The following is a 72,089-nucleotide window of genomic DNA, read 5'->3' on the forward strand; positions in this document are numbered from 1 at the left end:
CAGGTACGACAGTGTCTGTCCCTGGCTGGAGTGGGAGGGGGGTGGAACATCCCAGTAGTGTAGGGGCAGATAGGGGGAGCAGTCTGGGTAATGCTAGGAGCTCATTGGGTGCTGGTCACCTGAGCTCACACATAGAGGGAGTATATAAGGTGGGAACCATCTTAGATCAGGGTCAGTCTTCTGTAGAGAGTGAGTCAGTCCTGAGAGAGGTCCAGGAGCGCCTGCAGAGAGAAGAGAGAGAGGAGAAGAGAAGGACCCAGAGGGGGAGAAGAAGGAACCCCAAGAACCTAGAATTAGACCAGAAGGGTGAAGGGTTGGCACGCAAGGGAACCGGATCCCAAATTAGTGGAGGAAAGAAACAACCCTCAGCTAAGAACCGGAGGCTGCGACATTTCATGTGGAGCAGCCCCTCACTAAGTCCACTAAGAAGGCACACCAGGTATAGGGTCAGGGAACCCCGAAGAGGTGCACCCACCAAGAGGCCCGAGGGAGCCGGATATAAGTGGACCCCTGGTGAGAAAGGCCAGTAGAGAGGACAGTCAGAAAGGGAGCTCAGGACCACGCTCCAGAATTGCTTGGGGGTTGGCCGAGTCCAGGACCTGGTGGACGCAGCACGGCTCGGGCGGTCACTCAAGGCCAGAGTGACCAACAGAACAGCAGTAAGTAAAAACCCTGAACTGCACAGCCCGACTCTGAGTCTTCTTACCATCCACACTGCACCACCACTACCACCATCCTCTACACCTGACCCCCTGAGGCTATACCCCTCCCGTTGGGGGTTATACTACCCGAAGCTGCACACATACCACCAGCCTCAGCGGACCCTGCTGCAGCGGCGGCCGTATTGACCGCAAATCAACGGGTGGCGTAGTCGACACAAAGAACTAATAACATCTGTAAAGACTGCCACACACTGAGTTTGACACCCTGGGCACGGACCGGGTCACAGCCACTCGGAGACTACAACCCCCATCTGATCCGGCTCCGGGTATCCCTAACAACATGGCCCAGGGGGCGCGTCACCAACCACCGTGTCTTTGTGCGACTCAGAAAAGGTGAACGGATAGACTCTACATGCCTGGTTCCCACCGTGAAGCATGGAGGAGGAGGTGTGATGGTGTGGGGGTGCTTTGCTGGTGACACTGTTGGGGATTTATTCAAAATTGAAGGCATACTGAACCAGCATGGCAACCACAGCATCTTGCAGCGGCATGCTATTCCATCCGGTTTGCATTTAGTTGGACCATCATTTATTTTTCAACAGAACAATGACCCCAAACACACCTCCAGGCTGTGTAAGGGCTATTTGACCAAGAGGGAGAGTGATAGGGTGCTACGCCAGATGACCTGGCCTCCACAGTCATCAGACCTGAACCCAATCAAGATGGTTTGGGGTGAGCTGGACCGCAGAGTGAAGGCAAAAGGGCCAACAAGTGCTAAGCATCTCTGGGAACACCTTCAAGATTGTTGGAAGACCATTTCCGGTGACTACCTCTTGAAGCTCATCAAGAGAATGCCAAGAGTGTGCAAAGCAGTCATCAAAGCATAAGGTAGCTACTTTGAAGAACCTAGAATATAAGACATATTTTCAGTTGTTTCACACTTTTTTGTTAAGTATATAATTCCACATGTGTTAATTCATAGTTTTGATGCCTTCAGTGTGAATGTACAATTTTCAAAGTCATAAAAATACAGAAAAATCTTTAAATGAGGTGTGTCCAAACTTTGGTCTGTACTGCATATACATTTTTTGCATCATGTTCTGAGATGCATCATTTTCACAGTTTTTAATTTCTATAGCCACATAAGAGCTCATTTTTTTGCATGACAAGCTGCAGGTATTGATTGATCATACTGTGGGATATGTGCAGCTTTTTTTTTTATCTCTTCTTATTAATTTTTGTGTGAGGAAGGATGAACAAAAACAACAATTCTGGTGTTCTTTTTTCAATGAATTTTTTTGTGGTTTTCACAAAACAGATCCAACAATATCAAGCCTGTGAATCTTTTTGCCGTGTTTATTTTTTTCCAGATTAAACAATTTTTTTATAGGGAAGCTGTGATTTGGGGGGGGGGGTCTTTTTCTCTCTCTTTTTTTCTACATCTTTATTTTACATTTTTAACAATGTCATTAGTTTATTAAGGGTATTTTAACATGTGAGCTTATGATTGCATTAGTAATATACAGCACTACCTTAGCAGTGCTGTGTATTACTCTGTTTTGTCAGCTCTTGACTGACAGGTAGCCTATTAGGTCCCTCCTTTGGTGGGATCTGATTGGCTAACATATATGGCAGATCAGTGGGCCTTTGTCAGGCAACTGGTTGCAGGAACCCATGCGGGGGAGCCAATGTACTGACAGAGAGAGTGCTTTCCCTGTCAAATTCCTCATGTGCCATTGTTACTATTCACAGCGACATATGAGGAGTTAAACTGCTAGGCTGTTCCTAGCAGTTACAGCAAGAGCCCAGCTGTGTATGATGCGCCCCCTGGGCCGTGTGTGTGGGGGAATACCCGGAGCCGGGCCTCTGTGTAACGCTGGGGTTTGTAGTCTCCGTGGCGGTGACCTGGTCCCGTGGCTCAGGGTGGTCAAACCAGTGGCAGTCTATTTATGTGGTTTTGCAATGATTAAATGTCCGACTATGCCACCCGTGGATTGCGGTCACTGAGAACCGCCGCTGCAGGGCAGACCACTGAGGCTAATGTTGTGTGTGCAGCAGGGGGTAGTATAACTCCCCACGAGAGGAGTATAGCCTCAGGGCAGTGAGCGCGGATGATGGGGGTGATGGTGCGCGGGAGCAACAGTAATGACTCAGAGTCCAGTGATGCAGTCCAGGGTCTTTACTCACAGTTTTACACTCTAAGCCACTTTTGCAGATAATGGCTGCCCACGTCATGCTGTGCTCACCAGGTGAGGGACTCGGCCTACTCCCAGGTACCTTTGGAGTGCTTTCCAGGACCCCTTCGTGTGTCCTTTCTCTGGCCTGTCGTACTCCACAATTGACCACGTTTCTGTCCAGCTGCCTCGGGCCTTGGCAGGCAAACGTATGTTCCGTTTCCCTGGGTCCTATGTGGTGCCTTCCTAACGGGTAGGAAGGCTGCCCACTAGATGAGGGATCCGGTTCCCTTTTCTTGGCCTGACCCCCCTACTCTGGTAGCGGCGGGCGTGCGGTGGCGGCTGGCTGGTCCGCACCCCTGGGGTCCCTTCAGTTTTCTCCTAGAGCTTCCTCCGTTCTTCTCCCTTCCTTCGTTCTCCTCCAGGCCCAGGCCTTAAGACTTGGCCTGCCTGCGGAGCAGAGCCCATGCTGAGCCTCTGCTCCCCGCCTCCTGTTCTCTCTGTTCTCTCTCACTTGATTCTCCCTTTCTCCTCCTGGGCCTCTCTGCTAGGCCCGCTCTGGAGCAGAGCTCATACTGAGCCCCTGCTCCCTCCACTCTCCTCCTCTGACTGACTTGTCTTTCTCCCTTGACTCTAAGATGGTGCCCACCATATATACTCCTCTATACAGTGCACCCGGGATCTACTCTCCCCACCACACACTACCGGGTTCCCCCTTTCTAGGTGTTCCCTCCCCCCACTCCAGCCAGGGACAGGGGCAGTTGTGCTCACTCTTGGGAGCATTGTTGCCCTGTCCCCCGGAAATGTGGTGTAGTGCATGTGGGTGTTAGGGTCCTGAGCCACACTCCATCCTTACCTGGAAGTGAGATATCACACCTCTGGGTGAGATGCAATACCTCTGTAGCGACCGAACCCTCGGGGCGCTACTTTCCCCCCTGGTAAATCACAGCACATCCATGGGCTGGAACAGAGCAAAAGACATGCAAAACATTTTTAAATGCAACCATATAAAAACAATTCAACATTTTTCTCTTTCCCTTTATGGGAGACAACTTTTCCTGTTACTTTTCAGCATTATTAAACTTTACTTTTTTTTTCTTTTTTTTTTTTTAGATATAAAATTTTCTTTCAAATATATATAACTCTTTGCATGTATATGTATATAAAACATTTCTTCCAATAGAAAACATAAACTATTTTCAGCAGCATTCTCGCGACGAAGTCTCTTTAGCAGGTCACAGTCCTTGCCGCGACCAGGTGTCCATGTCACCCAACAAGGTGCAAAAATAAGTGCAACAAACACCTTCAGGTATCTTTTGAGGTAGGTGTGTATAAAACCAATAGAGGGCACTTTAAGAAGTGCAACTATTTACAGAATTTGGCTGCTCCTAGTCCTCAGCCGGATAGAAAAGGGTTGGCTGCTCCCAGTCCTCAGCCGGATAGAAAAGGGTTGGCTGCTCCCAGTCCTCAGCCGGATAATTCACAGACCCTTTTCGGGTAACTTTAACAAACACATAAACTTTTACAACAACCCTTAACTGGGTAAACTTCCTGTAATCTGCAATCAACGTGTCACGAAACTTTTTTCACCCTGGCGGGTAACTATGTACAGTTCTGTTGCTCTTTAGTAGCAGTATCCTGGCGCCTCATCCTCTTCAAGCTCATCCGCGTCCAGGTCCTCCGCATAGCAAGGTTCAGGGTAGTGGTGCTCTTCCACCCTCCGAACGTTAAGAGCGTACCACCCTCGCAGTCCTCGATGTCGGGTGTATGATACCCGATCTCCTGGGAACAAATCCCGTTTCGGGTAACCCGCGGGCAGATGACCCTCCACATCCCTCCTGTCAACATAGAGGTCTGTGTCGGTTGTTGGGTCCCGAATAAAACCCCACCCCTTCTCCTGGTGGAATTTAACCACGATCCCGGTTACTGTGGGACAGCGTGCAGCTTGGGGGTCTCGGCGGGTCCGAGTCTTTTCTGCCATGCTCCGAGCCTGCAGCTGTTCCTGCCTCTGGCGCCGCGCCTGCTCCTCCTTCTCTAGCTGCCTTATTTCCCGGCGGCAAAACTCCTGCCTGCGAGCTGCGTCCGCCCGCGTCTCCTGAGAAAACCCCGGCAAGTTGACTGTATAAGTCGGTCCCCAGAGGTGGTAGTATTGGGACCGAGGGCGCACGCCGCTGGAAGGCGCCTGGTGGCATCAGGCCTTGCAACCGGGCCTGGAGCGGGCAGCTTCCGGCCGCACCCGGGGTCAAGTGGCACGGCGTGGGACTTGGTCCGGCGGCTGCGCTTGGGGCTTGGGGCCTAGGTGCAGGCGGTGAGAATGGAGGAGGAGGTGCAGCGACTTCCGAGGCGATCGGCTCCGCGAAGGGGGCCAGGGGCAGGTTAGTGGCGTCCTGGCTGGTATCAGGGGCGTCCCCCTTACCTGCTCCCTTTGCAGCGCCACTCTCAGCCTCCGGCGGTCCTCCTCCATCCTCAGGGGCAGGCCCACTGTTGGGTGGTTGCAGCGCCTCTTGCTGCCGGGCCGCGACCCGCTGGCCCATTTCTTCTCTCCACCCTGCAATGGCCTCCCGCTGTGCTCGGACCATCCTCCGATCCAACTCCTCCAGTCCAGCCCGGAGGAATTCAGGGTCCTCTCCGGGAAGCTGGACCATCAGCTCCGTGAGGCTGCACGGAGCCGCTTCGGCCTGCAGTAGGCCACTGGCACGGGTACTGGGGCTGGTGCTGCTCGCCATCTCCGGGTGTGGTCTGCCAAGACTGATCCAAACCACACCCTGCCCCTCGGTTTTCTTTCCCTTCCGCCCCTGTTGGGGGTGGTCCCGGGGCAATCTGCTGACAATCACTCTCAGGGGCAGCCCCCCCACATTGATGGACATCTCTACAGCCACACTCATGGCTGTTGGGGGTGGGCTCCGTCTTTTTTCGCGCCATTCTGGGACCTGGCCAACGATGGGAGGAGGCTTCTTGTCGAAGTTTGGCGCACACATAATAACATCCGTTCTGCTGGGAGGGCGCCACATTCAATACAGTGAAACAGTCTCTAGGCACACAATACCCGATGATAACGGGTTGGTTTCGATCCTGCCGACTACGCCAAAGTTGACGCGCCCCCTGGGCCGTGTGTGTGGGGGAATACCCGGAGCCTGGCCTCTGTATAACGCTGGGATTTGCAGTCTCCGTGGCGGCGACCCGGTCCCATGGCTCAGGGTGGTCAAACCAGTGGCAGTCTATTTATGTGGTTTTGCAATGATTAAATGTCCAACTACGCCACCCGTGGATTGCAGTCACTGAGAACCGCCGCTGCAGGGCAGACCGCTGAGGCTGATGTTGTGTGTGCAGCAGGGGGTAGTATAACTCCCCACGGGAGGAGTATAGCCTCAGGGCAGTGAGCGCGGATGATGGGGATGATGGTGCGCGGGAGCAACAGTAATGACTCAGAGTCCAGTGATGCAGTCCAGGGTCTTTGCTCACAGTTTTACACTCCAAGCCACTTCTGCAGATAATGGCTGCCCACGTCGTGCTGTGCTCACCAGGTGAGGGGCTCGGCCTACTCCCAGGTACCTTTGGAGTGCTTTCCAGGACCCCCTTCGTGTGTCCTTTCTCTGGCCTGTCGTACCCCACAATTGACCACGTTTCTGTCTAGCTACCTCGGGCCTTGGCGGGCAAACGTATGTTCCGTTTCCCTGGGTCCTATGTGGTGCCTTCCTAATGGGTGTAGTGAGGGGCCGTGCATGTACAATGCCACGGCCTCCGGTTGCTAGCTGAGGGTAGATGCTCTCCTCCACTAGATGAGGGATCCGGTTCCCTTTTCTTGGCCTGACCCCCCTACTCTGGTAGCGGCGGGCGTGCGGTGGCGGCTGGCCAGTCCGCACCCCTGGGGTCCCTTCAGTCTTCTCCTAGAGCTTCCTCCATTCTTCTCCCTTCCTTCGTTCTCCTCCAGGCCCAGGCCTTAAGACTTGGCCTGCCTGCGGAGCAGAGCCCATGCTGAGCCTATGCTCCCCGCCTCCTGCTCTCTCTCACTTTCTTCTCCCTTTCTCCTCCTGGGCCTCTCTGCTAGGCCCGCTCTGGAGCAGAGCTCGTACAGAACCCCTGCTCCCTCCACTCTCCTCCTCTGACTGACTTGTCTTTCTCCCTTAACTCTCAGATGGTGCCCATCATATATACTCCTCTATACAGTGCACCCGGGATCTACTCTCCCCACCCACACACTACCGGGTTCCCCCTTTCTAGGTGTTCCCTCCCCCCCACTCCAGCCAGGGACAGGGGCAGTTGTGCTCACTCTTGGGAGCATTGTCGCCCTGTCCCCCAGAAATGTGGTGTAGTACATGTGGGTGTTAGGGTCCTGAGCCACACTCCATCCTTTCCTGGAAGTGAGATATCACACCTCTGGGTGAGATGCAATACCTCTGTAGTGACCGAACCCTCGGGGCACTACATGTATATCAGTCAGATTCCTGCAGCTGATCACACTGGTACAGAAGATGTACTGTGCAATCAGCATGACATACATATCCGCCGTGGAGCACTAAGTGAAATGTGCTCATGACCGCTATGTACGTTGATAGCGTTAAGGGTTTAATTGAAGCATACGATTATCATACTTACGGCTCATTGGTAATATCAATTACATTAAAATTTAATATCTACCAATATCCTTAAGTTCTGTGTAGGGGCAGCTTTAGTTTGTGTTCTACTATTTAATATGATGTCATTGTAACATTTTTTTCACATCCCATGTGCATAAACAACTCTAAATAAACTCTAAATAAGTAGAGATGGAATTTAATTTCACTCAAAGACAACAAAAATCAGCATTTGCCAAAGTGTGATTCATTTCTGGCCACCATCTTACTAAACTATAAAGGACTATCAGAAGCCTAAAGAATTACAAAATTCTTATACTGAACTTGCCGCTCACCTCTCTGTCCCCTCCGCTCTGCACTCTCCACCATCAGGTCCTCAGTAGAGATGAGCATTGTTCGACTTGAACTGTTCGCCAATCTCAAATTCGAGCTGTTTTGGGCGGTGTTCGAGCCGTTCGGCGAACACGAACAATTTGAAAAAAATTCGGTCGTTCGAGGTTATGTTCGATAACTGTTCGTGCACCAAAATCATAACTGGATTTTTTCTCAGTAATGCTGAAAATTAATGTTAATACGCAGTTTGAGTGTTCAGCGGGGCGGGGGGAGGGGCAGGGGATGGATCTCTGCAGGAATAATGAAGATCTCCATTTTTTTTTCTCTTTCCCGCATTTACAGTGGGGAGGTGCAATCTGTCAGCCTATCAGCAGAGCACACATGGCGCGAACTGCTTTTTTTCACACAAGCAGAGGCATGTGTCATTGGCAGTGTATGTCACATGTCCTTGCCCTATAAGACCTAGCCATTTTCCCCGTCGCCACCATTTTCTCACTGCTGCAGCTGCGTGTTAGACGGCACCGCTGTTGCTGTGTGCGCTATACCTTGTTAATTTAAAGCCAATTTTCGCACAAATCTACAGATAGCTTGGGCGTAGGGAAGAGTTGTGATTGCAGTCATTTTAAGGACTAGGTTACAGCATTTCCTACGACTTTTATCAGGCAGGTCTGTGCTCTTAAATAGATAGGTTGGGAGTAAAGACTAATTGTAATTGCAGTCCTTTTCAGGACTAAGTTACATCAGTTCCTATCAGTTTTTGCCAGGCAGGTCTGTGCCAGTGCTGTGCAAGTTTTTTTCACAGCATTTGGCTAAATCTAGCAAAGCTAATCCTTTTTGGCCTATTGCAGAGTGTGTTAGTCAGTGGAGTAGCCTATCTGTGTTGCAAGCTACACCACCTGTGTATAGAATACCAATTTTTTTACTGCACCTAGTGAAGTAAAACCTTTTGGGCATAGCATCATTCTATTAGTCCATCTATACTGACCTCCATAAGGTTGCAAATTGAATATAGTTTTTTTCTGCATCTAGCTCTGAAAAAATATTTGGGCTTCTAGCAGTGTGTGGGACTTGTTCTATTAGTCCATCTATACTGACCTCCATCAGGTTGCAAATTAAAAATTATTTTCATCTGCATCTAGCTCTGAAAAATATTTGGGCTTCTAGCAGTGTGTGGGACTTGTTCTATTAGTCCATCTATACTGACCTCCTTCAGGTTGCAAATTCAATATAATTTTTTTCTGCATCTAGCTCTGAAAAAATATTTGGGCTTCTAGCAGTTTGTGGGACTTGTTCTATTAGTCCATCTATACTGACCTCCATCAGGTTGCAAATTCAATATAATTTTTTTCTGCATCTAGCTCTGAAAAAATATTTGGGCTTCTAGCAGTGTGTGGGACTTGTTCTATTAGTCCATCTATACTGACCTCCATCAGGTTGCAAATTGAATATAATTTTTTTCTGCTTCTAGCTCTGAAAAAATATTTGGGCTTCTAGCAGTGTGTGGGACTTGGTCTATTAGTCCATCTATACTGACCTCCATCAGGTTGCAAATTAAAAATATTTTTTTTCTGCATCTAGCTCTGAAAAAATATTTGGGCTTCTAGCAGTGTGTGGGACTTGTTCTATTAGTCCATCTATACTGACCTCCATCAGGTTGCAAATTGAATATAATTTTTTTCTGCATCTAGCTCTGAAAAAGTATCTGGGCTTCTAGCAGTGTGTGGGACTTGGTCTATTAGTCCATCTATACTGACCTCCATCAGGTTGCAAATTAAAAATAATTTTTTTCTTCATCTAGCTCTGAAAAAATATTTAGGCTTCTAGCAGTGTGTGGGACTTGTTCTATTAGTCCATCTATACTGACCTCCATCAGGTTACAAATTGAATATAATTTTTTTCTGCATCTAGCTCTGAAAAAATATTTGGGCTTCTAGCAGTGTGTGGGACTTGGTCTATTAGTCCATCTATACTGACCTCCATCAGGTTGCAAATTAAAAATAATTTTTTTTGCATCCAGCTCTGAAAAAATATTGGGCTTCTAGCAGTGTGTGGGACTTGGTCTATTAGTCCATCTATACTGACCTCCATCAGGTTGCAAATTCAATATAATTTTTTTCTCCATCTAGCTCTGAAAAAATATTTGGGCTTCTAGCAGTGTGTGGGACTTGGTCTACTAGACAATCTATACTGACCTCCATCAGGTTGCAAATTGAATATAATTTTTTTCTGCATCTAGCTCTGAAAAAATATTTGGGCTTCTAGCAGTGTGTGGGACTTGTTCTATTAGTCCATCTATGCTGACCTCCATCAGGTTGCAAATTGAATATAATTTTTTGCTGCATCTAGCCCTGAAAAAATATTTGGGCTTCTAGCAGTGTGTGGGACTTGGTCTATTAGTCCATCTATACTGACCTCCATCAGGTTGCAAATTAAAAATAATTTTTTTCTGCATCTAGCTCTGAAAAAATATTTGGGCTTCCAGCAGTGTGTGCGACTTGTTCTATTAGTCCATCTATACTGACCTCCATCAGGTTGCAAATTGAATATAATTTTTTTCTGCATCTAGCTCTGAAAAAATATTTGGGGTTCTAGCAGTGCGTGGGACTTGGTCTATTAGTCCATCTATACTGACCTCCATCAGGTTGCAAATTGAATATATATTTTTTCTGAATCTAGCTCTGAAAAAATATTTGGGCTTCTAGCAGTGTGTGGGACTTGTTCTATTAGTCCATCTATACTGACCTCCATCAGGTTGCAAATTGAATATAATTTTTTTCTGCATCTAGCTCTGAAAAAATATTTGGGCTTCTAGCAGTGTGTGGGACTTGGTCTATTAGTCCATCTATACTGACCTCCTTCAGGTTGCAAATTGAATATAATTTTTTTCTGCATCTAGCCCTGAAAAAATATTTGGGCTTCTAGCAGTGTGTGGGACTTGGTCTATTAGTCCATCTATACTGACCTCCATCAGGTTGCAAATTAAAAATAATTTTTTTCTGCATCTAGCTCTGAAAAAATATTTGGGCTTCTAGCAGTGTGTGGGACTTGTTCTATTAGTCCATCTATACTGACCTCCATCAGGTTGCAAATTGAATATAATTTTTTTCTGCATCTAGCTCTGAAAAAATATTTGGGCTTCTAGCAGTGTGTGGGACTTGGTCTATTAGTCCATCTATACTGACCTCCATCAGGTTGCAAATTGAATATAATTTTTTTCTGCATCTAGCTCTGAAAAAATATTTGGGCTTCTAGCAGTGTGTGGGACTTGTTCTATTAGTCCATCTATACTGACCTCCATCAGGTTGCAAATTGAATATAATTTTTTCTGCATCTAGCCCTGAAAAAATATTTGGGCTTCTAGCAGTGTGTGGGACTTGGTCTATTAGTCCATCTATACTGACCTCCATCAGGTTGCAAATTAAAAATATTTTTTTTCTGCATCTAGCTCTGAAAAAATATTTGAGCTTCGAGCAGTGTGTGGGACTTGGTCTATTAGTCCATCTATACTGACCTCCATCAGGTTGCAAATTGAATATATATTTTTTCTGAATCTAGCTCTGAAAAAATATTTGGGCTTCTAGCAGTGTGTGGGACTTGTTCTATTAGTCCATCTTTACTGACCTCCATCAGGTTGCAAATTGAATATAATTTTTTTCTGCATCTAGCTCTGAAAAAATATTTGGGCTTCTAGCAGTGTGTGGGACTTGTTCTATTAGTCCATCTATACTGACCTCCATCAGGTTGCAAATTGAATATAATTTTTTTCTGCATCTAGCCCTGAAAAAATATTTGGGCTTCTAGCAGTGTGTGGGACTTGGTCTATTAGTCCATCTATACTGACCTCCATCAGGTTGCAAATTAAAAATAATTTTTTTCTGCATCTAGCTCTGAAAAAAAATTTGGGCTTCTAGCAGTGTGTGCGACTTGTTCTATTAGTCCATCTATACTGACCACCATCAGATTGCAAATTCAATATAATTTTTTTCTGCATCTAGCTCTGAAAAAATATTTGGGCTTCTAGCAGTTTGTGGGACTTGTTCTATTAGTCCATCTATACTGACCTCCATCAGGTTGCAAATTCAATATAATTTTTTTCTGCATCTAGCTCTGAAAAAATATTTGGGCTTCTAGCAATGTGTGGGACTTGTTCTATTAGTCCATCTATACTGACCTCCATCAGGTTGCAAATTGAATATAATTTTTTTCTGCTACTAGCTCTGAAAAAATATTTGGGCTTCTAGCAGTGCGTGGGACTTGGTCTATTAGTCCATCTATACTGACCTCCATCAGGTTGCAAATTAAAAATATTTTTTTTCTGCATCTAGCTCTGAAAAAATATTTGGGCTTCTAGCAGTGTGTGGGACTTGTTCTATTAGTCCATCTATACTGACCTCCATCAGGTTGCAAATTGAATATAATTTTTTTCTGCATCTAGCTCTGAAAAAATATCTGGGCTTCTAGCAGTGTGTGGGACTTGGTCTATTAGTCCATCTATACTGACCTCCATCAGTTTGCAAATTCAATATAATTTTTTTCTGCATCTAGCTCTGAAAAAATATTTGGGCTTCTAGCAGTTTGTGGGACTTGTTCTATTAGTCCATCTATACTGACCTCCATCAGGTTGCAAATTCAATATAATTTTTTTCTGCATCTAGCTCTGAAAAAATATTTGGGCTTCTAGCAGTGTGTGGGACTTGTTCTATTAGTCCATCTATACTGACCTCCATCAGGTTGCAAATTGAATATATTTTTTTTCAGCTTCTAGCTCTGAAAAAATATTTGGGTTTCTAGCAGTGTGTGGGACTTGGTCTATTAGTCCATCTATACTGACCTCCATCAGGTTGCAAATTAAAAATATTTTTTTTCTGCATCTAGCTCTGAAAAAATATTTGAGCTTCTAGCAGTGTGTGGGACTTGTTCTATTAGTCCATCTATACTGACCTTCCTCAGGTTGCAAATTGAATATAATTTTTTTCTGCATCTAGCTATGAAAAAATATCAGGGCTTCTAGCAGTGTGTGGGACTTTGTCTATTAGTCCATCTATACTTACTTCCATCAGTTTGCAAATTAAAAATATTTTTTTTCTTCATCTAGCTCTGAAAAAATATTTAGGCTTCTAGCAGTGTGTGGGACTTGTTCTATTAGTCCATCTATACTGACCTCCATCAGGTTACAAATTGAATATAATTTTTTTCTGCATCTAGCTCTGAAAAAATATTTGGGCTTCTAGAGTGTGTGGGACTTGGTCTATTAGACCATCTATACTGACCTCCATCAGGTTGCAAATAGTGTTGAGCCACCCCCGTAGTGTTCGAGTTCGGTTCGGTTCGTCGAACACCCGTGTGTTCGCCGAACTGTTCGTCGAACTGTTCGTCGAACACCTTCGAACACCGTTAAAACCAATGGCAGGCAAACAAAAACACATAGAAACACATAGAAAACACCTTCAAAGGTGTCCAAAAGCTGACAAACTGCTCAGAAGACACAACTAACACATGCAAAAGTGACAAGTACATATAGTCATGCGAAAAGAAAAGAGGTGGAGGAGTAAAAGGAGGGGGAGACACAGATATAGGCATGTCATGCCCTTCTATAATCCAAAAAGTGAGAAGCCGACACGTTCAGTCCGCTCCTGCCCGTGCCACCTCCGCGTCGCCGGGTTTGTGCCAGAGCCGCGGTGAACCCTGACGGCCAGCCCCCCTCTCCCAATACTGGTGCCTGTCCGCTGGTGGGTCGAGCGAGCCCCCCTGTGGTGGAGGCAGCTCTAAGCTTTTTAATTTAAATTGTCTCTCTAATTTGAATGAATACACTTTAAATCCATTTACAAGGATCTATTGGAGGGCAAGTCTCATGCCAGCAGCCGCGTAATTCCAGCTCCAGTAGCGTCCACTAAAGCTGCTGCAGTTAAAAAGCTTTTATAAGGATCGAGCTCGGCTGTCCACCGCAAGGCATCCTACTGCCAGTCCCAGCCCCTATGCCTTGGGGTGCCTCCTGATGCTCTTCACTGAGTATCCCGTGGTCCCGAAGCATTTCCTTTGAAAAAATTAAGTGTCCAAACTACAGGTGGTGTAGCTTGCTTAACAGCTGGGATAATCCGCTGACTAGCAGACACTGCTACTAGGCACAAAGTATTTCCTGGGCTAGATGCAGTTAAAAATTTGTAATTAGATACTCTCGTTGGATGCTGAGAAAGCATTCCATAGAGTCTCCTGGCACGCCATATATGATTCTCTTAAAAAGCTTGGGGTAGGGGTCTAGGGGACCCTTTTATAGCCAAAATCACGGCCCTGTATTGCAATACGTCACCTAGGCTGAAGATAAATGGAACTGTAGCACCCTGAGGGCTCGGTTGCTACAGAGGTATTGCACCTCACCCAGAGGTGTGATATCTCACTCTCAGGTAAGGATGTAGTGTGGATCAGGACCCGACACCTGCATGCATTACACCACATTGCCGTGGGGCAGGGCGACCAATATGCCCCTGAGATGGGCACGACAGTCCCTGTCCCTGGCTGGAGTGGGGGGAGGGAACACTGAGGAAGGGGAACCCTGTAGTGCAGGATCAGGGAGGAAACAGTTCCTGGGTGCATTGAGAAGGGAGTATAAAAGGTGGGCACCATCTTAGTTCAGTGCAGAGAAGTCTGAGCAGAAGTGGCAGGGAGCAGGGGCTCTGCATGAGCTCTTCTCCGGAGGCGGGCCTAGTAACAGAGGCCCAGGCCTGGAAGAGGGAGAAGGAAGGAAGAGGAGCGGAGAAGGCTCCAGGAACGAGGAACGAAGGGATCCCAGGGGTGCGGACGGGCGAGTCGCCACCGCACGCCCGAATCCACCTGCGTGGAGGGGTCAGGCCAAAGGGGGAGACCGGTCCCCGAAACTAGTGGAGGCAGGAAACGACCCTCAGCTAGAAACAGGAGGCTGTGACATTTTATGTGGCGCAGCCCCTCGCTACACCCGCTAGGAAGGCACCACATAGGGTCAGGGAAACTGGCGCCAAGTTTACCAAGAGGAGGCCCGAGGCAGCCGGACAGAAGGGTTGGTAAGAAAGGCCAGACAAAGGACACACAAAGGGGGTCCTGTGAAGCGCTCCAAAGTTATCTGGGAGTTGTCTGAGCCCCTCACCTGGTGAGCACAGTACGACGTGGGCAGCCGTTACCTGCAGACGTGGTCTGGATAATAAGAACTGTGAGTAAAGGCCCTGGACTGCATCACTGACTCCGTGTCGTTACTGCTGCTGCCCTGCACCATCACCCCCATCCTCCGCATACACTGCCCTGAGGCTATACTCCTCCCGTGGGGAGTTATGCTACGCTCTGCTGCACCCACAACACCAGCCTCAGCGGTCTGCCCTGGAGCGGCGGTTCACTCTGACCGCAATCCACGGGTGGCGTAGTCGGACATTTAAACATCAAAACCACATAAATAGTTCCGCCACTGGTTTGACCGCCCTGAGCCACGGAACCGGGTCGCCGCCACGGAGACTACAACCACCAGCATCCACCAAAAAGGGTCCGGCTCCGGGTGTCCCAAGGCCCAGGGGGCGCGTCAGAACATTTTCATCACCTTTCACAATCACCAATGGGACAAGGCAGGGATGTTCTCTGTCCCCTCTCTTATACATCCTAGTGACGGAGCACCTGCTCTCATCAATTCGCCATAACCCCAATATTAGGTGGATTGAGGTGGGAGGCACCGAGTACAAGTGCTCTCTATTTGCTGATGATGTCCTAGTATATATCACTCAATCACATATATCCATCCATGCTGTTATGGCTGAAATAGATCACTTTGTTACATGGTCAAATTTTAAAATCAATGCAGCGAAGTCTGAGGCCCTCGATGTCTCCCTCCCCAAATCCATATAGGATTCCATCCAGTCCAACTTTCCCTTTGCCTGGCCCTCACAGGGTATCAAATACTTAGGAATTCCTATTCATAGAGACCTCTCCCATCTATGTTATCTTAATTTTGGGCCCTTTATTGAACAACTCCATACAGACCACGGTTGGCAAGTTAGAACTGTAAGATTCACTACGTGAACCACTGGTGTTTTGTGGAAAAGCACATGTACACTGTGTTCCAAATTATTATGCAAAAAGTGTTTAGGAGTGATAAGGGAAGAATTTGTTTGTTTGTCAGTTAAACTCATTGATGGTGATGTGTGTCAAGGCTCTTTATATCACTGTAAGCAATTGCAGACACCTGTGCTAATTAGTTTGGCAGGTGTGTCCAATGAAAGGCAAGACTACTTAAGAAGGCTGTCTCACATTATTAAGCAGCCTACATTTTCTGCCAAAATGGGAAAGAAAAAGGATGTGTCGGCTGCTGAGAAGCAACAAATTGTGGAGTGTTTAGGTCAAGGCATGACTACAATCAACATTGTGCGATGATCAGGATGAAGTGTCTTGGCAATCAAGAAGTATGTAGCTTATTCACAGTACACATGTGTGCGTGCTGATAAGGGCAAATTGAGGACTCTTTCCTACAGGCAATTACGTCAGGTTGAAATAGCAGCGGCAAAAAAGCCTTGTCATAGCAGCAGACAAGTTTTTGAAGCTGCTGGTGCCTCCAACGTCCCCCGAACAACAAGATGCAGGGTCCTTCAGAGGTTTGCAGCTGTGCATACGCCATCCTGTCGACCTCCTCTATCCACTTCACACAAGCAGAAATGGCTCCAGTGGGCCAAACATTACATGAAGACTGATTTCAAAACTGTTTTGTTCACGGATGAGTGCCGTGCAGCGCTCGATGGTCCAGATGGATGGAGTGGAGGATGGCTGGTTGATGGACACCCCACGCAAACACGGCTACAGCGCCAACAAGGAGGAGGTGGAGTAATGTTTTGGGCTGGAATCATGGAGAGAGAGATTGTCGGCCCCTTTAGGATCCCTGAAGGCGCTAAAGATGAACTCCATAATGCATGTGGATTTTCTCAAACAGCACTTCCTGCCATGGTTCAAGAAGAAGAACCGTGTATTTCACAGCAAGATCATTTTTTTGCATGATAATGCACCATCTCATGCTGCACATAAAACATCTGCATCTCTGGCTGATATGGGCATAAAAGGGGACAAACTTATGGTGTGACCCCCATGCTCCCCTGACCTCTACCCCATTCAGAACCTTTGGAGCATCATTAAAAGGAGTGTCTATGATGGCGGGAGGCAGTTCACATCTAAGCAACAGCTCTGGGAGGGTATTCTGTCCTCATGCAAAACAATTGAAGCAGAAACCATCCAAAACCTGACAAATTCAATGGACGAGAGAGTTCAGAAGCTCCTTTCGAACAAGGGGTCCTATGTGAAAATGTAACATCACCTAGAATAAAGTTTTGAGTTGAAAACTGTTTGATTTCAGTTTCTAACAACCTGCTAATGCTTATAATTTCAAAAATGACAATTTTTTTGGTCTTTATTAAAATGAAAAGGTTGATCGAAAAGTTTGGGGGATCTAAGAGTGTGGCAACCCAGTAGTCATGATTACTTCGAATTCTGACAATATGAGGGTCATGCTGCAGGTAGTGCAGCAAGAAGGCACTTATGTGTCTTGCGCATCTTGGAGCCCCAAAATTATTTTCCGGGCTAGATGCAGCTAAAAATTATTATTAATTTTAAATCTGGTGAAGCTTTAGTATAGATGGCCTAATAGGATCAGTGCTGCACACTGCTACAAAGCCCAAATTATTTTCCAGTCAAGATACAGATAAACATGATTAGTAATTTTAAATCTGGTGGAGCTTATTATAGATGGCCTAATAGAATCAGTGCTGCACACTGCTACAAAGCCCAAACTATTTTCCAGCCAAGATACAGATAAACATGATTAGTAATTTGAAAGCTTAAAACGGTTGGTAGGTTGATTTTAACCAATCATCAAGCTTTTACTCTCCCCAGGATGACACAGGGGTAGAAAAGTCGTTTCGGATCCATGATTTGTTCATCTTTATGAACGTGAGTCTGTCTACATTATCAGTGGAGAGCCGCGTGCGCTTATCTGTCAGCACACCACCAGCAGCGCTGAACACACGTTCAGACAGAACGCTGGCTGCGGGGCATGACAAGATCTCCAAGGCGTAAGTGGCTAGCTCCGGCCATTTATCCAGATTGGAAGCCCAAAAAGAGCAAGGGTCCAGTGACACAGTCATGGCTTCAATGTTTACTTGGAGATACTCCTGTACCATCGTCTCTAGGCGTTGACTATGTGTCAGACTTCTTGTCTCCTGTGGCCTTGCAAAGGATGGGCTAAAAAAGTGGTGAAATGATTCCGCAAAATTGATGTTACCAGCAGATACTGTGGTTCTGTTACGGTTTGAGTGCTGAACACTTGACGGTCCCACGGTTGGCAAGTTGGAACTGTGAGATTCACTACGTGCACCACTGGTATTTTGTGGAAAAGCACATGTAAGATTCTGCAACAGTCTCTGCTGATACTCCTGCATGCGTGCATCCCTTTCTATGGCAGGAATAATTTCTGCAAATTTACTTTTGTACCGGGGATCTAACAGTGTGGCAACCCAGTAGTCAGGATTATTTCTAATTCTCACAATTCGAGGGTCATGTTGCAGGTAGTGCAGCAAGAAGGCACTCATGTGTGTTGCGCATCCAGGAGCACCAAGTCCCTGTTGTGTTGGTGGCGAGGTAACAATCATGCTTCCTTCCTCTGTCCTCTCCCCCCAACCTCGCACAACAGAAATGTGATCAAGGTCTCCCTCATCTGACGAGTCTTCCATCAGTTCGTCCTCCACTTCTTCCTGGGCTCCTGCACCTTCCTCACTAGTTTGGTTGCTACCATGCGCCCTGGTAAAACCATCTCCCCCACCCTCACATGCCTGCCGCCTTGGTGCTGCCGACCGTCTGGACCTTGCAGATGTTAGCCCTTCCGCATACAACTCCTCCTCCTCTACTTCCTCCACCTCCTCTTGTGCCACCACCTGACTCTGAATTCTGTTTAACATGTGCTCCAGCATGTAAATCACCGGAATAGTCATGCTGATAATGGCATCGTCAGCACTAAACATCTTCGTCGCCATTTCAAAACTGTGCAGAAGGGTGCATAGGTCCCTGATCTGAGACCACTCCTCCAGCGTGATTTGCCCCACCTCTGGATCTCGTTGGCCCAGGCTATACGTCAGAACGTATTGCACCAGGGCTTGTCGGTGCTGCCACAGTCGCTGCAACATGTGCAGAGTTGAATTCCACCGGGTAGGCACATCGCATTTTAGCCTGTGAAGTGGCAGGCCCAACGACTTCTGTAGAGATGTAAGTCGCTGAGCTGCGGGATGCGAACGGCGGAAGTGAGCACACAGCGACCGTGCCCTCTGCAGAAGGCCATCTAGTCTGGGATAGTGGGCTAAAAATTGCTGGACAACCAGGTTCAACACGTGAGCCATACAAGGCACGTGTGTGACATTGCCCCGGCGAAGGGCCGCACCCAGGTTTGCAGCATTGTCGCACACGGCCTTCCCTGGTTTCAGGTCCAGTGGAGACAACCATTCATGAAATTGGTTCTCCAGAGCTGACCACAACTCCTCAGCTGTGTGACTCACATTTCCCAGACATTTCAATGTAAAAACCGCCTGATGACGTTGAGCCCTACTGCCAGCATAGTAAGGAGGTGTGCAGGATCCCTTCTGCGCAGTTAGAAAGCTTGTGGCATGACCAGACAGGCTTTGGGTGCAGGTGGAAGACCGAGAGGAGGTTGAGGAGGCAGAAGCAGTGGAGGAACTTTGACATAAAGAGGATTGACGCACAACTCGTGGGGACGGCAAGACTTGGACAGCAGCCCCTTGTCCTGCTGTCACCATAGTTACCCAGTGCCCAGTCAGCGACATGTAACGCCCCTGTCCATGCCTACTCGTCCAAGTGTCTGTGGTGAAATGCACCCTGTCACACACAGAGTTTCTCAAAGAAGCGGTGATTTGTGTGCGACATGCTGGTGGAGCGCAGGCACACCTTTCTTTGAGAAGTAGTGCCGACTGGGCATCTGGTACTGGGGCACTGCGACGGACATAAGGTCTCGAAAATCCTCTGTGTCCACCAAGCGGAAAGGCAGCATTTCTGTAGCCAAGAGCTTGCAGATGGTGAAATTCAACCTCTTAGCTTTCTCATGGCTAGGAGGAAATGGTCTTTTACTTGTCCACATCTGAGGGACCGAGGGCTGGCTATTGTGCGTAGACGGGGTTGATAAGGGTGTCCCCGGCTAACTGCCGGTCTGTGAGGGAGGAAGATGCAGGCGGACATGTTAGGTTGCCTTGATCCAAAGGTGGTGCTATCGATGTCGGACAGCGCTCAACACCAGCTAGTGTTACCACCTCCAAAGAAAATGATGACCTGCCAATCACGCTGGCTGTTGCGGGTAAAGAGGTGGCAGGTCTGCGCCCCAAAACAGGTGTGACTGCTGTCCCCCCAGTCACAGAGGATGAAGAGGCCGCGGATGCACAAGATATGGCAGACGGTGGTTGGCCCGGCCGGCTAGGCCGCATTGTAGCACACTGAGCTTCCCACTGCAACTTATGCTTCATGTCCATGTGCCGGTTCATGCATGAAGTACTCAAACTATGTATTTTTTGGCCTCTACTTAGCTTTTGCTGACAAATGTTACAGATAACACGAGTTGGGTCATCTTTATCGATCTGAAAAAATGCCCAGGCTATGCAAGGCTTAGCACCCATGCGACCTGAAGAGCCACCACGACTTGTGGTGAGAGGTAGAGTTGTGTTTGAGGATGCAGTTGTTGGCGTGCTTCCAGTACTACGTCTCTGTCCAGGAAGGCGCAACCTGACCTCGTCGTCACTAGCATCTTCCTCCACCTCCTCTGCTGACCTCATCTCTTGGCTGACTGTGGGTTGACAGTAAGTGGGATCTCCAACCTCATCATCATCACCCTGTGCGTTATCACACCCGTCGTCCTCAGAGCCAACCTGTTCCTGCCCTGACAAAAAACTAAAGTTGTCGCTCCAATCAGGTATTTGAGTCTTATCATTGTCTTCCTCATTGTCTCCACCAACAGGAGTTACAGTTTGGGAATGAGGGTCTACATTATGGTCAGAACCTTCTGCGTCTGGTCCTGGATCCGACTCATAAAGATTCTGGGCATCAGTGCAGATCATTTCCTCATCTGGATTCACAGAAGCGCTGGAGTCGACCTCTGATTCCCAGGCTATAGTATGAGTAAACAGCTCTGCAGACTCAATCATCTGTTCTACCTCATACTCAGACGGGCAGCTGGAGATTTGGGAGCTGTGAGGAAGCAAGTGCGATTGGGGTGACACCTTTGAGGACTGGAGTATTTGTGATGTTGAAGTTGATGTGGAGGAGAGCCCACTTAAAGGAGCACTTGATATCCGTTGAAGCACCTGCTGTTTTTGTGCCTCATCTGGAATTTGTAGCGATTGGCGTGGCCGTAAGAAAGGGATCTTATCACATTGTCCGCTAAAAGAAGTAGACATTTTAGTTTGGCTGGAAGATGGTCTTTCTTCTGCAGATGTTACTGTTGCTTTAACACCTACCCCACGGACACAACCTTTTTTCCCCTTCTCAACACGCCTATTCCCCTTTCCACCAGCAGCAGGCCTTTTTCCACTCATTTTGGTGGTTAACTAATTCACAACTCTGGAGTTGTTTGCACAAAAAAACAATGGATGGGAACCGAGCAGAGCTGAGTGGCCAAACTGTGGTATTAGGCCAAAACTATTGGCTGGGTTAGATGCAGAAAAAAATTATATTCAATTTGCAACCTGATGGAGGTCAGTATAGATGGACTAATAGAGCAAGTCCCAAACAGAGCTAGAAGCCCAAATATTTTTTCAGAGGTAGATGCAGAAAATGTTTTTATTCAGTTTGCAACCTGATGGAGGTCTCTATAGATGGATTAATAGAACAAGTCCCACACACAGCTACAAGCCCAATATTTTTTCAGAGGTAGATGCAGAAAAAAAATATATTCAGTTTGCAACCTGATGGAGGTCAGTATAGATGGACTAATAGAGAAAGTCCCACACACTGCTAGAAGGCCAAATATTTTTTCAGAGCTAGATGCAGACGAAAAATTATTTTGAATTTGCAACCCGATGGAGGTCAGTATAGGTGGACTAATAGAACAAGTCCCACACACTGCTAGAAGGCCAAATATTTTTTCAGAGCTAGATGCAGAAAAAAATTATATTCAGTTTGCAACCTGATGGAGGTCTGCATAGATGGATTAATAGAACAAGTCCCACACACAGCTAGAAGCCCAAATATTTTTTCAGAGGTAGATGCAGATAAAAATTATTTTTAATTTGCAACCTGATGGAGGTCAGTATAGATGGACTAATAGAGAAAGTTCCACACACTGCTAGAAGGCCAAATATTTTTTCAGAGCTAGATGCAGATAAAAATTATTTTTAATTTGCAACCTGATGGAGGTCAGTATAGATGGACTAATAGAGAAAGTCCCACACACTGCTAGAAGGCCAAATATTTTTTCAGAGCTAGATGCAGATAAAAATTATATTCAATTTGCAACCTGATGGAGGTCAGTATAGATGGACTAATAGAACAAGTCCCACACACAGCTAGAAGCCCAAATATTTTTTCAGAGGTACTGTAGATGTAGATAAAAATTATTTTTAATTTGCAACCTGATGGAGGTCAGTATAGATGGACTAATACAACAATTCCCACACACAGCTAGAAGCCCAATATTTTTTCAGAGGTAGATGCAGAAAAAAATATATTCAGTTTGCAACCTGATGGAGGTCAGTATAGATGGAGTAATAGAAAAAGTCCCACACACAGCTAGAAGCCCAAATATTTTTTCAGAGGTAGATGCAGATAAAAATTATTTTTAATTTGCAACCTGATGGAGGTCAGTATAGATGGACTAATAGAGAAAGTCCCACACACTGCTAGAAGGCCAAATATTTTTTCAGAGCTAGATGCAGAGAAAAATTATATTCAATTTGCAACCTGATGGAGGTCAGTATAGATGGACTAATAGAACAAGTCCCACACACAGCTAGAAGCCCAAATATTTTTTCAGAGGTACTGTAGATGCAGATAAAAATTATTTTTAATTTGCAACCTGATGGAGGTCAGTATAGATGGACTAATAGAGAAAGTCCCACACACTGCTAGAAGGCCACATATTTTTTCAGAGGTAGATGCAGAAAAAAATATATTCAGTTTGCAACCTGATGGAGGTCTGTATAGATGGATTAATAGAACAAGTCCCACACACAGCTAGAAGCCCAATATTTTTTCAGAGGTAGATGCAGAGAAAAATATATTCAGTTTGCAACCTGATGGAGGTCAGTAAAGATGGACTAATACAACAAGTCCCACACACAGCTAGAAGCCCAATATTTTTTCAGAGGTAGATGCAGAAAAAAATATATTCAGTTTGCAACCTGATGGAGGTCTGTATAGATGGATTAATAGAACAAGTCCCACACACAGCTAGAAGCCCAATATTTTTTCAGAGGTAGATGCAGAAAAAAATATATTCAATTTGCAACCTGATGGAGGTCAGTATAGATGGACTAATACAACAAGTCCCACACACAGCTAGAAGCCCAATATTTTTTCAGAGGTAGATGCATAAAAAAATATATTCAGTTTGCAACCTGATGGAGGTCTGTATAGATGGATTAATAGAACAAGTCCCACACACAGCTAGAAGCCCAATATTTTTTCAGAGGTAGATGCAGAAAAAAATATATTCAGTTTGCAACCTGATGGAGGTCAGTATAGATGGACTAATACAACAAGTCCCACACACAGCTAGAAGCCCAATATTTTTTCAGAGGTAGATGCTGAAAAAAATATATTCAGTTTGCAACCTGATGGAGGTCTGTATAGATGGATTAATAGAACAAGTCCCACACACAGCTAGAAGCCCAATATTTTTTCAGAGGTAGATGCAGAAAAAAATATATTCAGTTTGCAACCTGATGGAGGTCAGTATAGATGGACTAATACAACAAGTCCCACACACAGCTAGAAGCCCAATATTTTTTCAGAGCTAGATGCAGAAAAAAATTATATTCAATTTGCAACCTGATGGAGGTCAGTATAGATGGACTAATAGAATGATGCTATGCCCAAAAGATTTTACTTCACTAGGTGCAGTAAAAAAATTGGTATTCTATACACAGGTGGTATATCTTGCAACACAGATAGGCTACTCCACTGACTAACACACTCTGCAATAGGCCAATAAGGATTAGCTTTGCTAGATTCAGCCAAATGCTGTGAAAAAAACTTGCACAGCACTGGCACAGACCTGCCTGGCAAAAACTGATAGGAACTGATGTAACCTAGTCCTGAAAAGGACTCCAATTACAATTAGTCTTTACTCCCACAATCTATCTATTTAAGAGCACAGACCTGCCTGATAAAAGTCGTAGGAAATGCTGTAACCTAGTCCTTAAAAGGACTGCAATCACAACTATTCCCTACTCCCAAGCTATCTGTAGATTTGTGCGAAAATTGGCTTGAAATTAACAAGGTATAGCGCACACAGCAACAGCGGTGCCATCTAACACGCAGCTGCAGCAGTGAGAAAATGGTGGCGACGGGGAAAATGGCTTGGTCTTATAGGGCAAGGACATGTGACATACACTGCCAATGACACATGCCCTTGCTTGTGTGAAAAAAAGCACTTCGTTCCGTGTGTGCGCTGCTGATAGGCTGACAGATTGCACCTCCCCACTGTAAATGCGGGAAAGAGAAAAAAAAAATGGAGATCTTCATTGTTCCTGCAGAGATCCATCCCCTGCCCCTCCCCCCACCCCGCTGTACACTAAAACTGCGCATTAACATTAATTTTCATCATTACTGAGAAAAAATCCAGTTATGATTTTGGTGCACGAACAGTTATCGAACATAACCTCGAACAGCCGAATTTTTCTCAAATTGTTCGTGTTCGCCGAACGGCTCGAACACCGCCCAAAACAGCTCGAATTTGAGATTGGCGAACAGTTCGAGTAGAACAACGCTCATCTCTAGTTGCAAATTAAAAATAATTTTTTTTTGCATCTAGCTCTGAAAAAATATTGGGCTTCTAGCAGTGTGTGGGACTTGGTCTATTAGTCCATCTATACTGACCTCCATCAGGTTGCAAATTCAATATAATTTTTTTCTGCATCTAGCTCTGAAAAAATATTTGGGCTTCTAGCAGTGTGTGGGACTTGGTCTATTAGACCTTCTATACTGACCTCCATCAGGTTGCAAATTGAATATAATTTTTTTCTGCATCTAGCTCTGAAAAAATATTTGGGCTTCTAGCAGTGTGTGGGACTTGTTCTATTAGTCCATCTATGCTGACCTCCATCAGGTTGCAAATTGAATATAATTTTTTTCTGCATCTAGCCCTGAAAAAATATTTGGGCTTCTAGCAGTGTGTGGGACTTGGTCTATTAGTCCATCTATACTGACCTCCATCAGGTTGCAAATTAAAAATAATTTTTTTCTGCATCCAGCTCTGAAAAAATATTTGGGCTTCTAGCAGTGTGTGCGACTTGTTCTATTAGTCCATCTATACTGACCTCCATCAGGTTGCAAATTGAATATAATTTTTTTCTGCATCTAGCTCTGAAAAAATATTTGGGCTTCTAGCAGTGTGTGGGACTTGGTCTATTAGTCCATCTATACTGACCTCCATCATGTTGCAAATTGAATATAATTTTTTTCTGCATCTAGCTCTGAAAAAATATTTGGGCTTCTAGCAGTGTGTGGGACTTGTTCTATTAGTCCATCTATACTGACCTCCATCAGGTTGCAAATTGAATATAATTTTTTCTGCATCTAGCCCTGAAAAAATATTTGGGCTTCTAGCAGTGTGTGGGACTTGGTCTATTAGTCCATCTATACTGACCTCCATCAGGTTGCAAATTAAAAATAATTTTTTTCTGCATCTAGCTCTGAAAAAATATTTGAGCTTCGAGCAGTGTGTGGGACTTGGTCTATTAGTCCATCTATACTGACCTCCATCAGGTTACAAATTGAATATATATTTTTTCTGAATCTAGCTCTGAAAAAATATTTGGGCTTCTAGCAGTGTGTGGGACTTGTTCTATTAGTCCATCTATACTGACCTCTATCAGGTTGCAAATTGAATATAATTTTTTTCTGCATCTAGCTCTGAAAAAATATTTGGGCTTCTAGCAGTGTGTGGGACTTGGTCTATTAGTCCATCTATACTGACCTCCATCAGGTTGCAAATTGAATATAATTTTTTTCTGCATCTAGCTCTGAAAAAATATTTGGGCTTCTAGCAGTGTGTGGCACTTGTTCTATTAGTCCATCTATACTGACCTCCATCAGGTTGCAAATTGAATATAATTTTTTTCTGCATCTAGCCCTGAAAAAATATTTGGGCTTCTAGCAGTGTGTGGGACTTGGTCTATTAGTCCATCTATACTGACCTCCATCAGGTTGCAAATTAAAAATAATTTTTTTCTGCATCTAGCTCTGAAAAAATATTTGAGCTTCGAGCAGTGTGTGGGACTTGGTCTATTAGTCCATCTATACTGACCTCCATCAGGTTACAAATTGAATATATATTTTTTCTGAATCTAGCTCTGAAAAAATATTTGGGCTTCTAGCAGTGTGTGGGACTTGTTCTATTAGTCCATCTATACTGACCTCTATCAGGTTGCAAATTGAATATAATTTTTTTCTGCATCTAGCTCTGAAAAAATATTTGGGCTTCTAGCAGTGTGTGGGACTTGGTCTATTAGTCCATCTATACTGACCTCCATCAGGTTGCAAATTGAATATAATTTTTTTCTGCATCTAGCTCTGAAAAAATATTTGGGCTTCTAGCAGTGTGTGGGACTTGTTCTATTAGTCCATCTATACTGACCTCCATCAGGTTGCAAATTGGATATAATTTTTTTCTGCATCTAGCCCTGAAAAAATATTTGGGCTTCTAGCAGTGTGTGGGACTTGGTCTATTAGTCCATCTATACTGACCTCCATCAGGTTGCAAATTAAAAATAATTTTTTTCTGCATCTAGCTCTGAAAAAATATTTGGGCTTCTAGCAGTGTGTGCGACTTGTTCTATTAGTCCATCTATACTGACCTCCATTAGGTTGCAAATTGAATATAATTTTTTTCTGCATCTAGCTCTGAAAAAATATTTGGGCTTCTAGCAGTGTGTGGGACTTGGTCTATTAGTCCATCTATACTGACCTCCATCAGGTTGCAAATTGAATATAATTTTTTTCTGCATCTAACCCAGCCAATAGTTTTGGCCTAATACCACAGTTTGGCCACTCAGCTCTGCTCGGTTCCCATCCATTAATTTTTTCTGCAAACAACTCCAGAGTTGTGAATTAGTTAACCACCAAAATGAGTGGAAAAAGGCCTGCTGCTGGTGGAAAGGGGAATAGGCGTGTTGGGAAGGGGAAAAAAGGTTGTGTCCGTGGGGTAGGTGTTAAAGCAACAGTAACATCTGCAGAAGAAAGACCATCTTCCAGCCAAACTAAAATGTCTACTTCTTTTAGCGGACAATGTGATAAGATCCCTTTCTTACGGCCACGCCAATCGCTACAAATTCCAGATGAGGCACAAAAACAGCAGGTGCTTCAACGGATATCAAGTGCTCCTTTAAGTGGGCTCTCCTCCACATCAACTTCAACATCACAAATACTCCAGTCCTCAAAGGTGTCACCCCAATCGCACTTGCTTCCTCACAGCTCCCAAATCTCCAGCTGCCCGTCTGAGTATTAGGTAGAACGGATGGTTGAGTCTGCAGAGCTGTTTACTCATACTATAGCCTGGGAATCAGAGGTCGGCTCCAGCGCTTCTGTCAATCCAGACGAGGAAATGATCTGCACTGATGCCCAGAATCTTTATGAGTCGGATCCAGGACCAGACGCAGAAGGTTCTGACCATAATGTAGACCCTCATTCCCAAACTGTAACTCATGTTGGTGGAGACAATGAGGAAGACGATGATGAGACTCAAATACCTGAATGGAGCGACAACTTTAGTTTTTTGTCAGGGCAGGAACAGGATGGCTCTGAGGACGACGGGTGTGATAACGCACAGGGTGATGATGATGAGGTTGGAGATCCCACTTACTGTCAACCCACAGTCAGCCAAGAGATGAGGTCAGCAGAGGAGGTGGAGGAGAATGCTAGTGACGACGAGGTCAGGTTGCTCCTTCCTGGACAGAGACGTAGTACTGGAAGCACGTCAACAACTGCATCCTCAAACACAACTCTGCCTCTCACCACAAGTCGTGGTGGCTCTTCAGGTCGCATGGGTGCTAAGCCTTGCATAGATCCGAAACGACTTTTCTACCCCTGTGTCATCCTGGGGAGAGTTAAAGCTTGATGATTGGTTAAAATCACCTCACCAACCATTTTAAGCTTTCAAATTACTAATCATGTTTATCTGTATCTTGGCTGGAAAATAATTTGGGCTTTGTAGCAGTGTGCAGCACCGATTCTAATAGGCCATCTATACTAAGCTCCACCAGATTTAAAATTACTAATCATGTTTATCTGTATCTTGGCTGGAAAATAATTTGGGCTTTTTAGCAGTGTGCAGTACTGATTCTATTAGGCCATCTATACTAAGCTCCACCAGATTTAAAATTAATAATAATTTTTAGCTGCATCTAGCCCGGAAAATAATTTTGGGGCTCCGAGATGTGCAAGACACATAAGTGCCTTCTTGCTGCACTACCTGCAACATGACCCTCAGATTGTCAGAATTCGAAGCAATCCTGACTACTGGGTTGCCACACTCTTAGATCCCCTACACTCTTCGATCAACCTTTTCATTTTAATAAAGACCAAAAAAAATGGTCATTTTTGAAATTATAAGCATTAGCAGGTTATTAGAAACTGAAATCAAACAGTTTTCAACTCAAAACTTTATTCTAGGTGATGTTACATTTGCACATAGGACCCCTTGTTCGAAAGGAGCTTCTGAACTCTCTCGTCCATTGAATTTGTCAGGTTTTGGATGGTTTCTGCTTCAATTGTTTTGCATGAAGACAGAATACCCTCCCAGAGCTGTTGCTTAGATGTGAACTGCCTCCCGCCATCATAGACACTCCTTTTGATGATGCTCCAGAGGTTCTGAATGGGGTAGAGGTCAGGGGAGCATGGGGGTCACAGCATAAGTTTGTCCCCTTTTATGCCCATATCAGCCAGAGATGCAGATGTGTTATGTGCAGCATGAGACGGTGCATTATCATGCATAAAAATGATCTTGCTGTGGAATACACGGTTCTTCTTCTTGAACCATGGCAGGAAGTGCTGTTTGAGAAACTCCACATACATTATGGAGTTCATCTTTACCCCTTCAGGGATCCTAAAGGGGCTGACAATCTCTCTCCCCATGATTCCAGCCCAAAACATTACTCCACCTCCTCCTTGTTGGTGCTGTAGCCGTGTTTGCATGGGGTGTCCATCAACCAGCCATCCTCCACTCCATCCATCTGGACCATCGAGCGTTGCACGGCACTCATCCGTGAACAAAACAGTTTTGAAATCAGTCTTCATGTAATGTTTGGCCCACTGGAGCCGTTTCTGCTTGTGTGAAGTGGATAGAGAAGGTCGACAGGATGGCGTACGCACAGCTGCAAACCTCTGAAGGACCCTGCATCTTGTTGTTCGGGGGACGTTGGAGGCACCAGCAGCTTCAAAAACTTGTCTGCTGCTATGACAAGGCTTTTTGGCCGCTGCTCTTTTAACCTGACGTAATTGCCTGTAGGAAAGAGTCCTCAATTTGCCCTTATCAGCATGCACACGTGTGTACTGTGAATCAGTTACATACTTCTTGATTGCCAAGACACTTCATCCTGATCATCGCACAATGTTGATTGTAGTCATGCCTTGACCTAAACACTCCACAATTTGTTGCTTCTCAGCAGCCGACACATCCTTTTTCTTTCCCATTTTGGCAGAAAATGTAGGCTGCTCAATAATGTGGGACAGCCTTCTTAAGTAGTCTTGCCTTTCATTGGACACACCTGCCAAACTAATTAGCACAGGTGTCTGCAATTCCTTACAGTGATATAAAGAGCCCTGACACACATCACCATCAATGAGTTTAACTGACAAACAAACAAATTCTTCCCTTATCACTCCTAAACACTTTTTGCATAATAATTTGGAACACAGTGTACATGTGCTTTTCCACAAAACACCAGTGGTTCACGTAGTGAATCTTACAGTTCTAACTTGTCAACCGTGGTCTGTATGGAGTTTTTCAATAAAGGGCCCAAAATTAAGATAACATAGACTGGAGAGGTCTCTATGAATAGGAATTCCTAAGTATTTGATACCCTGTGAGGGCCAGGCAAAGGGAAAGTTGGACTGGATGGAATCCTGTATGGATTTTGGGAGGGAGACATCGAGGGCCTCAGACTTCGCTGCATTGATTTTAAAATTTGACCATGTAACAAAGTGATCTATTTCAGCCATAACAGCAGGGATGGATATATGTGATTGAGTGATATATACTAGGACATCATCAGCAAATAGAGAGCACTTGTACTCGGTGCCTCCCACCTCAATCCACCTAATATTGGGGTTATGGCGAATTGATGAGAGCAGGTGCTCCGTCACTAGGATGTATAAGAGAGGGGACAGAGGACATCCCTGCCTTGTCCCATTGGTGATTATGAAAGGTGATGAAAATGTTCTGACGCGCCCCCTGGGCCTTGGGACACCCGGAGCCCGACCCTTTTTTGTGGATGCTGGTGGTTGTAATCTCCGTGGCGGCGACCCGGTTCCGTGGCTCAGGGCGGTCAAACCAGTGGCGGAACTATTTATGTGGTTTTGATGTTTAAATGTCTGACTACGCCACCCGTGGATTGCGGTCAGAGTGAACCGCCGCTGCAGGGCAGACCGCTGAGGCTGGTGTTGTGGGTGCAGCAGAGCGTAGCATAACTCCCCACAGGAGGAGTATAGCCTCATGGCAGTGTATGCGGAGGATGGGGGTGATGGTGCAGGGCAGCAGCAGTAACGACACGGAGTCAGTGATGCAGTCCAGGGCCTTTACTCACAGTTCTTATTATCCAGACCACTTCTGCAGGTAACGGCTGCCCACGTCGTACTGTGCTTACCAGGTGTGGGGCTCAGACAACTCCCAGATAACTTTGGAGCACTTCACAGGACCCCCTTTGTGTGTCCTTTGTCTGGCCTTTCTTACCAACGCTTCTGTCCGGCTGCCTCGGGCCTCCTCTTGGTAAACTTGGCGCCAGTTTCCCTGACCCTATGTGGTGCCTTCCTAGCGGGTGTAGCGAGGGGCTGCGCCACAAAATGTCACAGCCTCCGGTTTCTAGCTGAGGGTCGTTTCCCGCCTCCACTAGTTTCGGGGACCGGTCTCCCCGTTTGGCCTGACCCCTCCACGCAGGTGGATTCGGGCGTGCGGTGGCGACTCGCCCGTCCGCACCCCTGGGATCCCTTCGTTCCTCGTTCCTGGAGCCTTCTCCACTCCTCTTCCTTCCTTCTCCCTCTTCCAGGCCTGGGCCTCTGTTACTAGGCCCGCCTCCGGAGCAGAGCTCATGCAGAGCTCCTGCTCCCTGTCACTGCTGCTCAGACTTCTCTGCACTGAACTAAGATGGTTCCCACCTTTTATACTTCCTTCTCAATGCACCCAGGAACTGCTTCCTCCCTGCTCCTGCACTACAGGGTTCCCCTTCCTCAGTGTTCCCTCCCCCCACTCCAGCCAGGGACAGGGACTGTCGTGCCCATCTCAGAGGCATATTGGTCGCCCTGCCCAACGGCAATGTGGTGTAATGCATGCAGGTGTCGGGGTCCTGATCCACACTCCATCCTTACCTGAGAGTGAGATATCACACCTCTGGGTGAGGTGCAATACCTCTGTAGCAACCAAGCCCTCGGGGTGCTACAGTTCCATTTATCTTCAGCCTAGGTGACGTATTGCGATACAGGGCCGTGATTTTGGCTATAAAAGGGTCTCCTAGACCCCTACCCCAAGCTTTTTAAGAGAATAATATATGGCGTGCCAGGAGACTCTATGGAATGCTTTCTCAGCATCCAACGAGAGTATCTAATTACAAATTTTTAACTGCATCTAGCCCAGGAAATACTTTGTGCCTAGTAGCAGTGTCTGCTAGTCAGCGGATTATCCCAGCTGTTAAGCAAGCTACACCACCTGTAGTTTGGACACTTAATTTTTTCAAAGGAAATGCTTCGGGACCCCGGGATACTCAGTGAAGAGCATCAGGAGGCACCCCAAGGCATAGGGGCTGGGACTGGCGGTAGGACGCCTTGCGGTGGACCGCCGAGCTCGATCCTTATAAAAGCTTTTTAACTGCAGCAGCTTTAGTGGACGCTACTGGAGCTGGAATTACGCGGCTGCTGGCATGAGACTTGCCCTCCAATAGATCCTTGTAAAAGGATTTAAAGTGTATTCATTCAAATTAGAGAGACAATTTAAATTAGAAAGCTTAGACCTGCCTCCACCACAGGGGGCTCGCTCGACCCACCAGCGGACAGGCACCAGTATTGGGAGAGGGGGGCTGGCCGTCAGGGTCCACCACGGCTCTGGCACAAACCCGGCGACACGGAGGTGGCACGGGCAGGAACGGACTGGCCATGTCGGCTTCTCACTTTTTGGATTTTAGAAGGGCATGACATGCCTATATCTGTGTCTCTCCCTCCTTTTACTCCTCCACCTCTTTTCTTTTCGCATGACTATATGTACTTGTCACTTTTCCATGTGTTAGTTATGTCTTCTGAGCAGTTTGTCAGCTTTTGGACACCTTTGAAGGTGTTGTGCATCATATATGTGCTCAGCTATACTTTTCTTCAAAGCACATGTGCTGCACCCCACATACTGTTCAAGACATTTTCTACACGTGATAACATATACAACAAACGTGCTATTACAATTCATAGATGCAAAATTCATTATTATCTTTAGTAGGAAAATATTTTTTTGTATTATCCATGTAGGGACACAAACCGCATGCTCTCTGTCTGCATTTATATGAGCCTTTAACAGAGAGCCAGCAGCTAGTCCTACGTGTTGCAGCATTGGTATGATCACTGGGAGATACAATGTTAGCTAAAGTTACAAGGTTAGCTAAAGCGGACAATGAATTAAGGCTTGCAAGAGATGTCAAAAACAATAAAAAAGGATTTTGGGGGTATGTCAAAAGTAAAAGAAAAGTCAAAGATGCTATAGGATTTTTACAAGATAAAAATGGTGAAATGGTAAGAAAGGATGTTGAGAAGGCAGAACTTTTTAATTCCTATTTTGCATCAGTTTTCTCTCAGAAAGAAAATGTAACATCTACTGATCTTCACTGTCCTATTAAAGGAATAGAAGAATCCAGGTTATCTGTAAACAGAAAGATTGTGAGGGAGGATTTAGCTAACATAAATGAGTTCCAGTCTCTAGGTCCAGATGAATTACACCCCAGAGTACTGAAGGAGATCGTAGAAGAAATTTTAGAACCACTCTCCATAATCTTTGAAAATTCTTGTAGAACAGGAGAAGTCCCAGAAGACTGGAGAAGAACAAATGTTGTTTCTATCTTCAAAAAGGGGTAAGAAGGTGAACCCAGGGAACTATAGACCGGTGAGTCTGACTTTTATACCAGGAAAGATCTTTGAACAAATTATTAAACAACATGTATGTAAGTACCTGGATAAGAATAAAGTGATTAACCAGAGTCAGCATGGGTTTGTAGCTAACAAGTCATGTCAGACTAACTTAATTTCCTTCGATGACAGAATCACTGACTGGGTGGATCAGGGAAATGCTGTAGATATAGTATATCTTGACTTCAGCAAAGCATTTGACAAAGTATCTCACACCATCCTTATTGAAAAAATGACCAAGTATGGAATGGACAAGGTAACTGTTAGGTGGATTCATAACTGGCTTAGTGATCGGACTCAAAGAGTGGTCGTAAATGGCTTCACATCCAGTTGGATGAATGTCTCAAGTGGGGTACCACAGGGCTCTGTCCTGGGACCTGTATTGTTCAACATCTTTATCAATGATTTAGATGAAGGAATTGAGGGTAAACTGATTAAATTTGCTGATGACTCAAAGCTAGGAGGGATAGCTAACACTAGAGAAGAGAGAGATGCTTCAAAAAGACCTAAATAAACTGGAGCAGTGGGCAGCAGCTAACAGAATGGTTTTTAACTGGGAAAAATTCAAAGTACTACATCTGGGCAATAAAAATGAAAAAAGCATATACAGAATGGGAGGAATAGAGCTAAGCAACAGTACATGTGAAAAAGACTTAGGTATACTAATAGATCATAGACTGAACATGAGTCAACAGTGTAATGCAGCAGCAAAAAAGGCAAATACAATTCTGGGATGTATTAACAGAAGCATACAGTCTAGATCACGTGAAGTCATTATCGCACTTTACTCCTCTTTGGTCAGACCTCATCTGGAATACTGTATCCAGTTTTGGGCACCACATTTTAAAAAAGACATTGACAAACTGGAGCAAGTTCAGAGAAGAGCGACCAGAATGGTGATTTGGGAATGTTTAAATGCAAAAAATAAGACTGAGAGGAGACTTAGTAGCTGTCTAAAAATATCTCAAGGGCTGTCACATTGTAGAAGGATCATCTTTATTCTCATTTGCATAAGTAAAGACTAGAAGCAATGGTATGAAACTGAATGGAAGGAGACACAGATTAGATATTAGAAAAAATCTTTTTGACAGGGTGATCAATGAGTGGAACAGGCTGCCACGAGAGGTGGCGAGTTCTCCTTCAATGGACGTCTTCAAACAGATGCTGGACAGACATCTTTCCGAGATGATTTAGTGAATCCTGCTTTGAGCAGTTAGTTGGACCAGATGACCCTGGAGGTCCCTTCCAACTCTACCATTCTATGATTCTATGATTCTATGAAATGGTGGTACCACGTTTAGCCAAGAAATGGCAACCTGTCTCCAAAATTTCTTTCAATACTTTGTCAGTATGTAAAATAGGAAGATTCTTTTTAATGACATTAATAACTTGGTAATAATTAGAGCTAAAGTTAGTAGAAAAAACTATACCATTTTGTTCGAAATCATTATCTGGTTTTCGCTTTTGTGACAAATGTTCTTTTCTGGTTTTGGAATTAGCCTGCTGTTTGTCCTCATCTAATATTTGTGGGGAATAGCCTCTTTTAAGAAAGCGTGTATCAATTTGAAAGGTGATGTCAGCAGCTTGTCAGTAACTGCTATAGAGAGGGTTCTTCCCCCAAAAAGGAGGTGGGGATAGAACACGCTTGTTAAAATTTAAGGAAGCAGCATGGATTTTAAAACTCAATAGCAAAATCCCCAATGGAATGAACATTCGCTCTGATTTAATGTAAATACACTGAGTTTGTATTATTTTGTATACATTATCATGCAAAGGTTTATAATTAACCCCATTTCCGTGTTCTTTGCCCCTCCCATTTTTCTCCTCACACTATTTCCTTTCTCTATTTAAGCAACCATGAGGTACCATGTGCTCGCTCATGCTTAGACTATGATAAAGAACTAGTTTCAGTTCGAAACGCGTCGTCGCACACATGCATGCGGTTGCATCCGCGACCAGTTTTTAACCTCTCATGTTTCTTTAAAAAGATTTTTCATTAAAGCTTGTTTTTACAAAAAAATTTTTTTTTTCCTCATATTGGATGCTGGACTTTTTTTCTCTACTATTTGCTTCATTTCTTGTGGCTGATACAAGCTTTCAGCCCATGCATCGCTTTGGGATAACTACTTAATCGTGAGTGAGCTGGATACAATTGTATTTTTTCATGTTCCAATAGTACACAAAGTTAATCAGTTTATCTCTTGTAAATGCAATCTGTAATTTATGTGATCTTTTGTCTGTGCACAAAAATTCTACATTGGGAAGACTGTAAGATCAATTTATATAAGATTTAGAGAGCACTGCAGATCAATTATTACAGGTAAAGGTTCTGTTAGACTTATTGAGCATATGAGAAAAGCACATAATTTTGATCCCAAATTTTTGAGCTTTGCAGGACTGTAACAGGTTGAACTACCAAGCCGAGGTGGTAATTTGAATAACCTATTATTGTGTAAAGAGACAAGGTGGATTCCGCAATTAAAAGCCCAGGGTATTAGTGGTGTTAATGATAAAGTAGAAATGACTATGTTTTTATAATGCATTGCATATGTTTTTAATTTGTGGATGTGACGTGGGGAGTAGAGGGAGTTGTTTTCTATTTAAGAGCTATCCCCCCACGTGTAGTTTGTATTTTGACCCGTTGAAGCACCAGGCGGGTGCGAAACGGCTGTCGTTCAGAAGGTTCTCCGCTTTCCTGGATCCAGGTTTTAATGTGTGTTTGAAGCAATAAAAGTTTTTCAACTGGAAAATCTTGCTGTAGTGCTGCCTTTCATCTATCTACTAAGTGATACAAGACTCCTTTCTTCTGGGCTGAGCACCCTTGATTGCGATCTCTGGCCATCTGTGGACTGACACTCATGGAACTCTGTGAAGGTAGGCGATTTGAATAGTGCCGGTTTTTCTGTTTTTTTACCCACTTGCTCTGAAGATCATGAAGTTATGGTCTTACATGCACTGACTGTGCTAATTACTTTATTAATCCAAGTATTATCTACAATTATTGTGTTTTATGTTTCTAAAAGTCTTCTAAAGGGTCATTAACCCCTTAAAGAGCAGGCCTATTTTGGCCTTAAAGGGGACCCATCACCCTATGGGAAGTTACAGTGGAGAAAATAAGTATTTGATACACTGCCGATTTTGCAAGTTTTCCCAACTACAAAGAATGGAGAGGTCTATAATTTTTTATTGTAGGTACAGTTCAACTGTGAGAAACAGAATCTTAAAATAAAATCCACATTGTATGATTTTTATATAATTAATTAGCATTTTATTGCATGAAATAATTATTTGATACAATAGAAAAACAGAACTTAATGTTTGCAATTACAGAGGTCAGTCATTTCCTTTAGTTCTTGACCAAGTTTGCACACACTGCAGCAGGGATTTTGGCCCACTCCTCCATACAGATCTTCTCCAGATCTCTCAGGGCTGTCGCTGGGCAACAATGAGGTTTAGCTCCCTCCAAAGATTTTCTTTTGGGTTCAAGTCTGGAGACTGGCTAGGCCACTCCAGGACCTTGAACTGCTTCTTACAGAGCCACTCCTTAGTTGCCCTTGCTGTGTGTTTTTGGTCATTGTCATGCTGGAAGACCCAGCAATGGCCTATCTTCAATGCTCTTACTGAGGGAAGGAGATTGCTAGCCAAAATCTCACAATACATGACCCCATCCATTCTTTCTTCAATACGGTGATGTCGGCATGTCTCCTTTTCAGAAAAGCACCCCCAAAGTATGATGTTTCCCCCACCATGCTTCAAGGTTTAGATGGTGTTCTTCGGGTTCTTCTCATCATTCTTCTTCCTCCGAACAAGGCGATTGGAGTTGATACCAAAAAGTTCTATTTTGGTCTCATCTGACGACATGACCTTCTCCATGTCTGCTCTGGATCATCCAGATGGTCATTGGTAAACATCAAATGGGCCTAGACATGTGCTGGCATTAGCAGGGGGACCTTGCATGTCCTGCAGGATTTTAATTCATGATGGGGTAGTGTGTTACTAATGGTAATGTTTGAGACTGTGGTCCCAGTGCTCTTCAGGTCATTGACCAGGTCCCCCGTGTAGTTCTGGGCTAATTCCTGACCTTTCTCAGAATCATCCATATCCCACGAATAATTATGCCAACAGATGTGGCCTTCTCATCAAGCTGCTTGCCTATTGTCTTGTAGCCCATCCCAGCCTTGTGTAGGTCTACAATTTTGTCCCTGGTGTCCTTAGACAGCTCTTTGGTCTTGGCCATGGTGGAGAGGTTGGGGTGTGATTGATTGAGTGTGTGGACAGCTATCTTTTATATAGGTAATGAGTTCAAACAGGTGCAATTAATACAGGTAAGGAGTGCACAGTAGGAATGCTTCTTAAAGAAAAACTAACAGGTCTGTGAGAGCCAAAATTCTTGCTGGTTGGTAGGTGATCAAATATTTATTTCATGCAATAAAATGCAATTTAATTATTTAAAAATCATACAATGTGATTTTCTGTTTTTTCGTTTTAGATTCTGTCTCTCACAGTCAAAGTGTACCACTACCTACGATAAAAATTACAGACCTCTCCATTCTTTGTAGGTGGGAAAACTTGCAAAATAGACAGTGTATCAAATACTTATTCTCCCAACTGTATGTGATGTAAAAAAAAAAAAAACAATAAAAAAAATCTCTGGTTTATATAGTTATAAAAAGTAAAAATATCTTAAAATTTGACAATTAAAACTATGACTCTTTAAGAGAAAAAGACTGGAGTTGGCACAATTTTGGCTCTTTATTTTCTATTTGGACAGAGGCTTTCTGCTGTCTCTATATTTTGAAAGCTTTGTGAGACTTACAGCTTCTGAGCTGGGGTGATATAACTATTTGGGACAGTCTGTTTGCAGCCTTGTAATTATATAGATAGATTTATGCTGCAGTCTTACTTCATGCACTTGAAGCTAAATGAACTTATAAATCAGGGAATGTAACATTGAGTCCTGTATTTTATGAAGGATCAAAAGAAAGGGGCTCGAAAAACACACATAGAAATAAAAACTGTCAGTCTTCTATTCCCAGTAGCTGTTGAGCTCTGTGTATATTTAGTGAAAGACTCATATTAGCCTGTTACAAGCAGCTATTTCCTCCTCTAGTTAATTAACTCTTTACAAGCAACTGTGTCCTCCTTTATCTACACAGTATAGTACACAATGATATCCTATTACGTGGCTGGTAGATAATAGTATTATTTAGTTAAGTTAGTTAAGTTCAGGCTTCTAGCTTGAGGTGAGGGAATGTTTTTTCTCTTTTGCATTTCGTTAAAACGCTGCTTATTCAGATACATTGATGATTTTACTGTTTGTTCTTTGATTAATTTGTAAGAAAATAGGCAAATGGGTTCTCTCATTATATTCAATGAAGCGAAGACTTTACAATACAGAGAAACAGGCAAAGTCCACAAAGTCAATAAATCCTGCGAAATTTGAGCACAAAGCTCTACCTAATTTTCAGATGCTATATATACACACATCGAGTTCTAATTTATTATGCAAATGATATTTTTCCCTGATTTTTCTAAATGGTTGATGCAAATGAGTCAGTATAATGTTCAAATCATCAACCATTATAGTATAAATACAATTTTATTGGACAAACCTTACAATGATAACAGCATTTTTTTCAAAATAAAAAAAAAAACTCACAGTGCACTGTTCCAAATTATTATGCACAATAGAGTTTCCAAACATGTTATATGTTGTAAAGAACTGAAAATGGTCATTTGTTGAATTTTCAGCATTAACAGTTCACATTTACTGAAATCAAAAGCTTTTTCAATCAAAAACATCTTTAACAGACCAAGTTACATGTTAACATAGGATCCCTTCTTTGATATCACCTTCACAATTCTTGCATCCATTGAACTTGTGAGTTTTTGGATAGCTTTTGCTCAAATTTCTTTGCAGGATGTCAGAATAGCTTTCCAGAGCTGCTGTTTTGATGTGAACTGGCTCCCACACTCATAGATCTTTTACTTGAGGAAACTCCAAAGGTTCTCAATGGGGTTGAGGTCAGGGAAGATCATGGCTACATCATGAGTTTCTATTTTATGCCCATAGCCAATGACTTACAGCTATTCTTTGCAGCATGAGATGGTGCATTGTCATGCATGAAGATGATTTTTCTATGGATGGCATGGTTTTTCTTTTTGCACAATGAAATAAAATAATCAGTTAGAAACTCCATATATTCTACCCATGATTTCTGCCCAAAACATGACTCAGCCACCTCCTTGCTTGCACCGCAGCCTTTTTGGGACATCGTGGAGAGCCACCAACCATCCACTACTCCATCCATCTGGACAATCCAGGGTTGCATGGCACTCATCAGTAAAGAAGACTGTTTAAAACTAGTTTTCATGTATAAAACCTAAGATAAAAATGAGCAAATACCCTGCAGTAAATAAATAAATAGCAATAGTGTATGAAAAGAACATAGGGTTTTAGTTAACATAATTGTGATAAAAAAAATATAAACGCCATCCCACTGAGTCAAGGTGACCCTATTCAGGATGGTCCTAAGTTCTAGTATTAAAACCTTACCATATATCAAATGATGTAAATGTGAATAAGGGCCGAGCAGGACCAAGACCCCTACTAAACTAATGGACACCCAGCCATGGGCAGCTATATAAACGTAATGTTTAGCTCAAAGAAAAAGGAGGCCATGCCCTTAATTGCAGAGAGTGCAAAAACCTGAAACAAAAACTTAAAGAGGTGAACTGGAAGAGAAGTTGGTATGCATGCAACGTGTAGGCACATATTCACACCGGCTACTAAACAGACAAAAGCTAAGATAAAAACAAAATGAGCAAATGCCCTGTAGTAAATAAATAAATAGAAATAGTACATGAAAAGAACACAGGGTACTTAGTTAACATAATTTTGATCCAAAAAATGTAAAAACCATATCACCGCATCAAGGTGACCCTATTCGGGATGGTCCTAACCTCTAGTATTAAAACCTTACCATATGTCAAATGACGTAAATGTGAATAAGTGCCGAGCATGACCAAGACCCCGACTAATAGACACCCAGCCACGGAGAGCCATATAAAAGTAATGTCCAGCTCAAAGTAAAGGGAAGCCATGCCCTTATTTATACAGAGTGCAAAATCCTAAAGAGATGACCTGGAAGTTAAGTTGGTATGCATGCAACGTGTTGGCGCATGCTCACAGACAACAGACTAAACAGACAAAACCTAAGATAAAAACAAAATGAGCAAATACCCTGCAGTAAATAAATAAATAGCAATAGTGCATGCAAATAACATAAGATACTTAGTTAACATAATTTTGATCAAAAAGACGTTCAAGCTATCCCACTGCGTTAAGGTGACTCTATTCGGGACGGTTCCAACCTCTAGTATTAAAACTTTACCATATTAAATTATGTAAATGTGAATAAGGGTTGAGAAGGACAGAGACCCCTACTAATAAGCCTGGCTGCACTCTGTAAAGATAAAATGTGCAAAAAAGGACATTATATAATAATATTAGGAGGTATTGGGTTAACATTTTGGCCAAAATACGCAAGCTCACAACCCATGTCAAGGGTCCTCACTGTCTTGCGAGAAAAGACAGCGAGGACCCTTCACGTCGGTTGTGAGCTTGCGTATTTTGGCCAAAATATTAACCAATACCTCCTAATATTGTTATATATTTTTTGCACTTTATCTATACAGGGTGCAGCCAGGCCCATCAATGGTGACCTTGTGAACTAGGGGCTTGCACCTCTGTGATGCACTGATAGAGTGCCGGGAAGTCAGCCTAATTGAATGTTGGGGGTGTGTAATAGGCTCTTAGCTGGGTACTGTGCTATACATATGTGTGATTTGTGCCATATTGCAACCTTCATCTGTGTGCAATTCTAATACTAGGCAATCACCCCCTCCATGGATTGGTAGGCTGAGAGGGGTCATTTCATCAGTATTTTGCACCTGTATTACCTCCTTTAGTAAAGGGGTCTGCTGCATCCTGTTTGTGCGTTTTCCTTTGTGACCTTGGCTGGTAAATACCATTGCCTTTTTGCTATGTCTATAATTGAATTATTTTGGCAATTTATGAAGTTCCTTTTATTTCTTTGGTTGTGCCTTTTATTTTACTTTTGAACAATGAATATTTTGCTAGAACAAAATGGTTTTATTTTGCCATTTTCTGATAGTTATAAGGTTTTACATTTTTCCATCAATGGATGTGTGAGTGCCTATTTATTTATTCTTTTATTATGCCTTTAAGGATGTGATAAAAACATAAAAAAAATCAGTTCTTATTTTATATTTTTATAAACACTGTTCATTGTTTAGTATTACAGACATGTTAAGTCTAAACAATCACAATACCAAATTTATAGATGTTTTAATTGCATAAAATATTATTACATTATATTACAACACTATTGCGTAAAATATTACTACATTATAGAGGCACTCAGGCTACTGTAACCATCATAGGAGCAGACACAAGAGGAATTATTACTTTCCAGGGAACTTAAAGGTATTAATATTTTCTAGGGGGCAATTTTACCATTTTGAGGGTACAAAGAGGGCATTTTTTACTATGTAAGGGGCACAGTGGTGGGCATTATTATTTGGGGCACTAAGAGTAGTACTGTTAACATGCCACACAGCAGGTGCAGAAAAGGGAGTAGAAGGCTCAACATTGTGGTGATATTAGGATGATGAGGTTGTGTAGGTTGGGGATAGATGGGGATGGTGCTGGAAATGTGAGCAGTCAAATGTGCCTTTGTTATAATCCCTGTAGAAAAGTTGTGACTGGAGGTTGTCATGTCTGTCTGGGCCTAATTGAAAAGACGGGAAAAATTAACAACCCAATCAGAAAGAATGTCAACTGTTTTTGTCTGTGATGTAATCTCTTACATGTTCTGCAGGACTGGTATCTACCACGATATGGTCACCCTATGGCAATATTATCTGTCTTGGTCTTTGCATAGTGATTTTTTTCAATAACAGCATGGTCATCTGCTGAGGTTCCGTTTTACCCACTATGATTAGGGTGTGCCACCATGGTTGAAAACATGGTTACTTAGCTTAGAGGACAACTTAGATGTTTTGCCACTGCCACCTTATTCTGGACCCCTAGTTATACCTCCATGTTATCTAATGTCTTTCAATGGACCAAACTTTTAACAGAAAGGTAATCATGTAATATGAATAACATTTTCATTAGATATCTTACTAATAAGGGCAATCTAAAAATAGCCATGTTTACGATACAGATTATAGACATGAAAAAGAGCTCACTGTGGACAGATGTCTGAACGAGTCCTTTATGTACTTAAATATATTATGCCCCACCTTTGTCATCTCACCTCTTTCCAGCACATATTATGTTTCTACTTTTGTCCTGGCGAGTTCTTTGCTATAAGCAGACCTTTGTAGTGAAGTAATACAGTGCTTAGAATAGAAGATAATTTTCCTTACATGTTAACAGCTCATTGTTAACAGAAAACATTATTTTTCCCGTGAGTCCTGAAGATAAAGAGCAGTAAAGCAAGTTAAGGCTGTGTGCCCACGATGCGTTTTTTAAGCGTTTCCGCAGCTGCATAAACGTTGCAGAAACGCTTAAAAAACACATGGTAGAAGGCCTGCCATGTTCCCCAATGATAATCCGCATGTGCTGTGCACATGCTGCGGAAATTTCCGCTGCGGATTATCATTGCGGAAAAAAATGCAGCACTACTAATTATTTTGCAGAAGCGCTGCGTTTTCGTCGCCATTGACTTGCTTTGGAACGCATGGAATCCGCATCACTGGATCTGTACATGCGAAATCCGAGCATTTCAATGTGTGGATGGTACCTGGGTCTGGAGGAAAGGAGACTCTCCTCCGGACCCGGGTACCATAGAACCTGTAAAAAAAAGAATAAAATAAAAAGTAAATATTATACTTACCGTCTGATGGCCCGCGGTGTGCTTGTCTTGGCTTGCCGGCAGATCGCTGTGGACTGAAGGACCTGCGCTGATGTCATTTAGTCATGTGACGGGTCACGCAACGCTGACGTCATGGCAGGTCCTTCAGTGTACCACGAGCTGCCGGCAAGCCAGGATGGATGGAATCAAGACTCTGGGGGCCATCAGAAGGTAAGTATAGATTTATTTTTTTTATTTTTTACCATTCTTACAGTCACACTATATAAATCCATGCCGGTTGCATGGATTTATATAGTATGACCAAGTTGTCAAGCACTTTCCAAGTGATGCTAAAAATCGCTTGGAAAGCGCTTGTCAACCCGCATGCGGAAATGCAAGTGAAGAACGCTTCACATCTGCTTGTCCCTGGCAGGAAAAACGCATGTACAATCCACATGTACAATCCGCATGTACAATCCGCATGCGTTTTTTTCTGCCAGGGAGATGCAGAAACGCTCAGGAAAAAATCCGGAGCATTTCTGCATCGTGGGCACATAGCCTAAAGAGGTTGTCCACTACTATACACAATGCCCCCATTGATTTAAAGCGTGGAAAGAAGTGTTTTTGTAATTACCTTGCGTTGCTCTTACTGCCTGTGAGCGGCGCTATCACTGGCCGCTCACAAGTATCACGTGACCTGGCTGCAGCCGGCTCTGACATCCGCTGATGTCACGTCAAGTTCTGGCTGCAGCAGGGCGTGACCCAGTGACACGCTCCATCTGATTGATGGGCTGTGGGTGGGGTTTCACTGCATGTCACATCCAGCATCCACCACGCGGTTTCCCTCTCCTCTGCGCATTAGTTGGGAGAGCGCGCAGTGGATACTGGGCTGTGACGTGCGGTGAAACCCCACCTACAGCCCATCAATCGGGGGGGGGTGCATCACTGGGTCACGCCTGGCTGCAGCCAGAACTTTACGTGACATCAATGGATGTCGGCTGAGGCTGCATCCGGAGTCACATTATGTCTAATTACCGGCCAGCGATAGCGCCACTCACAGGCAAGGATCACAACACAAGGTAATTACTAAAACACTTCTTTCCGCTCCTTAAAATGGCATTATGTATAGTAATGGACAATCTCTTTAAGGTGCCCATACATCTTAGATAGCAGCTGGCCAAATACTCACCTGTCAGGAAAAAGTCAGGAGGTCTCCATACACATCAAATGGTTAGCTCTTATCTACTTACATTATAAAAACCGAATTTGTGATTTTTTTAAAATTGTTTTTTAAGGGAAGGGAAAAGGAATTTTTTTTCTCTTTCTCCTGTGATTTTCTTGAGTAAATGAAGAGACAGGCCACTAGTAAAAAGAGGAGAGTCCAGAAGCCTACTCCTTCAGCTCTTGTACCTGCTCCTATGGCCACTAAACACTCTAGCATAAAGGAGAAATAAAGCAAACTTCCTCTTTCTTCTGCAGCCTCCTAGGTCATGTGCACACGTTTAGTATTTGGTGAGTTTTATATCTCAGTATTTGTAAGCCAAAACCAGAAGTGGAACAATCAGAGGGAAAAGTATAATAGAAACACGTCACCACTAGTGATGAGCGAGCATGCTCGCTACTGCTCGGTGCTCGCTAGAGCATCTCACTGCTCGAGATGCTCGACGCTCGCCCAGTATTTCCGGGGTTGCTCGGCGGGAGCTCGGGTCCCCTCCCTGCATGTTTGGCGCTCTTTACAGAGCCAATCAACATGCAGGGATTGTCTGCCACACACTGTACTGCCATAGCCATGTTGGTTGTGGCATTACAGTGATTGGCTGGCTGCACAGCGTCATCAGGTCTATATCAGACCTGGTACCTCCATGCTCGTCACAGTCACTCTGGAATCAGGCCGTGTAGGGAGAGGTGCTGCTGAGCTAGGAAGAGATTTGCTTGTTTCTAGTTAGTGTAGGTATACCAGGCTATATTAGAGACACATATCCATCTCAACTAACTGTCCTTCTGAACTCTGATCCAGCTGCACAGATATCAGTGCTAGGCAGGGAGGCAGGGTATATAGCAGACTGCAGTGCACAAAGCAAGAGGGTCCATTCTAGTTCTGTCGGCTGCTGGTGCTTTTACAGATATTTCTATAAAAAGCCCCAGGTATCAGGGGCCAGGAATGTTTTTTTTATCTTAATCCTGATTATTTGCTTAAAAAGCAATTCAGAGAACACGTTTTTTCTGCGCCATTTGCTTGTTGGCACTGCAGAATACAGCCAGGTCCTTTCCATATTACAGCGCTAAAAATACAGCTATTTAAAACTGTGGTTTGTCCGTCAAATGGATCACATATAATTGCGCTGAAAATATTGCCATTTCTGGCCTCCATTGAAATTTTGTTGCAGTGTGTTAGAGAAGTTATTGACACGAGGTCGGAGCAGATAAAAATAGTTACCTACAGGCCAGCTATTTAAAGCTGTGGTTTGTCTGTCACACGGATCACATATAATTGCGCTGAAAATATTGCCATTTCTGGCCTCCATTGAAATTTTGTTTCAGTGTGTCAGCGAACTTATTGACACGAGGTCGTCGCTGTTAAAAATAGTTACCTACAGGCCAGCTATTTAAAACTGTGGTTTGTCCATCACACGGATCACATACAAGTCCACTCCAAATTCAGCCATTTGTAGTGAGCGTGGAAGATATTGCCCTCCATTTAAAATGGGCAAGGCACGTGGCAAGGGACGGGGAACTGGACGTGATGGTGCATGCAGAGGTCGAGGTCGTGGGCAAGCTGAAATTGTGCCACAACAAAACACCCACATCTTCTCACTCGACCTTCCTGTCCCAATTAATAGGGGACCGCAGAACACCACTATTGAACACAGAGCTGGGTGAAAAGGTTATTGGTTGGATAGCGGATAATGCTTCCAGTCACTTTACCACCACCACCCTGTCTTCCACACGGTCAAGTTTTAGTATCCGTGAGTCTGGACTGCATATTCCTCACCCTGATCCACCTTCCTCCCACCATGCCGAGTGCCCAGAGACAACTGATCCCACACTTGGACACTCCGAAGAGCTGTTCACTTTTCCATTTATAGATTCCACCTCTCGCCAGGTCCACTTGAAGCGGGAAAAGAGGAGATCGCATGTAGCGATGCCCAAATATTTGAGCAGCCAGGGTCATACGAAGGTGACGGTGGGAAATTGTCACAAGAGGTGGACGATAATGAGACACAATTACCAGAAGGTCAGGAGGAGGACCAGGGTGCGGAAGTGGAAGACGAGGTGTTGAATGATATAGTAACTGACCCAACCTGAAAGGAGGACAGCAGTACACAGGAGGAGGGAGGCAGAGCACCCCAACAGGAAGGAAGAAGCAGTGTGGTGGCCGCAGACAGAAGGCGGGCAACTGTTCCCCATAACACCAACACGAAGGAAGTTGCCAGTACAACTGTTAGGTCTTCCCGAGTCTGGTTGTTTTTTAAAGACTCTGCCGATAACCCCAAAAAGGCCATTTGCACCACTTGCCAGGCCAGCATCAGCAGGACTAGCCTGACCACCACAAGCATGATCAGGCACATGGCAGCAAAGCACCTGACTTTGTGGGCCGAACCTTAGGGTCCAGTAGCAGCAGTGTCTGCGGGTGACACCACTACTTCTTCCGCTGTTGTGCGTGCAAGCCAATCCCCTGTACATACTGCATGCGAAGATGCCTCCTGCCCTGCGCCTGTCATTGCACACTCTCAACTAGCACCATCATCAAGCACGTTCTTGTCCCATCGCAGCGTTCAGTTGTCCATACCCCAGTCCTTGGAACGCAAGCGCAAATACGCAGCCAACGCCCCACAGGCCACATTACTAAATTCCCACATTTCACGACTGCTTGCGCTCGAAATGTTGCCTTTTAGGCTTGTGGAAACGGAAGCTTTCTGCAACCTGATGGTGGTGGCCGTCCCTCAGTACTCTGTCCCCAGCCGCCACTCTTTCACCCGGTGTGCTGTCCCTGCATTACACAAGCACGTGTCCCACAACATTAGCCGTGCCCTCAACAATGCAGTTACAGGGAAAGTCCACCTAACCAAAGACACGTGGACAAGTGCTTGTGGGAAGGGAAGGTACATCTCACTGACAGCACACTGGGTTAAGATAGTGGAAGCCGGGACCCAGTTGGACCTTGGGACGGAACACATCCTCCCGACACCGAGGATTGTGGGCCCTAGGTCAATAAGGGTTGCCCCCACAGTCTACAGCTCCTGCACCTCATCTTCCTCCACCTCTTCAGCCTCCATCTCCGAAATGACCACATCAGTCACAAGCTGGAAGCACTGCAGCACTGCCTCAGCCAAGCGTTAAAAAGCTGTGCTGAAGCTAATATGCATAGGTGACAAACTGCACAATGCTGAAGAGTTGTCGACAGCTCTGAAAGAGCAGGCAGATCTGTGGCTGACAACGCTGAACCTACAGCCAGGCATGGTCCGGTGTGACAATGGCTGGAATCTGGTGGCGGCTCAGGGGTGAGCTCACACATGTATCATTTCTGGCCCATGTGCGTAACCTCGTGGTTCAACGGTTTCTCAAAAGCTACCCATAGCTGCCGGATCTGCTTGAGAAAGTACGCCGCCTGTGTGCCCATTTTAGAAAGTCAGCTACAGCTTCCGCCGCCCTTGCAGTGCTTCAGCAGCGTTTGCAGCTTCCGGCTCACCAACTGGTGTGTGATGTCCCCACGCATTGGAACTCTACACTGCAGATTTTGGGAAGGATTTGTGAGCAGAAGAGGGCAGTTGTTGACTACCAGCATTACCAAGGTCGTCGGTATTCAGTTCAGACTCAATACATAAGACCTCAGGAGTGGACATGAATGTCAGACATATGTACCATCCTCCAAAACTTTGAGGACTCCACCAAGATGGTGAGCGGCAATGACGCCATAATTAGTGTCACCATTCCGCTTCTCTGTCTTCTGAAACGCTCAATGCTCACAATCAAAGAGAATTCATTGCAGGTGGAGCACGATGAGATGAAGCAAGGAACCATACAGGGTGATTACACACAGCCCAGCCTCATCTCATCCCAACGTGGATTGGGTGACAATGAGGAAGAGGAGGAGGAGGAAGATCAGGAGCTAGTTTCATGCGCTATAGACGGTACTACCTGCACAACTGTCATACCGTCTGTTCAGCGTGGATGGCCTGAGGACAGGGAGGAGGAGGAGGTGGAGGAGGAGGAGAGCATGGTCAGTCATCCTCTTTGTGATGACACGGTAGTCTTGCCTGTTAGCAGTCTGGCATGCATGGCTGAGTTTTTGTTACGCTGCCTTTTCCATGACCCTTTGGGTGACAGTCATTACTGGTTGGTGACACTTCTAGACCCACGCTAAAAGGAGAACTTTACATCTCTTATTCCTAAGGCGGACAGGTCTACAAAAATGGGGCAGTACCAGAAGGTCCTTGTTGCGAAACTATTAAAAAAAATCTGAAAACGCTGGCGGCAGAGGTCACAGTTCACTTGACAACCAAGGAGTACAGCCGAGAGAGACACAAATCCAAATCAGCAGATGCAAGGGAACACTGTCAAAGTTCTGGGGGAGAGTTTTCTCAGTCCCTCCCATCGCACAGGCCTTGAGGCGTGGGGTACTCTCACAAAGAGTGACCCCAGGGGTAAATGTTTGTCAGCCCATATACTTGTAATGCCCATGCACTAAGTGTAAGAGACCTGCTCCTTTCTAATGGGAATTTTTTTTATGAGGCCCTCTGACCTCCACGTCCCATTTAAGGGGCATTAGAGTGCCTCCAAATTTTTGGCAACCCTTGCATTCACTGCATAGGCAAACACAATGGGAGACCCACTTCCTAATAATGGGAACATTGTTTTCAGGAGGCCCTCCTCCAAGTCTCTTCAAAGGGGTACTAGGGTGCATCCAAATTTTCAAAGGGGTATTGGGATGCGTCCAAATTTTGGGCATCCCTGCCACTCACTGCATACGCAATAACAGTATAGGAGACCCACTGTTTAGTAATGGGAACAACAAAGCATAGCCGGCTGATGATGGCTCTCTAAGAATAGCGAGGGCAGACTGCTGGCCCTTTAAGAATAGTAAAGGCCACCTGATGGCCCTATAAAAATAGGCTATGTGACTTTCAAAGTCCCTCCTTCATAAATGAAACAGGATGTGTCTGATCATGTCTCACACACCACATGGCCAGATAAGGTTGTAAAATTTTAAAATGACATTTCCCGGTGAATACATTTGTCACGGTTGAAAGCAATGCAAAAGTGCAAAAACGCATCAAAAACGCTACGTGTGAACATAGCACAAGGTGTGGAGGAGAACACTTGTAATGCCCATGCACTGAGTGTATGGGCTGACAAACATTTACCCCGGGGGGCATACATGAACATACTGTATAAAAATGTTTTTTTATGGGCATCATAAACACCCTTTAAAAAAATTAGGTGGGTGTTGCATCACGGACCACGGTCACCCGGGTGATATGGTGGTGGAAAATGAGGATGAGGAGAAGGAGGAGGAGAAGAGCAAATAGCCAAAATCAGGAAGCGTATACCCATATGTGGGTGTGAAAAGGTGCATGGGAACACACCTCCCAAAAAAAGACACTGGATTTGAGTTTGTTATGCTGCTATCATTCGGTGGTGTTGAAAGTCTGGCCCAATCCAGCCCTTGTTCATTTTTATAAGAGTCAGCCTGTCAGCATTTTCAGTTGACAGGCGGATGTGCTTATCAGTTATAATTCCACCAGCGGCACTAAAAACCCGCTCTGATAAAATGGTAGCGGTAGGGCAAGCCACTTTGGATACCCAATAATTATAAGGCACAGAGGAATCATGGAGGACATTGGTACGGTCGGCAATGTACTCCCTCAGCATCTTCCCAAACTTTACACTCCTTGTGACAGACTACCCCGCGCCTCAGGGCCTGTGCGATGGGAGGGGCTGAGAAAATTCTCACAGAACTTTGACAGTGTTCTCCTGCCTTTGCTGGATTGGAGTTGTCTCTCTCGCCTGTACTCCTTGGTTGTCCAACGAAGTGTGCCCTCTGCCGCCAGCGTTTTCAGATGGGAATTTTTTTAATAGTTCCGCAACAAGGGCCTTCTGGTACAGCCCCATTTTTGTAGACCTGTCCGCTTCAGGAATAAGAGATATAAAGTTCTCCTTGTAGCGTGGGTCTAGAAGTGTCACCAACCAGTAATGACTGTCACCCAAAATTTTGAGAACGTGAGGGTCATGGGAAAGGCAACGTAACAAACTCAGCCATGCGTGCCAAACTGCTAACAAGCAAGACTTCCGTATCGTCACCAAGAGGACGACTGACCATGCTCTCCTCCTCCTTCTCCAAGCGCATGAAACTAGCTCCTGTTCTTCCTCCTCTTCCTCATTGTCACCCAATCCACGTTGGGATGAGAAGAGGCTGGGCTGTGAATAATCACCCTGTATGGTTCCTTGCTCCTTCTCATCGTGCTCCGCCTGCAATGCATCCTCTTTGATTGTGAGCAGAGAGCGTTTCAGAAGAAAGAAAAGCGGGATGGTGATGCTAATTATGGCATCATCGCCTCTCACCATCTTGGTGGACTCCTCAAAGTTTTGGAGGATGGTACATACAGTGGTGGCCAAAAGTATTGGCACCCCTGCAATTAAGTCAGATAATACTCAGTTTCTTCCTGAAAATGATTGCAATCACAAACTCTTTGGTATTATTATCTTCATTTAATTTGCTTGCAAGGAAAAAACACAAAAGAGAATGAAGCAAAAATCAAATCATTGATCATTTCACACAAAACTCCAAAAATGGGCCAGACAAAAGTATTGGCACCCTCAGCCTAATACTTGGTTGCACAACCTTTAGCCAAAATAACTGCGAACAACCGCTTCCAGTAACCATCAAAGAGTTTCTTACAATGCTCTGCTGGAATTGTAGACCATTCTTCTTTGGCAAACTGCTCCAGGGCCCTGATATTTGAAGGGTGCCTTCTCCAAACTGCCATTTTGAGATCTCTCCACAGGTGTTCTATGGGATTCAGGAGACGGAAGCATTCTTGACAGTGTGACACTTGACAGTGTGGAAGACAGGGTGGTGGTGGTAAAGTGACTGGAAGCATTATCCGCTATCCAACCAACAACCCTTTGACACAAATCTGGGTTCAATAGTGGTGTGCTGTGGTCCCCTAGGAATTGGGACAGGAAGATTGGGTGAGAAGATGTGGGTGTTTGTTGTGGCACAATTTCAGCTTGCCCATGGGCTCGGCCTTGGCCTCTGCATGCACCATCACCTCACGTCCAGTTCCCCGTCCCTTACCACGCGCCATGCCTATTTTAAATGGAGGACAATATCTTCCACGCTCACTACAAATGGCGGAATTTGGAGTGAACTTATATGTGATCCGTGTGATGGAGAAACCACAGTTTTAAATACATGGCCTGTAGGTAACTATTTTGAACATCAAACCAGTTTCAAAAACTTCGCTGACACACTGAAACAAATTTTTAATGGAGGCCAGAAATAGCAGTATTTTCTGAAAACGCATATGTGATCTGTGTGACGGAGAAACCACAGTTTTAAATAGCTGGAATTTTAGCGCTGTAACATGGAAAGGACCTGTGTCAACAAGCAAATGGCGCATAAAAATGGTGTTCTCTGGATTGCTTTTTAGGCAAATAATGAGGATTAAGATCCCAAAAAAATATTTCTGGCCCCTGAAACCTGGGCCTATGACTAGAAATATAAAAGCAGACAGAACTGGAATGGGGCCTCTTGTGCTATATGCACTGCAGTCTGCTATATATACTACCTGCCTGCTATCTCTGCAGATGGATTATTCCTCAGAAGGACTGTTTGTTGAGATGGATATGTGTAATATGCTCCTGTTCTACCTACACTACCTAATAAACAAGCGAATCTCTCCCTAGCTCAGCAGCACCTCTCCCTACACTGTCTGATTGCAGAGTAGACTGACGAGCACAGTGGCACCAGGTCTGATAGAGACCTGATGACGCTGTGTGGCCAGCCAATCACTGTAATGCCACAACCAACCTGGCTGCAGCATTACAGTGAGTGGCAGGCAATCCCTGCATGTTCATTGGTTCTGTAAAGAACTACAAACATGCAGGGAGGGGACCCGAGCATCCGTCCGAGCATCTCGAGTACTGAGATGCTCGAGCGAGTACCAAGTACTTGCGAATATGCTCGCTCATCACTACTTTACATATTTCCCAGAAAAATACATTTTGGTTTAGTTTTTGTATGTTTTATTGTGAGTCCGTAAAAGTGGCGTAATACCTCTAACAACGTTGTTGACAGCAGTAACCTGGGAGTCAGAAATGCTTCCAGGGGTCTTCCCCATGCTGTTCCAATGTCATTTGAGTACTGTTCTAGTCGTTTTGGGCAACTTTTAGACTCTCTGCAGACCGCCGGGGGAAGCCGCCTGAAAAATGCTCGAGCTTCCCATAGACTTACATTGGGCTCGTTGCTCGCCCATCACTAATCACCACTTCTGTATTTATCACCCACTCCTGGCTTTGACTTACAAAAACTGAGATAAAATGCAAACCAAACACTGAATGTGTGCACGTGGTGTGAGGGCCACATTTGAAACTCTGGTTGTTGATGAATCTAATGCAAGTGTTTTTTTATTGGGCGACATCTGATTGCAGTTTCACTATTGACAAGGTTTAGCTGTCACCATATGGCTCGCACTGTAGATATGGTTTCTTCAAACGCATGTTTTTCCTGGACTAGATGCTATACAATTCTGCAATTCTACAATTGGCAGGGTTTCTGACCAAGTTGGAATCTAAAAGATGGATTTAATCTTCCTTAGGGCTGGTGTATACAAGTATAAGGAAAATTGGAAGATACTGTACTATTCTTAAAAACAGACTTGCAGGTTTTGATATAAGAGAACAGGTTAACAGCTTGTAGACTGTGAGCCCTCACGGGCAGGGTCCTTTCTCCTCCTGTACAATTCGGTGTCTTGTATTGTTCAAGATTATTGTACTTGTTTTTTATTATGTATACCCCTTTTTCACATGTAAAGCGCCTTGGAATAAATGGTGCTATCTTAATAAATAATAAAAATAGCTCAATTTGCTAGATTTGGAAAATAGGTCTAGGCAGTCAAATCTTTCCTGCCTTGGTTTCCCAGTATTAGTTGAAGGCAATTCTACATTGTCCTTTACATGGAAAAAGTTTGTTGATACATTTTGATGCAGCCAGCTTTGCTTCATCTTATTTTATTGAAAGGGATCATCGCATCTTTTTAAAAGCACCAATTATGGGTACTAGACCTAGAGCTATTCTGGTTAAAATGGTTGTTTATCGGGATACAGATTTCATTTTCAAACAAGTTAGGAATCTTCAGTTGGAATTTAATTGTAACAACATTAAACTTTTTCCTGACTTTGCTGCTGAAACGCAAAACTACAGACTTACGATAAATATGCTGATTTTAACCCCTTCCCCCTGAAGCCTGTTTTCATTTCCTGACCAGGCCAAGTTTTTGAATTCTGACCAGTGTCACTTTATGAGGTAATAACTCTGGAACCCGTCAATGGATCCTGATTCCTGGTGATTCTGAGATTGTTTTTTCGTGACATATTGTACTTCATGATTAGCGTTAAGCGAACATGCTCGACACTGCTCGGTACTCGCCCGAGCATCACGCTACTCGGGATGTTCGGCGAGCACCGAGCATTTCCGGGTTACTCGGGCTGGAGCTCGGGTCCCCTCCCTGCATGTTTGGCGCTCTTTACAGAGCCAATGAATATGCAGGGATTGCCAGCCAGTCACTGTAATGCCGCAGCCATGTTGGTTGTGGCATTGCATTGATTGGCTGGCCGCACAGCGTCACCTCGAGTATTTAAAAGCGGGCGCCACCATCTTGGACACAGACAGCTGGGATCAGACAGTGTAGGGACAGCACTGCTGATTTAGGGAGAGATAAATGTAATAGTGGGGAAGGGCGTAGCCTTCCCTTGGTGTTGAGATAGGTAAAGGAAGTGTTCCTGAAGTCGGACCTCTCTAACTGTGGTAGACCAAGCTAAGGAGGTTAGCTTTAGTGTTCCAGTTAGTAGAGTAGAGGGGGAACTTAGTGCCTGATCAAGCCTTGCGTAACATAGAGCTTGTTCCTGGCATAATTCTTTGTGGGCTGCAGTACCTGTAAACAGCCACAAGATGCCACTGTTCTGGGTGCAGATGTCAGGTTGAGTCTGCTAGCAGGGTTACAGACAGTGAGGAGTTAATGCTGTGTGATGACAGCTCACCGAGGGTGGGCACTTTAGGAAAATTCCTGCTTAAGTTTCCAGAAAGCAGGAGGAGTCACTCAGTAAGAGATAGGACAGTGACCTGTACTGGCAGCTTGAATATATTTGGCTGCTAGGGTAGACGGGAGCTCCATACCCTCTGACAGTGGGATCACCAGTGCAAAAGTCTCCCTACGCAAGAGTCCTGTTAGCCGGCCGGAGAAACTCAGAAGGTATTGAGGACCCGGGGGACTTCTAGTCTGCAGGAAGCAGAGGAAGATAAATAGGACTCCAGGCTAAGACGTGGGGGAGATATCAGATCTGAACGCTGTTGGTACTCAGAAAAGTCTCTTGGGCTAGAGATAGAGTCACAGAGATGCTTCACTCAAAGAGGGAACCAGGGCTGAAGATGTTGCCAGCGCCTGTGAGAGAGATAATAACCTGTCGGGCCTTATCCATTATATCTGCCTGTAAATACTGTACATATTCCTCTTCCCCAAGTAAAGTCCAAGTTCTGGTTAAGAACCTCGTGTCCTCTGAATTTATTGCTGCCTTGGTCCCAGAAGAGAAATGCCTGGAGACAGCCGCGATCGGATGGCTTGAAGTAAGTGGAGAGCACCACATACACAGCCACACAACACAGGGAAGACACAAACTGTCTGTAGGGTGCCAGAGCGAGCAGGGGCTACAACTCGCCCACAACTACCTCACTGGGGCACCTTACATTTGGCGTAGTTGGCAGGATGCGAGCTCCTCGCATGAAGAAAGCGGGGAAGAGCCGACGCAGAACACTGAGAAGAAGGTGCGGCCCAAGATGGCGGCCCGAAGCATGGATTCCAAGATGGTGACAACGGCGTTAAAGTCTGGGAGAAGAACCGCCTATCGTGGGAGTGGATGGCGCCGGAGAGCGCGAAAAGATGTCCAGCCCCTACGAGTTCCAGCCCGAAGAAGGATGGGCCCAGCAGTGAAGATGCGTCCCAGGATGGGACGTCCAGTGAGGAAGAGGGCGCGGCGTAAAGTGAAGTCCGGCCGTGTGAGTATCAGCGCGCACAGAGAAGGGGCGCGGCTGAAGGCGGAGCGGCCAAGAGTGACGAGTGACGCGGCGGTCGCGTCAGAAGGCTGGCCCAGGAAGAGGCGGAGCTGGACGCGTAGGACGTGCATCACCGGTAAGCGACCGGCGCCATTTTCTGTCCGGCACGCAAGGAGAAGGAGGTACGGCAGCGGACGTCCTGAGAGGATGGCAGCCCCAGAGCCTGACAACATGTGTGAGTCAAGCGGTGAGGAGGAACTCCTGGAGATTATCACCCCAGGGGCCGCGGCTGGGAGCCGCTCGCCGGCGGGCGCTGCCCGCGAACCATTGCACTTTCCCCCAGTGGCTGTCCAGTGGGCCACTAGGCCTGATCCGGAGCTGGGCCTGCTAGTTCACAAGCTTCGCGTGTGGTGCTGGAGTCGGATGCCGGAGGAAACGTCCCACTCGGCCGAGGGAGGAGAACATCCCGGTGGGGCCGGAGCAATAGCTGCAGCGGAGCATGAGGAAGGTGAACGGTCCATGCCCCAGCGGCCGGGTACGCCTGCGGGATCTGCCCCAGTAGCTTCTGCGGCAACAGAGGCCCCCAGGCCTTCAGGGGACGGTGCGGAAGGGAAGCCCCCTAAAAGAAAGGCCCCGCGGGAGAATTTCTGGTCGTTGGCCTTGGAGGCCATACACTCCCCCTCGGCAGAGCGGAGCGCCGAGCCCGGGAGTCCGAAATGGGCTACCCGCGACCCCCCGATGACCGCGCGAGAACAGCGGCGATGGACCGATACCTTCCTGAGAGGCTGGCTGGAGGGGTCCAATGCGGCAAGAAGGGAGTCAGGGGAGAAAGCTCAGACCCGGGGTCGGGTCATAGAATTTCATATCCGTGAGGGATACGGGTTTCTGGAGGAGGAATGGACCGGGCACGAGGTGTTCGTGGCCCGCGAAGTGGTAAAGCGAGACTATCTGCCCGACCGTCTCCACAACCTGCACGTGGGGGACATCGTGCACTTTGTAAAATATGAGTGCCACAAAGGGTGGTATGCGGCTGCACTCACCCGTCCATATAAGTGGGAGGACGTCCTGGAGAAGGACAGGCAGGTCCTCCGGCGAAGAGCTGAGAGCGAGGCTCGGCAGCGTCGGGCTAGGGAAGCCCCAGGAGGATTCTTGCCCCATCCCAAGGCTGGCGTCCCGCAGGAGGAAGAACCTAGAAACCAGCAGAGGGGAGATGTCGTCGGTAAGGAAGACTTCCTGAGCTGCAGCAGGGCCGACTCTCCCAGTGAGGCGCCTGATGTCGGCTCAGCAGCCAAACACCCAGGAGGGGCTGGAGAAGTGGAGCATGGAGCTGCTAGAGAAACCCAGGCTGACGCTAGTAATGAGGTGCATCATTTCACCGTGACCAGTTACGGCCCTACCCAAGCGCTACGTCCTCGGACGAGGACCCCAGGCCTAGCAGGTACCCCGACCAGCCGTGGAAGTGGAGGAGGCCACCTTCGTCCGCAGCATGGGCCGCCTTCATGAAGGAATGGAAGGAGGCCCTGAAGAAGTGAGATAGTTGGCTGAAAGGTCCGTTGACCTTCTACTTCTTCCTCTACTGGGACCCATCAGCTGTGGTCCTGATTTTGGGACTGTTTCCCAATGGGGGCGGAGTGCCCCATGTTGAGTTAAGTTGAAAAAAAAATGGAGGACTGTTCCCCTACCTCCCAGGCCAGGAAGGCCTTAAGCAGCACCAAAAGTTGTGTGCCCAAGAGAGCTGCTCCTTTTGTTTTTACTTTTATTTTTATTTTTATTGCGCTTGTTGCGCCTTTTTCTGCTGGAATTTACAATGCTGAGGCACACCTTGAGGATGGATATCCTCCAAATCCAAGAGACTTGCGGCCTAGCGGGAAGAACCGGTGACCCCCGCTAGAGCCAAGAAGAAAGACTCACAGGGTGTTACCTGTGACTGTGTGCCTCAGAATGCAGCCCTCGAAGGAGATTGGAGGCTATTGAGGTGTTGACCTGTCTTAAAAATTTGGACATGGACACTGCGTTTCCAGGGTCCTTACCAAGAAGGACCGGTACCTCTGAAAAGTTGATAATGGACCGTCCTGAATTGCTGTTCCGGGGTCCTTTACCCGAGAAGGGCCGGTCTCCCATCCAAGAAGATGACCTCAGGACCAGTTGTTTACTAAAATGTTCTAGTAAAATTTAGTAATGTGATATAATGTCATAAGCTGCTGATTTGTGTTTATTGTTTAGTGTGGTCAGGGACAACCAACATTAAAGTGTCGGGGAATGTAATAGTGGGGAAGGGCGTAGCCTTCCCTTGGTACTGAGATAGGTAAAGGAAGTGTTCCTGAAGTCGGACCTCTCTAACTGTGGTAGACCAAGCTAAGGGGGTTAGCTTTAGTGGTCCAGTTAGTAGAGTAGAGGGGGAACTTAGCGCCTGATCAAGCCTTGAGTAACATAGAGCTTGTTCCTGGCATAATTCTTTGTGGGCTGCAGTACCTGCAAACGGCCACAAGATGCCACTGTTCTGGGTGCAGATGTCAGGTTGAGTCTGCTAGCAGGGTTACAGACAGTGAGGAGTTAATGCTGTGTGATGACAGCTCACCGAGGGTGGGCACTTTAGGAAAATTCCTGCTTAAGTTTCCAGAAAGCAGGAGTCACTCAGTAAGAGATAGGACAGTGACCTGTACGGGCAGCTTGAATATATTTGGCTGCTAGGGTAGACGGGAGCTCCATACCCTCAGACAGTGGGATCACCAGTGCAAAAGTCTCCCTACGCAAGAGTCCTGTTAGCCGGCCGGAGAAACTCAGAAGGTATTGAGGACCCGGGGGACTTCTAGTCTGCAGGAAGCAGAGGAAGATAAATAGGACTCCAGGCTAAGACGTGGGGGAGATTTCAGATCCGAACGCTGTTGGTACTCAGAAAAGTCTCTTGGGCTAGAGATAGAGTCACAGAGATGCTTCACTCAAAGAGGGAACCAGGGCTGAAGATGTTGCCAGTGCCTGTGAGAGAGATAATAACCTGTCGGGCCTTATCCATTATATCTGCCTGTAAATACTGTACATATTCCTCTTCCCCAAGTAAAGTCCAAGTTCTGGTTAAGAACCTCGTGTCCTCTGAATTTATTGCTGCCTTGATCCCAGAAGAGAAATGCCTGGAGACAGCCGCGATCGGATGGTTAAAAGTAAGTGGAGAGCACCACATACACAGCCACACAACAGAGGGAAGACACGAACTGTCTGTAGGGTGCCAGAGCGAGCAGGGGCTACAACTCGCCCACGACTACCTCGCTGGGGCACCTTACATATCCATCCCAGATATCAGGCAGGCAGGCCGGCTGTATAGGAGACGCAGTGGTTATACCAGCAAACGCTGCATTACAGTTCTGTGTAATCCTGTTGCTGAAATTGCTGGACTTAGCTCCAGGTCTCGGGGGCCAGGAAAAATCCTTTGTGGTCATCTAAATCCTTTTTTTTTTTCCTCTTTCACACTGTACAAATACCCGTCTTGTTAACCTTTTGGTGTCCCCCCCCCCCCCCAAAAAAAAAAAAAAGTGTGTCTGTGACAGTTCAGACATAAATATATCTGTTTAAAATAGTCTGGTGTAGGCCAGAGAAACAGAAGTGTGGTTTTGCAGTTCCACGGTTCAAACCTCTGTATTATCCACTTTTGGGCCATTTGTACCTAAAAAAAAAAACAGTTTGAGTGTGTCGCTCACTGTTCAGCCGCAAATATATATATTTAAAAAAGTCTGGTATACCCCAGTAAACAATAACTGTGGTTTTGCCATTCCACGGTAAAAAATCTCTATTATTCAGCTTTTGGCATTTTTTCCGTAAAGAAAAACAGTAATAGTTTCTTCCTGATTGTTCAGATTGTTTAAAAGAGTCGGGTGTAGGCCAGAGAAATAGAACTGTGGTTTTCCTCTTCCATGGTTCTAATCTACTTTTTATTACCTTTTTTCCATTGATAGTGCGAGTGTAAGCTATTTTACTTCCTTTACAATGGGTAAGGCGCGTGGCAAGGGACGTGGAACTGGACGTTCTGGTGATGGTGCGTGCAGAGGACGGGGCCGTGGCCAAGGTGAAAATGTGCCACAACCAACAGCCACATCTTCTCGCTCCCACTTCTTGACTGAATTACTAGGGAAGCACAGAACAACACCAGTATTGCGAACTGATCAGTGTGAACAGGTTATTAATTGGATTTCAGATAATACTTCCAGTTACCTGGGCACCACCACCTCCGGTCTGTCTTCCACACGGTCAAATCTTAGTAGCCGTGAGTCTCGACCGCATACTCCTGCTCAACCTGATGCTCCTTCCTCCCACCATGCTGAGTGTCATCAGACAGCAACTGATCCCACACTTGGACACTCTGAAGAGCTGTTCACTGGTCCATTTCCAGATTTGTGCCCCTCGCATGCTCCGCTTGAAGTGGTGGAAGAGGAGATCCCATGTAGCGATGCCCAAATATTTGAACAGCCACGGCCACAGGAAGTCGACGCTGGCAATTTGTCACAAGAGGTGGACGATGACGAGACACAATTGCCAGGAAGTGAGGAGGAGGATCGTGGTGCGCAAGTGGAAGAGGAGGAGGTGGTGGATGATCTAGTAACTGACCCGAAGTGGCAGGAGGACATGCAGAGCGAGGCCAGCAGCACACAGGGTGAGGGAGTCAGAGTACCCCAACAGGCAAGAAGAAGCAGTGTGGTGGCCACACACAGAAGGCAGGCAACAGTTCCCCGTAACACCAACACGAGGGACGTTGCCAGTACAACCTGTAGGGCTTCCAGAGTCTGGAATTTTTTTAAAGACTCTGCTGATAACCCCAAAAAGGCCATTTGCACCACCTGCCATGCCAGCATCAGCAGGGGTGACAAAACTACCAGCCTGACCACCACCAGCATGATCAGGCACATGTCAGTAAAGCACCCGAATTGTGGGGTGAACCCCAGGGTCCACGACCAGTGTCAGCGGGTGTCACCACTGCTTCTTCCGCTGTTGTGCGTGCAATAGAACCCCCTGTTGAGTGTGAAAGGCAATCCCCTGTCCATACTGCATGCAAAGATGCCCCCTCCTCTCAGTCTTCACTTGTTATGGCAGTTTCTCAAGAAACAGCATCAACGTCCACGTCCACGTCCCACCGCAGCGTTTAATTGTCCATATCCCAGACTTTTGAACGAAAGCGGAAATTCGCAGCCAACGCCCCACAGGCCACAGTCCTAAATTCGCACATTTCACGACTGCTTGCATTGGAAATGCTGCCTTTTAGGCAGGTGGAGACAGAATCCTTCCGCAACCTTATGGCGGTGGCCGTTCCTCGGTACTCGGTCCCCATCCGACACTATTTTGCCCGGTGTGCCATCCCCGCACTACACAAGCACGTGTCCCAAAACATCTGCCGTGCCCTCAACAATGCAGTTACTGGGAGAGTCCACCTGACAACAGACACGTGGACAAGTGCTTGTGGCCAGGGACGGTACATCTCCCCGACGGCACACTGGGTAAACATAGTGGAAGCCGGGACCCAGTCGGACCTTGGGATGGAACACATCCTCCCCACACCAAGGATTGCGGGCCCTATGTCAGTCAGAGTTGCCCCCCACAGTGTACAGCTCCTGCGCATCATCCTCCTTCTCCTCCTCATGTTCAGCCTCCATCTCAGATATCATCACATCAGTTACAAGCTGGAAGCACTGCAATACTGCCTCCGCCAAGCGGCAACAGGCTGTACTGAAACTCATAAGCTTAGGTGAGAAACCTCACACTGCTTGTGAGTTGTGGACAGCTGTGAAAGAGCAGGCAGATCTGTGGCTGACACCACTGAACCTACATCCAGGCATGGTCGCGTGTGACAATGGCCGTAGCCAGGTGGCGGCTCTGAGGTGAGGCGAAATCACACACGTACCATGCCTGGCTCATGTGCTTAACCTCGTGGTTCAGCGGTTTCTTAAATCGTACCCCGAGTTGCCAGATCTGCTCGTCAAAGTACGCCGCCTGTCAGCTCATTTTCGCAAGTCGGCTACAGCTTCCGCCGCCCTTGCTGTGTTGCAGCACCGTTTGCAGCTTCCGTCACACCGACTGGTGTGTGATGTCCCCACATGTTGGAACTCTACCCTCCACATGTTGCAAAGGATTGTGAGCAGAAGAGAGCAGTTGTGGAGTACGAGCTGCAACAAGGCCGTCGATATTCAGATCAGACTCCACACATAAGACCTCAGGAGTGGACTTGGATGTCTGACATATGTACCATCTTGACAAACTTTGAGGAGTCCACGAAGATGGTGAGTGGCGGTGACGCCATCATTAGCGTCAGCATTCCACTTGTCTGTCTTTTGCAACGCTCTCTACAGAGAATTAAAGAGGAGGCATTGCAGCCAGAGTATGATGAGATGGATCAAGAAGCCGTAACGGTCGATTACACACAGCCCAGCTTCATCTCAACGTGCATTGGGGGGGGGGGGAGGAGGAGGAGGAGGAGGAGGAGGAGGAGGAAGAACAGGAGCTTGTATCATGCGCTGTAGACGGTAGTACCTGTACAACTGTCATACCGCCGGTTCAGCGTGCGTGGCCTGAGGACAGGGGGGAGGAGGAGGAGGAGAGCATGGTCAGTTGTCATCTTGGGGAGGACACGGAAGTCTTGCCCGTTACCAGTCCGGCACGCATGGTTGACTTTATGTTACGCTGCCTTAACCGTGACCATCGCGTTGTCAAAATGTTGGGTGACAGTCATTACTGGTTGGTGACACTTTTAGACCCCCGCTACAAGGAGAACTTAAACTCTCTTATTCCTGAGGTGGAGAGGTCTACAAAAATGGGGTAGTACCAGAAGGCCCTTGCTGCAGAACTGTTAAAAAAATTCCCATCTGAACACGCTAGCGGCAGAGGTCACAGTTCGTTGTTGCCCAACCAAGGCGTACATGCGAGAGAGACGCAACTACAATCCAGCAGAGGCAGGGGAACACTGTCAACATTCTGGGACAGTTTTCTCAGACCCTCCCTTCGGACAGACTCTGAGGCGCGGGGTACTCTCACAAGGAGTGGAAAGTTTCAAAAGATGGTGAGAGAGTACCTTGCCGACCGTACCAGTGTCCTCCGTGATTCCTTTGTGCCTTTTAATTATTGGGTATACAAGCTGGACACTTGGAATGAAACTCGCTCTGTACGCCTTGGAGGTCCTGGCCTGCCCTGCCGCTAGCGTGTTATCGGAGCGTGTTTTTAGTGGAGCTGGGGGAATTATAACTGATAAGCGCACTCGCCTGTCAACTGACAATGCTGACAAGCTGACCCTTATCAAAATGAACAAGAGCTGGATTAGGCCAGACTTCTCATCACCACCAAATGACAGTTAAATCCACTGTGTTATTTCGGGAGGTGTATTCACATGCACCACTTCACACCCACACATGGGTATACGCTTCCTAATTTTGGCTGTTTTAATGTTCTTCTCCTTATCCTCAGCCTCCACCACCACTATACCACCAGGGTGACCGTGGTCAGTGTTGCCATTATTGAAAGTTCCTCCGTCCTTATTTTTGTCAGCTTTTGCTTGGAAGGCATAGGCAAAGACTATGGGAGACCCACTCCCCAATAATGGAAATAATGTTTGTAATATGCTGTACTGCATGGCTCTTGTAAGGGGCATTGCAAGTTCCTCCGTCCTAATTTTTGGCAGCTTTTGCTTGGAAGACACAAGCAAAGACTATGGGAGACCCACTCCCCAATAATTGGAATAATGTTTTTAAGATGCTGTACTGTATGGCTCTTGTAAGGGGCATTAAAACAGTCTTGTTAAGCTACTGGGGCCTCCACCACTTTACCAAGGGGCATTAAAACCGTCTTGTTAAGCTACTGCGACCTCCACGTCTCTTCCAAGCCTGGCGGCTGGGGACTGAGCGTGGACACCCGGCCGCCGGGCGGCTGGGGACAGAGTATGGATACCTCGCTGCCGAAGCAGCCATGAGGTAGTGACCAGCTTCAGCCTCCTGCAAACTAAAAGGCCCCATTTCAAGTGAAAGCTAACAGTATGGTATTGCAGCCTGCGGGTGGGTGGTTGGTTGGCTGCATATTTGCGCTTACATTGCAAGGAATGGGGGAGGTACAATTGAACACTGCCCTGGGACAAGGACTTGCACGGGGATAGTTGCAAGTCTGCATTTTCTGATGCGGCAAGGATCACTTCTGACGGGCACACTTTTAGGTAGTGACCTGGGTGTCAGAGATGCTTCCAGGGGTCTTCCCTATGCTGTTCCCATGTCTTTTCAGCACTGTATGCATGTGTCACACAGTACATGGCCAGATAAGATTGTAAAATGTTAAAATGACATTTCCCGGTGAATGCATTTGTCACGGTTGAAAGCAATACAAAAGTGCAAAAACGCATAAAAAATGCTACTTGTGAACATAGCCCAAGGTATGGAGGAGTATTTTTTTTTTGGATATTTATTTTTCCTTATACACAAGTCTTTACCCTGGAAAGGAACTTCCTTAACATATTTCACAGGAAAGCAGTTTCAGTTTCGTTTATGAACGTTTTATTGTGAGCCCGTAAGAGTGGCTTAATACCTCTGACCATGTTGTTGACAGCAGTGACCTGGGGGTCAGAAATTCTTCCTGGGGCGATCCCCATGCCGTCCCAATGTCATTTGAGCGCTGTCACTATCGTTTTGGACACTTGTTAGGCTTTTAAAAGACTGCCGGGGGTGCCGCCGCAAAAATGCTCGGGTCTTCCATAGACTAACATTGAGCTCGTTGCTCGGGTCGAGCACCCGAGTATCACGGTGAGCTCGGCCCGAGCTTCGAGCACCCGAGCATTTTAGTGCTCGCTCAACACTATTCATGATAGTGGTAACATTTCTTTGATATGACTTACGTTCATTGGTGAAAAAAAAATCAGAAATTTGGCGAAAATTTTGCAATTTTCAATCTTTTAATCTTTATGCCCTTAAATCAAAGAGTCATGTCACACAAAATAGTACATAAATAACATTTCCCACATGTCTACTTTACATAAGCACTATTTTTTTGTTAGGAAGTTAAGGATTAAAAGTTCACTAGCGATTTCTCATTCTTCCAACAAAATTTACAAAACCATTTTTTTTCTAGGGACTACATTACATTTGAAGTGACTTTTTTTTTTGGGGGGGGGGGTCTGTATGACAGAAAATATCCAGAGTGACACCATTCTAAAAGCTGGACCCTTCAAAGTCCTCAAAATCACATTCAAGAAGTTTATTAACCCTTCAGGTGCTTCACAGGAACTGAAGCAACGTGGAAGAAAAAAAAATGAACATTTAACTTTTTTTCATTAAAATTTTAATTTAGACCCATTTTTTTTATTTCACAATGGCAGCAAGAGAAAATGGACCATGAAATTTGTTGTGCAATTTCTCCTGAGCATGCCAATACCCCACATGTGGGGTAAAACTACTATTTGGGCACACAGCAGGGCTCGGAAGGGAAGGAGCACTTTCAACCCCCAGGTGCTTCACAGAAGTTTATAATGTTGAGTTATGAAAATAAAGAAATCACATTTTTCCACAAAATGTTTTTCTAGCCCCAAATTTTGCATTTTCACTAGGGTAACAGGAAAAATTGCACCATACAATTTGTTGTGCAATTTCTCCTGAGTACGCAGATACCCAATATGTGAAGGAAGACTACTGTTTGGGCGCACAGAAGGACTTGGACCTAAAGAAGCGCCATTTGACTTTTTGAATGTAAAATTTCCTAGAATAATTAGCGGACACTTTGTCGTGTTTGGAGAGCCCCTGATGTATCTAAACAGTGACCATCGCACAGAGGTGACACCATTTTGGAAACTAGACCCCTCAGGTGCTTATCTAGATGTGTGGTGAGCACTTTAATACCCCAGGTGCTTCACAGAAGTTTATAATGTTGAGCCGTGAAAATAAAGACATCAAATTTTTCCACAAAAATGTTTTTTTTTTAGCCCCAAATTTTGCATTTTCACAAGGGTAATGTGGCGCCCTGCTGTGCATTGGTGCCACAGATCCCAGAAGGGTGCATGGATGGACTTCTCCACAAGAGGCCCTCACACATTCACACACCTCCACCCTACCACCTCAGACCAGCAGATGGAGCCCCGATAGGGATATATATAGGGAGGGTGGAATTAGGCAGCTAGTTAGTTCAGTTCCTGCTCAGACACAGAGAGGGACAGAGATCAGACCTGAGCAGAGAGCGTGCTGACGCTCAGAGAGCAGCAAAGAGGCAGCACGCTGGCTGCTGTGCTTAGGCGAGCCAAGGCCTACAGCATGTGTGAAGGCCTAGTGAGGGCCTTGAGTGGGCCGAAGGCAAGAGGAGAAGGAAGAAGTAGCAAGGCGGCAGAGGAGCATACCAGGCTCACCCCGTGATATATACCGGACACCGGGTCCGCGCCTACAGGGACTCTTTACACCCAGTAGGGACTACCGGAACCCCTGGAGGACTACAGGTCCCAGGTTTGCCAAACGCTGACTACAGTACCAGGGCTAGGAGTCAAGGAGGCCCCAGTGTCCAGGGAGAGTGATCTCCAAAGAGAAGGCCCTACCACCAGGTCAGCAGGTGCAAGGGAGAGAGAGACAGTAACCAAGCTAGGCCTAGTTCCAGGCAGGCCAGAAGCTTAGCGAGAAAAGCCACGGATCAGGAGGCCCTATACCCGCTCACTGGGGAGAGTCCAAAAGTGCACCCTTTGCCCGGAGTACCCTAGACCGTGCCTGCACCATGACCAGTAAAGGTACTGAAGCTTACCCCTGTGTGAGTGTTCGTCTTTCCTCCGGGACTGTCCTGCCGTCTCTCCCAAGCATCCTCCATTACACCCCACGCTGCCCTGGAGCTAGCTCTACCTGTGGAGAGCCACACCATCCCTGCTGCCGTAACACCCGCTCCAGAGGACTGCTCCGCAGTGGCGGCACCCCTTTTGCAGCATTCCACAAGTGGTGTCACGAACTTTCCAAATCCCCTATAAATTCCCCCTTTTTACTGACCGTCCTGGGTCACGGACCGGGCCAGCCACCGTGATATCCCCCACCGGCATACGCAGAGGCCCGGCTGCCGAGTTCTCCCAGCGCCCAGGGGGCGCGTCAGCCTCAGGAGAAAATGGACCCCAAAATTTGTTGTGCAATTTCTCCTGAGTTCGCGGATACCCCATATGTGGTAAAAAACTACTTTTGAGGCATAGTGCAAAGCTCAGAAGGGAAGACGCACCATATTGGTGTTCAGATTTTGCTGGACTGGTTTGAGGGTGCCATGTCACATTGGCAGAGCCCCTGAGGTGCCTGATCAGCCAAACCTCCCATAAGTGACCCCATTTTACAAACTACACCTCTCAATGAATTCATCTAGGGGTGCAGTGATCATATTGAAATTATAGGTGTCACAGAATTTTATACCATTGGGCAGTGAAGTAAAAGTAATTGCCACGAAAATTTAGTTTTAGCTCCAGATTTTACATTTTCACACTGGGAAATAGGTAAAAATGGCACCAAAATTTGTCTCACAATTTCGGCTGAATGTAGAAATACCTCATATGTGGCTGTACAGTACTGCTTAGCCACACGGTGAGATTCGGGAGAGAAAGAGCGCTTTTTGTCTCCAGGAGCACATATTTTCCTCTAATAGTTTTCAAACTCGATATACCGCACTCCTACGTGTTAGAAGAGCAGAATCCCCCTCAAGTGACCCCATTTTGGAAATTATACCCCTTTGTGAATTTATCTGCAGCTGTAGTGACGATGGGAGTTTTCCAGAAACAGCAGCAGTGGATGTTGCTAAGTGAAGATTGCAAACTGCCGCTGTAGTGATCAGTACGCTGTAGGGACCAGTTTGCTATGCTCAGCTCATTCTTCTGGAGACATGCACCCGTAAATTAGGCAGGCTCTTATCGCTACAGGAATGCAAAACATGTGGATGCTAACTGCGGTTTAGACACACACCGGAGCTCAGAAGGTGGGGGACATTTGGATTTGGGAACGCAGAATTCGCTGGATTTCTTTTGGAGGGTGAGGAGCAATTTAGTTTTTTCCAGAGCATTTGTGCTACCAGTAACGTGGAAGCCCTCTATATTTCCAATAACAGATGATGGATCTGAGTTGGGACTTGCTTTTTTTTGTGAATTGATTTGAAGCTTTTGTTACGTTGCAGCGTACTGGTCACTACAACGGTAGATTGCAAATTTCCGTTGCTGCTTGTTTCTGGAAAACACCCATGGAGTCAAAATCGTCGCTACACCCATAGATAATTCCAAAAGGGGAATAATTTCCAAAATGTGGTCACTTGAGGGGGGGGGGGATTCTGCTATTCTAGCACTTAGGAGCTCTGTATATGGAGTCCGCATACTTTTCTCGAAAAATCTGCTCTCCAGGAGGAAAATAGCGTTTCGTCCCTCCTGAGTCTCGCCGAGTGGCTAAGCAGTACTGTACAGCCACATTTGGGGTATTTCTACATTCAGTAGAAATTGTGGGACAAATTTTGGTGCCCTTTTTATCCATTTCCCAGTGTAAAAATGTAAAATCTGGGGCTAAAACAAATTTTTGGTGGTAAAAATGTATTTATTTTTCCCTTCACTGCCCAATGGTGTAACATACTATGACCCACTTGTGATGTCAATATGATCACTGCTCCCCTAGATGAACTCAGTGAGAGGTGTAGTTTGTAAAATGGGGTGTCTTATGGGGGTGTCTGCTATTCTGGCATCTCAGGAGTTCTGCTAATGTGACATGGCACGCTCAAACAAGTCCAGCAAAATCTGAACTCCAATATGGTGGTCCTTCCCTTCAGAGCTTTGCACTGTGCATCAAATGTAGTTTTTGACCACATGTGGGGTATCTGTGTACACAGGATTAATTACACAACAAATTTTAGGGTCAATTTTCTCCTGCTACCCCTTTGAAAATAAAAAAATTGGGGCTAAAAAACATTTTTGTGGGAAAATGGATTTTTTTTATTTTCAAGGCTCTACGTTAATTTCTGTGAAGCACTTGGGGGTTCAAGGTGCTCACCACACATATAGATTAGTTCCCTAAGGGGTTTAGTTTCCAAAATGGGGTCACTTGTTGGGGTTTTCTACTGTTTAAGCACATCAGGGGCTCTCCAAAGGCGACATGGTGTTCGCTAATTATTCAAGCAAATTTTACATTCAAAAAGTAAAATGATACTCCTTCCCTTCTGAGCCATGCAATGTGCCCAAACAGTGGTTTTCCCCCACACATGGGGTATCGGTGTTCTCAGAAGAAATTGTACAACAAATTTTGGGGTCCATTTTATCCTGTTACCCTTGCGAAAATAAAAAAAATTGGGTCTAAAATAATTTTTTTGAGAAAAAAAATTAAAATGTTCATTGTTTTCTTCCACATATCAAAAATTCCTGTGAAGCACTTTAAGGGTTAATAAACTTCTTGAATGTGGTTTTGAGCACCTAGAGGGGTGCAGTTTTTAGAATGTCATCACTTTTGGGTATTTTCTGTCATGTAGACCCCTCAAAGTCACTTCAAATATGATCGTAAAAAAATAATTTTGTAAATTTGGTTGGAAAAATGAGAAAATCGCTGGTCAACTTTTAACCCTTATGACTTCCTAGCAAAGAAAAATATTTCCAAAATTGTGCTGATGTAAAGTAGAAATGTGGGAAATGTTATTTATTAATTATTTTGTGTGACCTCTCTCTAATTTAAGGGCATAAAAATTCAAAGTTTAAAAATTGCAAAATGTTCAAAATTTTCGCCAAGTTTCTGTTTTTTTTTCACAAATAAACGCCATTCATATCAAGTAAATGTTAAAACTATCATGAAGTACAATGTGTCATGGAAAAAAAAAAACAATCTCAGAATCAATGGGATCCATTGAAGTATTCCAGAGTTATTGCCTCATAAAGTGACACTGGTCAGAAATTTAAAATTTTGCCTGGTCATGAAGGTGAAAGCAGGCCCAGGGTTGAAGGGCTTAATGCTATTAAAAATTATTTACCTGTAAATTAAATGTTTGTAGAATACTCATTTGACTAAAGAGAAGCACATTCATCATGTTTTGATTACTGTTGGTTACCTTAATGGGGTCTTGGATTCTAGTTTGTATTAAAGACCTCTAAAGAAAATAAAGTACTTGTAATAATGGTAGTAAGTTATCACAGTTAGGCGAGTTTAGATGGGTTGATTTAAGGAGGATTAGAAAGAAATAGTGGCAAACATTTTACTTTTTTCTAAATCTTTGAACACATGAAGCCAGTATGGCTACTGCTTTGGCACTTAATATGTGATTAGTGTGAGTAGCGAAAGTCGAGGTTGTGCTAATCATGTTCCTTGGTTATTTGGGCTGGAAATTAAACATTTCAGGTGCTTGAGTCTGGCATTTTCTCTGTAGCTCCTCTATGTGTGATAGCCTCAATTCGTCTCTTGATCTTATTCATAACATTTGGAGTAGAGTTAAGAAGGACTACAATATTTCTGGTGTTTTTTCGTTCACTCTTGTTTGGCATAATAGCTTGTCATAACCTTAAATTTAAAACAGATTAATTATATAGATCCACCTTTTTGGGAAAGGAAGGGACTTTTAGTTTTAGTTGGGACAGATACTTGGCAAAGTGTCTGTGCTTGGCTTTAATGAATTATAACAAAAGTATAAACTAAAATAAAAATCTTTATCAAAAACAACCCACATATTAAAAATGTAATAAAAAGACAGCATAATGCAGGTACCAACTCCACTAAAGTAACCCATACATGAAAAGACAATGTGGATTCTGTCACTGGAGTAGTCAAGCAAAATGCTATGATAATTAGCCTATGAAGGAAGCTAGTTTGTACCACAGAGAAAAAATACAATGTCCATAAGGTATCGTATTTTTCGGACTATAAGATGCACCCCAAGTTTTGGGGTGGAAAATAGGTAAAGACTGAGTGCAAAAAACATGAGGGGTGATGATGAAGCGAACTGTGTAAAACACCTGTTGGGTTGGCCGGGCACTTGGAGCCCCCCTTTACTTTGGTTGGTACTATGCATTTGACCATTCTGTAACATTGTTTAAATTATATTACAGTGGGTACGGAAAGTATTCAGACCCCTTTAAATTTTTCACTCTGTTTCATTGCAGCCATTTGGTAAATTCTAAAAATTCACTTTTTTCTCATTAAAGTACACGCTGCACCCCATCTTGACTGAAAAAAACAGAAATTTAGAAATGTTTGCAAATTTATTAAAAAAGAAAAACTGAAATATCACATAGTCATAAGTATTCAGACCCTTTGCTCAGTATTGAGTAGAAGCACCCTTTTGAGCTAGTACAGCAATGAGTCTTCTTGGGAATGATGCAACAAGTTTTTCACACCTGGATTTGGGGATTCTCTGCCATTCTTCCTTGCAGATCCTCTCCAGTTCCGTCAGGTTGGATGGTGTAAGTTGATGGACAGCCATTTTCAGGGCTCTCCAGAGATGCTCCATTGGGTTCAGGTCTGGGCTCGAGCTGGGCCAGTCAAGAATGGCCACAAAGTTGTTCTGAAGCCAGTCCTTTGTTATTTTAGCTATGTGCTTAGGGTCATTGTCTTGTTGGAAGGTGAACCTTTGGCCAAGTTTGAGGTCCAGAGCACTTTGGAAGAGGTTTTCATCCAGGATATCTCTGTACTTGGCCGCATTCATGTTTCCTTCAATTGCAACCAGTCGTCCTGTCCCTGCAGCTGAAAAACACCCCCATAGCATGAGGCTGCCACCACCCTGTTTCAGTGTTGGGATTGTATTGGGCAGGAGATGAGCAGTGCCTGGTTTTCTCCACACATACCACTTAGAACTTTTTGGTGATAGTTCTAACTTCGTCTCATCAGACCAGAGAATCTTATATCTCATAGTCTGGGAGTCCTTCATGTGTTTTTGCGCAAACTCTATGCGGTCTTTCATATGTCTTGCACTGTGGAGAGGCTTCCGTCGGGCCACTCTGCCATAAAGGCCCGACTGGTGGAGGGCTGCAGTGATAATTGACTTTGTGGAACTTTCTCCCATCTCCCTACTGCATCTCTGGAGCTCAGCCACAGTGATCTTGAGGTTCTTCTTTACCTCTCTCACCAAGGCTCTTCTCCCATGATTGCTCAGTTTGGCTGGACGGCTAGGTCTAGGAAGACTTCTGGTGATCCCAAACTTCGTCCATTTAAAGATTATGGAGGCCACTGTGCTCTTGGGAACCTTGAGTAATGCAGAAATTCTTTTATAACCTTGGCCAGATCTGTGCCTTGCCACAATTCTGTCTCTGAGCTCCTTGGGCAGTTCCTTTGAGCGCATGATTCTCATTTGGTCTGACATGCACTGTGAGCTGTGAGGTCTTATATAGACAGGTGTGTTCCTTTCCAAATCAAGTCCTATCAGTTTAATTAAACATAGGTGGACTCTTATGAAGGAGTAGAACCATCTCAACGAGGATCACAAGGAAATGGACAGCATTTTAATATCCTACATAGTTTGGTATCGTCAGCAAAAATTGACACTTTATTAATGATCTTGGGGATGGGATTGTGAGTAAAGAGGTTAAAAAGAATCGGTCCAAGGACTGATCCTTGTGGCACCCCACTGCTGATTATATCCCATTTAGAGAATGTACCATTTATGACGCCCCTTTGTTTCCTATCATTTAGCCAACTCCTTACCCATCTACATATACT

Source organism: Phyllobates terribilis, unplaced genomic scaffold, assembly GCF_046119375.1.
Source record: "Phyllobates terribilis strain yellow unplaced genomic scaffold, ASM4611937v1 Scaffold_7__3_contigs__length_470593459, whole genome shotgun sequence".
Lineage (NCBI taxonomy): Eukaryota > Metazoa > Chordata > Amphibia > Anura > Dendrobatidae > Phyllobates > Phyllobates terribilis.